At 43.9% G+C, this 70,259-nt stretch overlaps 7 protein-coding genes across 10 annotated transcripts; 4 read left to right on the top strand and 3 right to left on the bottom strand.

Annotated features, from left to right (window-relative positions):
• The first annotated feature begins 27,595 nt into the window (after positions 1-27,595).
• LOC123425701 (protein FAR1-RELATED SEQUENCE 5-like) lies at positions 27,596-31,108 on the top strand. Its single transcript, XM_045109414.1, has 6 exons — positions 27,596-27,683; positions 27,777-28,467; positions 28,555-29,012; positions 29,111-29,401; positions 29,572-30,006; positions 31,082-31,108. Exons 2-6 carry the CDS (start codon positions 28,044-28,046, stop codon positions 31,106-31,108), a joined length of 1,635 nt encoding a protein of 544 aa, XP_044965349.1. The 5' UTR covers positions 27,596-27,683; positions 27,777-28,043.
• A 9,273-nt stretch (positions 31,109-40,381) lies between these two features.
• On the top strand, positions 40,382-42,487 carry LOC123425337. Of its 2 annotated transcripts, none has more exons than XM_045109019.1 (5): positions 40,382-40,558; positions 41,037-41,144; positions 41,231-41,536; positions 41,852-42,033; positions 42,133-42,487. In XM_045109019.1, exons 1-4 carry the CDS (start codon positions 40,541-40,543, stop codon positions 41,885-41,887), a joined length of 468 nt encoding a protein of 155 aa, XP_044964954.1. In that variant the 5' UTR covers positions 40,382-40,540; the 3' UTR covers positions 41,888-42,033; positions 42,133-42,487. The 2 variants fall into 2 exon arrangements, 1 of the variants encoding a protein (XP_044964954.1); XR_006621813.1 differs by having other exon boundaries at positions 40,386-40,558; positions 41,051-41,144.
• A 267-nt stretch (positions 42,488-42,754) lies between these two features.
• LOC123425336 (replication protein A 32 kDa subunit B-like) lies at positions 42,755-46,094 on the bottom strand. Of its 3 annotated transcripts, XR_006621812.1 has the most exons (8): positions 45,957-46,094; positions 45,769-45,876; positions 45,270-45,328; positions 45,086-45,203; positions 44,875-45,005; positions 44,526-44,594; positions 43,771-44,446; positions 42,755-43,272 (listed from the first exon to the last, which is right to left on the bottom strand). XR_006621812.1 is itself a non-coding variant. In XM_045109017.1 (7 exons), exons 1-7 carry the CDS (start codon positions 46,047-46,049, stop codon positions 44,368-44,370), a joined length of 657 nt encoding a protein of 218 aa, XP_044964952.1. In that variant the 5' UTR covers positions 46,050-46,094; the 3' UTR covers positions 42,755-44,367. The 3 variants fall into 3 exon arrangements, 2 of the variants coding, with proteins under 2 accessions (XP_044964952.1, XP_044964953.1); XM_045109017.1 differs by having other exon boundaries at positions 42,755-44,446; XM_045109018.1 differs by having other exon boundaries at positions 42,755-44,446; positions 45,086-45,188; positions 45,957-46,092.
• Positions 46,095-47,878: 1,784 nt separating this feature from the next.
• On the top strand, positions 47,879-52,153 carry LOC123425702. The gene is made up of 7 exons (XM_045109415.1): positions 47,879-47,999; positions 48,766-49,562; positions 49,641-49,799; positions 50,640-50,880; positions 50,971-51,540; positions 51,641-51,706; positions 51,828-52,153. Exons 4-7 carry the CDS (start codon positions 50,691-50,693, stop codon positions 52,151-52,153), a joined length of 1,152 nt encoding a protein of 383 aa, XP_044965350.1. The 5' UTR covers positions 47,879-47,999; positions 48,766-49,562; positions 49,641-49,799; positions 50,640-50,690.
• A 108-nt stretch (positions 52,154-52,261) lies between these two features.
• LOC123425340 lies at positions 52,262-53,554 on the top strand. Its single transcript, XM_045109023.1, has 5 exons — positions 52,262-52,440; positions 52,534-52,632; positions 52,717-52,979; positions 53,085-53,160; positions 53,255-53,554. Exons 1-5 carry the CDS (start codon positions 52,408-52,410, stop codon positions 53,381-53,383), a joined length of 600 nt encoding a protein of 199 aa, XP_044964958.1. The 5' UTR covers positions 52,262-52,407; the 3' UTR covers positions 53,384-53,554.
• Positions 53,555-54,163: 609 nt separating this feature from the next.
• On the bottom strand, positions 54,164-55,260 carry LOC123425341. Its single transcript, XM_045109024.1, has 3 exons — positions 55,004-55,260; positions 54,735-54,917; positions 54,164-54,624 (listed from the first exon to the last, which is right to left on the bottom strand). The coding sequence occupies exons 1-3, from the start codon at positions 55,133-55,135 to the stop codon at positions 54,514-54,516; spliced, it is 426 nt and encodes a 141-aa protein (XP_044964959.1). The 5' UTR covers positions 55,136-55,260; the 3' UTR covers positions 54,164-54,513.
• Positions 55,261-60,269: 5,009 nt separating this feature from the next.
• LOC123425339 (serine/threonine-protein kinase RIPK-like) lies at positions 60,270-63,985 on the bottom strand. Its single transcript, XM_045109022.1, has 4 exons — positions 63,358-63,985; positions 62,315-62,453; positions 61,326-61,462; positions 60,270-61,206 (listed from the first exon to the last, which is right to left on the bottom strand). Exons 1-4 carry the CDS (start codon positions 63,772-63,774, stop codon positions 60,544-60,546), a joined length of 1,356 nt encoding a protein of 451 aa, XP_044964957.1. The 5' UTR covers positions 63,775-63,985; the 3' UTR covers positions 60,270-60,543.
• Between the last annotated feature and the right edge of the window lie 6,274 nt (positions 63,986-70,259).

Consider the following 70,259-nt stretch of genomic DNA (forward strand, 5'->3'; position numbering starts at 1 on the left):
TGGTGGAAGAGTTTATGTTAAGATCATTGATGCTATTCATTACACCTCTGGTCATGATTATGATTATGTCTTGTGACTAGTTACTTTTGTTCCTGAGGACAAGGGATAAGTCATGTTAATAATAGTCATGTGAGTTTGGTATTAGTTCGGTATTTTGATATGTTGTATGTTGTATTAATTTTGGGGGAGCAACGATCCTATTTTGTGCACCTGTATCAAATACAAAAATCTCGTATTAGTGCACAAATCATGGGGAGCTTCTCTAGTTTTTGATAAAACACTCTGTTGCCTTTATCATAATATCTTTTATTCATGTGGTTCGAAGGACCATATGATTTTTGTTCCATCTGGAATATTTTGATTGCTTGCCTCTATTTTGTATGTCTTTGTGGCATACGATCCTTTTATTTGCAATCTTTGGGTCCTTAATATAGTTTTTTTTCCTCCAACTACTTATCATTGTATTTGTGTATTTCTCTGCACTCATTTCCAGAGAAGTACACACATTTTGGAGGACCACCTACTATATTGGCTTTCTAAACTTTTCGTCCATTTTGGCAATCGATGCCAATGGGGGAGAAGTTTAGAGAGTTTACATTGGATATGTTTAGAAGGTTTTGCTTTTATTGCGTAAGAATTTACATCTTGCACGCATGCATTATTACCTTGTATTTGTGCGCTTGGTTATGCTTATTTCCTTATATAAACTCTCTTGAAGTGGTTGTCTTCAATTACCAAAATGGGGGAGATTGTTAGAGCATATATCTCCATATGTGGTTTTGGTAATTGATGACAATTCCTATGGACTAATGGTTGCCTTAAGTTATATTTATAGGATTTGTCCATAGGCACTTCTTGAAGTCCATCTGTTGGGTTCAAGGAATTTATATGATGACCAAGATGGTATTCAAGGTATTATCCAAAGAATGGTCATAGAGACACTAGGTTGATCAAGATCTCAGACAAAGAGTAAATCAAGATGATCAACACACAAAGCGTATAAGATGTACCGAGAGGGATCAAGTGATCCCATGGTATGGTAAGCATTGTCCATTACGTGTTTGTGTACTAACCCATGGTCTTTGTGAGAGTCCTATGTAGGGGTTAGGTGTGCTTCCATGGGCTTGCGTCAAAAGGAAGATCTCATACAACCCATGAAGGATGACGTCAAGTGGTGATCGTCATCAAGATTGTGGTGTGCAAGTTCAAGTGGATCAGCATGAATATATCATTGAAACTATTGTTAATGATCATGTGTTGATAAGGACAAGCTCATGTGCTAACAAGGAGAAGATCAATATAAGCATTCCTGAGCACTACATGCTTGATTCTTGTGGATGTTCACATGGTGGACAAATGAAGATGAATACATAAGCTAGGCTTTCCACATTGTGTATGGGAGAGCTGCTTGAAGACTTCATCATGTCTTGCTTTCAACTTGAGCCAAGAAGGAACAACAACATCAAGCTCAAGTGAAAGGTCTAACTCAAAGGTATCAGTTCCTTTGACGTTAGTGGTGTAGAGTGATGATCAGGAAATAAAATTATACACTCAAGTATGGATCATCAGTACCCCTTTTATGATTCTTGAGTCTTTAGGGATCCCGCACTATTAAGAGGGGATCACAGGTTTTTTGATGAACTTGCTCAAACTAGATATCCACTGTTCTGCTCTTACCACATCTCCACTGCTATGTTGTTATCAGAAAACAGGACCAGTGCCTCGGTCATCCGGCCTCCTCCGGACGTCCGAGGCCCGGACATCCGACCAGCTTCGGAAATCCAGAACTATGCACCAGAGAAACTTGAGCCATATAACTCGGACTTCCGGCTCCCTCCGGACGTCCGAGGGACGAACGTCCGACCAGCTTCGGAAATCCGGAGCTTTGCACCAGAGAAACTTGAGCCATATAACTCGGACTTCCGGCTCCCTCCGGACGTCCGAGGGCCGGACGTCCGGCCAGCTTTGGAAATCCGGAGCTTTGCACCAGAGAAACTTGAGCCATATAACTCGGACTTCCGGCTCCCTCCGGATGTCCGAGGGCCGGACGTCCGTCCCCTTTCGAAAATCCGGAATCTTGCACCAGAGAAGTTTGAGTCGAATAACTCGGACTTCCGGCCTTCTCCGGACGTCCCGTCCCTGTTCAACTCCACGGTGGTTCCAGATATATTTACAGCCCTCCGACGTCTGACCCCTTGTGGTCGCCCGGACATCCTTGAACTGCCGGATGTCCGACCCCTGTGTGACTTAAAGTGTCCCCAACGGCTTTTTTTCTCTCCCCACTATAAATACCCCCCTCCCACTTCGTGAGAGGGTGCCCCAACACAGCCTTATCCTCATAAGAACTCATTTCTACCTCACACACATTTGCTCACACCAAATCTTAGATCCCAAGAGCATTTGTGAGCCCCTTTGAGAGTTGTTCCAATCAAAAGATAGATCGTCTCCCTCTCCTTCTCTCAACCCAAGCTATTTGAGATTTGAGCAAGTTTTGAGCATTCCCCGTGATCTTGTTACTCTTGGAGGTTGGAGACTCCTAGGCGGTAGGAGTTCTTCGGAGAGGAATCAATCCGTGTGATTACCCCCCCCCCCCCCCCCCGGAAAAGTTTGTGAGGGTTTGGAAGCCACCTCAAAGGCTTACCACTAGTGGTTGAGAAACGCCTTCGTGGTGTTATCTCAAAGGGAGAATAGGGTGAGCCTTCGTGGTGTTGGTGTGCCTTCGTGGTAACATCCACCTCTCTAACAGTGACTAGCTTCCCTCCAAGGAAGTGAACATCGGGATACATCTTCGTCTCAGTGACCTTGGTTATCCTTAACCCTAACTCCTTACTTGTGGTTTACTTGTGTTACTTGAGCATACATACATTGCATATTGTTTGTGCTCATTATATTGTGTTGGCTATTTCTTGTACAAGATTAATCATTCAAGCATACCTTCTATATCCACACGTTCACACTTGCAGCTTTTGATATATCGTGTGCTAGTGTGATCTAGTATCTTGTGTTGTTCACCTACTTGTCGTGTGATATAGCTCAAGTAAGTTTTTGTAACTTACTTGTGCTTGTTAGTAACTATATTGTGTCCATCTTGGAAGATCGTGTTGTTGATACACGTTGCAGTGCCTAGTGCATTTAGGATTTGTGCTTGACAAGTATCCTCTTAGTTTATTTCCGCATTAGGTTTAAGCCAAATCCGAAGAAGTTTTTAAATAGCCTATTCACCCCCCCCCCTAGGCGTCATCGAGGTCTTTTCAATTGGTATCAGAGCTAGGTCTCTCTTTAATTAGGTTTCACGACCTAGAGAGTATCGATGTCGACTATTGGATTAGTGCACAATGGCACCTTTGACTTTGATGGCACAAATTATACCCTATGGAGAATCCGTATGCTTCATCACTTTCGGGCCATGCGCCCAAATACTTTACGAATTGTTCTTGTAGGGATTGCCGACAAAAGGGATGATGCATCTTCATCTACTAATGAAATGTATCTTGATTGTGAGGCTTTTCTTGCCATTCATCAAACCATAAGTCCTGAAGTGTTTAAGTCTATCTCGACTTGCAAGTCAGCTCATGAAGTTTGGACTAAACTTGAATATATATATGGTGGGTCCAATCTTAATGAAGACGATATTATGATGAAGGAGTTGGTGCATGAGCTCTTCACTCTTTTCGATCATAAAGAGTCCACCACTACTTCCATATCCGATTGCTTGCACACCTCAGCATCTGCAATCTCACAAGGTAATGACATGGTGAGTGAAGAAATATATGTTGATGAAAATGTCATAGCCTCTATGGACATGAGCATATCTAGCACCACACATAGTGTAAATTATTGTGCTGATAGGTCATGCATTTCACCTAAAGATCCCTTGACAAATGTCTGTGGTGATATGCCTGCTCTCCCGTGTCCTCTTGATCAAAGTATCTTGTTTCTCCCTAGTTGTTCTATGACTAATCATTTAGGGGAAATCAAGAAATATGAAGTACTTTTGACTAATGAAGAATCTGATTCACCAAAAGAATCATCATCAACTCCTCCAGTTCACATGCGCCTCATGGCAAGAGGTAATAATGAGGTATCATCTTCCCTGTGCAATAACGATGATATTTGCGATGAGGATGATGATGATGACTTGACTGAAAATATCTATGTGATCAGTAAAATTCTTCATAAAGCAAAAAATAACGCTCTTCAAAGGTTCCAAGATGTTCTTGCTTACTTTAAAATTGTAATGATTCACTTAATCATGAACAAGCTAAAAGTGAACAACTTGAACATGAACTTGAGAAGAGTCATCAAGCATGTAGAGACTTAAGATCTTCAAAAGGAGAGATTGAAGTTACTCATGATAAACTTAAAAGGGATTTTGAGGTCCTTCTCCTTGAATGCAAGAATGTCAAGGGAGAGCTCGTCAAAACCTCTAAGATCTATGAGGAGCTTCAATCTACTCATGAGAAGTCTCTAATCGCTACTTACTCCTCTCATATTGTTGATGATACTTGTACATCTAACCCTATCTCTTTTGAAGTATCAACATTGAAGGAGAATGTTGAGCTACGTGCTCAACTTGATTTACTAACTAGCAAGTATGGGAAGTTGGAAGAAAACCATGTAATGTTCACAAGCTCTCATGCCTATCTTCTAACATCCCATAATGTGCAAAAGTTAGCTCATGAGGCTATCATCACCAAGGTAACATTAAGTGAGCCTCATGTGGAAAATGGCACTACTTCTAGTCAAAGTACTATATTTCCATGTGCTAGTCCTCGTAATTCGTCTACTCATAATGTTGCTACCTCGTGTGATGAATTACTTTCCTTGCCTTGTTGCTCTAACATTGAAGCTTACACTTCCTCTAGTACTTGCATTGATACTAACCGTGCAGAGGAAATCGAAGAGCTCAAGGCCCAAGTCACTTCTTTGAAGAAAGACTTGGAACAGTGTCATGAAGGGATGTCCACACTCAACAACGTCCTGTGTGAGCAAACATCTCCGAATGACAAAAATGATGTGGGAGTAAACTCAAACAAGAACAAGAGGGGCCTAGAACAAGTCAAAAATTCGGCCAAAATCATTTGCTTCAAGTGCAAAGTTAAAGGGCACCATGTTAGATCTTGCCCTCTGAAGACGAAGTCTCAAAGTCACAAGCAACAAGGGAAGCAGACACAAACTCAATCACATATTCAGCTACAAGTTGAAGGAAGGCCTCTTCCCAATAAGACCCTAGCCAACACTCCCCGAGGTGAGAAATCAACTGGGAAGAAAGCAAAGGGTAGATGTTGCTACTTATGTCGTGAGAAGGGTCACGTCGCTTCGCCTTGCACAAGAGGTAACTTATCCAACCCAATCACTATTGATGATATCTATTCCCTTGGGAAGGATAAGGTTGGCAATGTGTTTGCCAAGTTTGTTGGTACTCAAAATGGTGTCAAGAAAAGAACCATTTGGGTTGCCAAGCCTATTGTGATTAACCTCTTAGGACCCAACGTAGTTGGGGACCAACAAGCTCAAACTTGATCAATAGGTGACTATGGAGGACATTAGAGACTTGGATACATAATGAAGAATTAAGGGGTCTTCATCATTCATATTATCTCAAGCCAAGTCATTTGGATTATCGAGTTTCTATCTTATATCCAATGTGCCTCCTTACGGTAACTTATACTTAAACTTTTTACATTGTTAGGTGCTTGCCCCTTTGCATGTTGTGGTTTTGTACCTTGCATGCATTTGTATATGTTGTGCTTCCAACTTGCTTATCTTGAGTAATCGAGTATGTGTATGATTGGTTTGCATATCATGTACATGTGAGTCTTGTATTGAGCCTTTTTGCATCTTGTTTGTATTTTTGTTGGCTCTTGTGAGAGATTAATGGATTATCCCATTGTGGGGGAGTGATGTGCTTTGCACACCTCACAATCCTATAAATGTGTATACATGGGGAATACCACTTAGTTTTGATATTTCAAGATTATCTAGTTTCTATGTGGTATGTCTTACTCATGAGAAATTCAAATTCTATATGGTCCATTAAGTATCTCTTGTTGGTTTTAATTTGCCACTTGTTAATATTGTTGGTTTATCACATTATGGGGGAGTAATATGCTATGTGCATATTACAAACCTAGAAAATGTGTACATTTGAGGTGTTGCCACTTAGTGTTGATATTGTAAATTATCTTGTTCCTAGGTGGCATGTTAGCTCTACAAGTGTCATTTGCTTGCGTTTTATGGGTAAAGATGATCTTGGATATATTTGCGATCTACCAATGAGTATCACTTCCAAAATACTTCTTGTCCTTGACAATTGGTATTCCCATCATGTGATAGGAATTGCTAATCGTCTTTACATTGGATTTTGTGTTTCTTTTGTCTTCCTTGCCTCTTATGGATCTATTTTAACATGTCTAGTGTTTTATAGATATAGAGAAAGTGATGATCCCATCCTGTGTCTTTTGTATTTAAATGCAAATTCTATATAATGCACGTCCCTTGGGGGAGCTATCCTATTTTCTTTAGAACACTCTCTTTATTCACCCATCATAAAATATTTTGATGCCCATCAAGTGTGTGTTGATGGGAGGCAAGTCTTGCTCTTTATGATGCTTTGTGCCATCATGAAAATTTGTCGAGGGCTTGGTTTGTTGGAACCTAGCTCTCTTTTGGAAATTATATACCTCGTGTTTGTTTTCCTTCAATTGGTTTCTTGTTTCCTTTTATTTGGCATGTGTCAATGGATATCTCATTCCTTGAGGTATTTTTTAATTGATATCCTTCAAGTGATAGTTCTTTTTTGTTTAGGATCTTATTATCACTTGATACCTTATCTTTTGGTGACTTATCAACTTTGTGTTGAGTTGATTCTTGAGAGCCTTGAGCTTGCATATCTACTATATACAACTTCTTTTGCTTGCTTTCCTTCTTTGACCCAATATATAGGGGAAGCTCCACCTTGTCATAAATTGTCTAAAGTGTGCATGAAATTCAAATTCATATCTATATGCATATGTATGTGGAGTTTGTCCTATGTATTGCTAGTTTTCTAACTCTTTGGTCCCAATGAGTTTGGGCACCATTTTGTTTGTTTTGCTGTTCCAGGAACAACTGGAGATGCATTGGATGCTCGGCTCACCTATAAGGAAGGTGTTGAGACCATGTGATTATTGGAGCCAAGTTAGGATGATCAAAGAACAACTATCTACTACATCAATCCAATGTTGTCTCGGTAACAAGTATCCACTTCATGCATTCTTTTCTTGCAAAGGACCCAACCTGTCTTTTCTTTTCCAGGTTGCATCATGGCATGAATCTCTTGATTCGTTCTTGTAGTACTTGTTTGCTTTCTCAAATCATCCGAACAATGATGTCTTACTACTAGTTGGGATGTCTTTGATGTTCGTATGTTGGAAGTTCATATTGTACAATAAGAAAATATTAGGCCATGTGCTATGCTTCCAAGCAAAAAATCTCATTGATATATTTATGACTTCCTTTTGGGTATCTAGTTTGTTCCGTCTTGTAACCATTTCGTGTGTACATCCTTCTTTGTGGATATATATCGTCATGATTGTCTTATACTTAGAATCTTTTACACATGAGAGAAGTTACATCTCTAATTGATATCCTCTTTTCTTTCACGTTCATCGTTGCATTTCCTTTTTTAGTTTTTGGTGGCTTCGTGAAAGGATTTATTTTGAGTGTGTATCTTATTTTCCTACATCTTGATGCACTCTTTGGTCGTGAAGATTATTTTCCCTCATGCTTGTCTTGATGAGGGTTTTGCCATTTCAATTAGTATCCCTCCTCTAGACAAGGTTCTTACTTCCTATCTTCACAATGGGTTGTCACAAGCACTGGTTCTTATTTTGTTTATTAGTAAGCTTGTGAACCCATTTTCTAGTATGTGTGTGTGGGAATGATATGTCTTGCACTTTGTATCTCATTTCATCAAGACTATGTTGATGAGTAATGCTCATCCTTATCTTAGTCTTCTCAAGTGCTTTGCCATGACTCACACACATTACTTTGGTTGAGCCTATTCTTAAGTTGCTTCTTTTACATGTTGCTCAACCATTTGTTTTGTGCAATTGATATGCTTATTGTCTCATCTATCTTCTTGCACTCGTTGTATGTTTTTATTAATTTTGGGGGAGCAACGATCCTATTTTGTGCACCTGTATCAAATACAAAAATCTCGTATTAGTGCACAAATCTTGGGGAGCTTCTCTAGTTTTTGATAAAACACTATGTTGCCTTTATCATAATATCTTTTATTCATGTGGTTCGAAGGACCATATGATTGTTTGTTCCATCTGGAATCTTTTGATTGCTTGCCACTATTTTGTATGTGTTTGTGGCATACGATCCTTTTATTTGCAATCTTTGGGTCCTCAATATAGTTTGTTTTCCTCCAACTACTTATCATTGTATTTGTGTATTTCTCTGCACTCATTTGCAGAGAAGTACACACTTTTTGGAGGACCACCTACTATATTGTCTTTCTAAACTTTTCGTCCATTTTGGCAATCGATGCCAATGGGGGAGAAGTTTGGAGAGTTTACATTGGATATTTTTAGAGGGTTTTGCTTTTATTGCGTAAGCATTTACATCTTGCACACATGCATTATTACCTTGTATTTGTGCACTTGGTTATGCTTATTTCCTTATATAAACTCTCTTGAAGTGGTTGTCTTCAATTACCAAAATGGGGGAGATTGTTAGAGCATATATCTCCATATGTGGTTTTGGTAATTGATGACAATTCCTATGGACTAATGGTTGCCTTAAGTTATATTTATAGGATTTGTCCATAGGCACTTCTTGAAGTCCATCTGTTGGGTTCAAGGGGTTTATATGATGACCAAGATGGTATTCAAGGTATTATCCAAAGAATGTTCATAGAGACACTAGGTTGATCAAGATCTCAGACAAAGAGTAAATCAAGATGATCAACACACAAAGCGTATAAGATGTACCGAGAGGGATCAAGTGATCCCATGGTATGGTAAGCATTGTCCATTACGTGTTTGTGTACTAACCCATGGTCTTTGTGAGAGTCCTATGTAGGGGTTAGGTGTGCTTCCATGGGCTTGCGTCAAAAGGAAGATCTCATACAACCCATGAAGGATGACGTCAAGTGGTGATCGTCATCAAGATTGTGGTGTGCAAGTTCAAGTGGATCAGCATGAATATATCATTGAAACTATTTTTAATGATCATGTGTTGATAAGGACAAGCTCATGTGCTAACAAGGACAAGATCAATATAAGCATTCCTGAGCACTACATGCTTGATTCTTGTGGATGTTCACATGGTGGACAAATGAAGATGAATACATAAGCTAGGCTTTCCACATTGTGTATGGGAGAGCTGCTTGAAGACTTCATCATGTCTTGCTTTCAAATTGAGCCAAGAAGGAACAACAACATCAAGCTCAAGTGAAAGGGCTAACTCAAAGGTATCAGTTCCTTTGACGTTAGTGGTGTAGAGTGATGATCAGCGAATAAAATTATACACTCAAGTATGGATCATCAGTACCCCTTTTATGATTCTTGAGTCTTTAGGGATCCCGCACTATTAAGAGGGGATCACAGGTTTTGTGATGAACTTGCTCAAACTAGATATCCACTGTTCTGCTCCTACCACATCTCCACTGCTCTGTTGTTATCAGAAAACAGGACTAGTGCCTCGGACATCCGGCCTCCTCCGGACGTCCGAGGCCCGGACGTCCGACCAGCTTCGGAAATCCGGAACTATGCACCAGAGAAACTTGAGCCATATAACTCGGACTTCCGGCTCCCTCCGGACGTCCGAGGGCCGGACGTCCGACCAGCTTCGGAAATCGGAGCTTTGCACCAGAGAAACTTGAGCCATTTAACTCGTACTTCCGGCTCCCTCCGCACGTTCGAGGGCCGAACGTCCGACCAGCTTCGAAAATCTGGAGCTTTGCACCAGAGAAACTTGAGCCATATAACTCGGACTTCCGGCTCCCTCCGGACGTCCGTCCCCTTTCGAAAATCCAGAATCTTGCACCAGAGAAGTTTGAGTCTAATAACTCGGACTTCCGGCCTTCTCCGGACGTCTGATCCCTGTTCAACTCCATAGTGGTTCCATATATATTTACAGCCCTCGGACGTCCGACCCCTTGTGGTCGCCCGGACATTCGTGAACTGCCGGATGTCCGACCCCTGTGTGACTTAAAGTGTCCCCAACGGTTGTATTTCTCTCCCCACTATAAATACCCCCCTCCCACTTCGTGAGAGGGTGCCCCAACATAGCCTTATCCTCATAAGAACTCATTTCTACCTCACACACATTTTCTCACACCAAATCTTAGATCCCAAGAGCATTTGTGAGCCCCTTTGAGAGTTGTTCCAATCAAAGATAGATCGTCTCCCTCTCCTTCTCTCAACCCTAGCTATTTGAGATTTGAGCAAGTTTTGAGCATTCCCCGTGATCTTGTTACTCTTGGAGGTTGGAGACTCCTAGGCGGTAGGAGTTCTTCGGAGAGGAATCAATCCGTGTGATTACCCTCCCCCCCCCCCGGAAAAGTTTGTGAGGGTTTGGAAGCCACCTCAAAGGCTTACCACTAGTGGTTGAGAAACGCCTTCGTGGTGTTATCTCAAAGGGAGAATAGGGTGAGCCTTCGTGGCGTTGGTGTGCCTTCGTGGTAACATCCACCTCTCTAACGATGACTAGCTTCCCTCCAAGGAAGTGAACATCGGGATACATCTTTGTCTCAGTGACCTTGGTTATCCTTAACCCTAACTCCTTACTTGTGGTTTACTTGTGTTACTTGAGCATACATACATTGCATATTTTTTGTGCTCATTATATTGTGTTGGCTATTTCTTGTACAAGATTAATCATTCAAGCATACCTTCTATATCCACACGTTCACACTTGCAGCTTTTGATATATCGTGTGCTAGTGTGATCTAGTATCTTGTGTCGTTCACCTACTTGTCGTGTGATATAGCTCAAGTAAGTTTGTGTAACTTACTTGTGCTTGTTAGTAACTATATTGTGTCCATCTTGGTAGATCGTGTTGTTGATACACATTGCACTGCCTAGTGCATTTAGGATTTGTGCTTGACAAGTATCCTCTTAGTTTATTTCCGCATTAGGTTTAAGCCAAATCCGAAGAAGTTTTTAAATATCCTATTCACCCCCCCCCCCTCTAGGCGTCATCGAGGTCTTTTCAAGCAACATAGCCAAAACCAATTTAGTTGAGGAGAAAATCATAGCTTTTAGTGATCCTGTTGTTCCTTGTGCTTACACTGAGAAACCACCATACCCTGCTAGGATGAAGGATTATTCTAAAGCTCCAACTGTGATACGTAGGGGTTACATTAGACCACTTGCACCCCCTGAGGAGATTAGAGTTGAACCTAGTGTTGCTATTATCATAGATATCTTAGCCGAAGACATAGATGGGCATGCTATCAAATTATGTGAGGACTCCGCTAGAATTGCTAAACCTCACGCGAAAGACAAGAACGGACATGTAGTTGGCCTGCCCGTTGTTTGTGTTAAGATAGGAGATCACTGTTACCATGGTTTACGTGATATGGGAGCTAGTGTTAGTGCGATACCCCGTTCTCTATATGATGAAATCAAAGATGAGATTGCACCTGCTGAGTTAGAACCCATTGATGTCACTATTACGCTAGCTAATAGAGACACTATCTGCCCTCTGGGAATTGTGAGAGACGTAGAAGTCATGTCTGGTAAGACAAAGTATCCTACTTATTTCCTCGTCCTTGGTACTGCACAAGATAGCTTTTGTCCCATCTTATTCGGTAGACCCTTTCTCAACACTGTCAATGCTGTCACAATAAGTTTCGAGGGTGTGTCTCATGAATTTAACTTCTCCAAGTTTGGTAGACAAACCCATGAAAGAGAGTCTCCTGGTAGAGATGAAATCATTGCTCTTGCCTCTATTGCCGTACCTCCTACGGATCCTTTAGAGCAATATCTGCTTGAGCATGAAAATGATATGCATATGGAGGAGAGAGATGAGATAGATAGAATTGTCTTAGAACAACATCATATTCTCAAGAATAATCTACCTGTTGAACTGCTTGGGGATCCTCCCCCACCAAAGGGTGATCCTGTGTTCGAGCTTAAACAGTTGCCTGATACTCTTAAGTATGCCTATCTTGATGAGAAGAGATATATCCTGTTATTATTAGTGCTCTCCTCTCAGAGCGCGAAGAGAAGAAGTTACTAAAAACTCTGTGGAAGCACCGCGCTGCTATTGGATATACTCTTGATGATCTTAAGGGTATTAGTCCTACTCTATGTCAGCACAAGATTAAAACCGATCCTGACTTTAAACCAGTTGCTGATCATCAAAGGAGATTAAATCCTAAGATGAAAGAGGTCGTTAGAAAAGAAATATTAAAGCTTCTGGAAGCAGGAATCATGTATCTAAGGCGATGATCATACATATAGGCATCACGTCCGAGAGAAGTAGGCCGATACTTTCTGCATCTACTACTATTACTCCACACATCGACCGCTATCCAGCATGCATCTAGTGTATTGAGTTCATGACGAACAGAGTAACGCCTTAAGCAAGATGACATGATGTAGAGGGATAATCTCAAACCAATGATGAAAATCCCATCTTTTTACCCTTGATGGCAACAACACGATGCGTGCCTCGCTACCCCTTCTGTCACTGGATGAGGTCACCGCATGGTATGAACCCAAAACCAAGCACTTCTCCCATTGCAAGAATCATAGATCTAGTTGGACAGACAAAACCCACAACTCGAAGAGAATTACAAGGATATGAAATCATGCATAAGAGAGATCAGAAGAAACTCAAGTAAGATTCATAGATAATCTAATCATAAATCCACAATTCATCGGATCTCGACAAACACACCGCAAAAGAAGATTACATCGGATAGATCTCCATGAACATCATTGAGAACTTTGTATTGAAGATCCAAGAGAGAGAAGAAGCCATCTAGCTACTAGCTATGGACCCGTAGGTCTATGGTGAACTACTCACGCATCATCGGAGAGGTCATGGTGTTGATTAAGAAGCCCTCCGTATTCGAATCTCCCCTCCGGCAGGGCACCAGAACGTGCCCCAGATGGGATCTTGCGGAGACAGAATCTTGGGGCGGCGGAAAAGCACTTTTGATGATCTCCTGAGTTTTTCTTCTTGGATTTTAGGGAATATATAGGTGCAAAACCTAGTGCAGAGGTGGCCCAGGGAGCCCACAAGCCCGGGAGGCGTGGGCTCCCCTTGGCCGCGCCATGAGGGCTTGTGGGGTCCCTGAGGACCCCGTGCCTTGGCTCTCAAGTCTCCCGATCTTCTTCTGTTTCAGAAAAAATCTTTTCGGAAGTTTTATTCCGTTTGGACTCCGTTTCAAATCCTCCTGTGAAAAGGGTCAAAAACACGGAAAAACAGGAACTGGCACTTGGCACTGAGTTAATAGGTTAGTCCCAAAAATATATATATAAGGCATACAAAACATCCAAAGTTTGACAAGATAATAGCATGAAACCATCAAAAATTATAGATACGTTGGAGACGTATCACTCTCATATATAAATAATCTCTTGTGCCGGCGTCCCATGTCTTGACCGGCGATTTCCATAACCTGTCTAGCTCCTCTTTGAGAAGCCCGTATATAGGTTAATATTATTTCCCGGTTGTTTCGGCCCTTGAACCAGCATGCTCATGTGTATGTACTTTGTCTTCATGCACTTCCATGGGGGGAGGTTGTACATCCATACAAAGACGGGCCATGTTTTTTGGTTGGTGCTCTGGTTTCCAAACGGATTCATGCCATCGGTACACACACCAAGCACGATGTTCCTTGCATCTTCTCCGAAAAAAGATATTCGACGTTGAATGCTCTCCACTGGCTAGCATGTGCGAGGTGTCAAAACTTTGGATCATCTCCATCATCGGGCTTCTTCCTCTCCGCGTGTCAGCGTATGAGCTTTGATTCCTTAGGATCTACGAAATACTGCTGCAGATGGGGAGTGATCGGAAAGTACCATACAACTTTATGAGGAGCTTTCTTTCCTGCATTCTTGTATCGAGAAGCATTGCACTCTGGACACCTGGTTTTTTCCGCATGCCCCCCCCCCCCGATAAATGATGCAATCGGTGATGCATGCATGGTATTATTATATTTCCTTGTTCATGATAATTGTTTATTGTTCATGCTTTAATTGTATTAGCCGGAAACCGAAATACATGTGTGAATAAATAGAGCACACCATGTCCCTAGTGAGCCTCTAGTTGACTAGTTCGTTGATCAATAGATGGGCATGGTTTCCTGACCATGGACATTGGATGTCGTTGATAATGGGATCATATCATTAGGAGAATGATGTGATGGACAAGACGCAATCCTAAGCATAGCAGAAGATCGTGTAGTTCGTATGCTAGAGCTTTTCTAATGTCAAGTATCGTTTCCTTAGACTATGGGATTGTGCAACTCCCAGATACCGTAGGGATGCTTCGGGTGTATCAAAAGTCACAACGTAACTGGGTGACTATAAAGGTGCACTACAGGTATCTCTAAAAGTGTGTGTTGGGTTGGTACGAGTTGAGATTGGGATTTGTCACTCTGTATGACGGAGAGGTATCTCTGGGCCCACTCGATAATACATCATCATAATGAGCTCAATGTGGCTAAGGACTTAGTCACGGGATCATGTGTTACGAAATGAGTAAATACACTTGCCGGCAAAGAGATCGAACAAGGTATAGGTACACCGTCGATCGAATCTCGGGCAAGTATCATACCGATAGACAAAGGGAATTCTATACGGGATTGAGTGAATCCTCGACATCATGGTTCATCCGATGAGATCATCGTGGAACATGTGGGAGCCAATATGGGTAACCAGATCCCGCTATTGGTTATTAGCTGGAGAGGTGTCTCGGTCATGTCTGCATGATTCCCGAACCCGTAGGGTCTACACACTTAAGGTTCGGTGACGCTAGAGTTGTGATGGGAATTGTGTATGTGGTTACCGAAAGTTGTTCGGAGTCCGGGATGAGATCCTGGACGTCACGAGGAGTTCCGGAATAGTCCAGAGGTGAAGATTGATATATGGGAAGTCCAGTTTTGGTCACCGGAAAGGTGTTAGGGTTTATCTGTATTGTACCGGGACCACAAAAAGGGTACCGGGGTCCACCGGGAGGGGCCACCTCTCCCGGAGGGCCAGATGGGCCGAAAGTGGGAGGGAACCAGCTCCCTGGTGGCAAGCCACCCCCTTGGCCGTTGCCGCCCCCTCCTAGGGTTTCCTAGGGTGGCCGGCCCCCTCTCCCCTTCCTCTTATAAATAGAGGAGGGTTGGGAGGGCTACGCACACGCCTGAACCCTCTCCTACCCCTCCACTTCTCCTCCTCCGCGGCGCTTGGTGAAGCCCTGGCGAAGAACCGGAAGCTCCACCGCCACCACGTCGTCGTGCTGCCGGAGCACTCCCTCAACTTCTCCTTACCCCTTGCTGGATCAAGAAGGAGGAGATGTCCTCGGGCTGTACGCGTGTTGAACGCGAAGGCACCGTCCGTTCGGTGCTTGGATCAGATCTTCCGCGATTTGAATCACTGCGAGTACGACTCCATCAACCGCGTTCATTGTAACGCTTCCGCTTAGCGATCTTCAACGGTATGAAGATGTTCTCCCTCTCTCTCGTTGCTAGCATCTCCTAGATTTATCTTGGTGATGTAGGAAAATTTTGAATTATTACTACGTTCCCCAACAGTGACATCATGAGCTAGGTCTATGCGTAGATTCTATGCACGAGTAGAACACAAGTAGTTGTGGGCGATGATTTGGTCAATTTGCTTACCGTTACTAGTGTTATCTTGATTCGGCAGCATTGTGGGATGAAGCGGCGCGGATCGACTTTACACGTACTCTTACGTGAGATAGTTACCACCGCCTGACATGCACTTGATGCATAAGCTGGCTAGCGGGTGCATGTCTCTCCCACTTTAGTCGGATCAGATTCGATGAAGAGGGTCCTTATGAAGGGTAAATAGCAATTGGCATATCGCCATTGTGGTTGTGACGTAGGTAAGAAACGTTCTTGCTAGAAACCAATAGCAGCCACGTAAAAACTTGCAACGACAATTAGAGGACGTCTAACTTGTTTTTGCAGGGTGTGCTATGTGATGTGATATGGCCAAAAGGATGTGATGTATGATATTTGTCATGTTCTTGTAATAGGAATGACGACTTGCATGTCGATGAGTACGACAACCGGCAGGAGCCATAGGAGTTGTCTTAATTTATTGTATGACCTGCTTGTCAATCAAAAACGCCATATGATTACTTTACTTTATTGATAACCGTTAGCCATAGTAGTAGAAATAATAGTTGGTGAGACAATTTCATGAATACACAATGATCAAGATCATGATGATGGAGATCATGGTGTCATCCGGTGACAATGGTGATCATGTCGCGTCCCGAAGATGGAGATCAAAGGCGCAAGATGATATTGGCCATATCATGTCACTTTATGATTTGCATGTGATGTTTATCATATTATTACATCTTATTTGCTTCAAAAGACGGTAGTAAATAAGATGATCCCTCACTAAAATTTCAAGAAATGTGTTCCCCCTAAGTGTGCACCGTTGCGAAGGATCGTTGTTTCGAAGCACCACGTGATGATCGGGTGTGATAGATTCTAACATTCGCATACAATGGGTGTAAGCCAGATTTACACACGCAAAACACTTAGGTTGACTTGACGAGCCTAGCATGTACAGACATGGCCTCGGAACACGAGAGACCGAAAGGTCGAACATGAGTCGTATGGTACATACAATCAACATGGAGATGTTCACCATTGATGACTAGTCCGTCTCACGTGATGATCGGACACGGCCTAGTCGATATGGATCATGTATCACTTAGATGACTAGAGGGGTGTCTATCTAAGTGGGAGTTCATTAAATAATTTGATTAGATAAACTTAATTATTATGAACTTAGTCTAAAATTGTCTTTACGATCTATATTGTAGATCCAATGGCCCACGCTAATGTTCCCCTCAACTTCAATGCATTCCTAGAGAAAACCAAGCTGAAAGACGATGGAAGAAACTATACAGACTGGGTCCGTAACTTGAGGCTCATCCTCATAGATTCCAAGAAAATATATGTCCCTGATGCACCGCTAGGTGATGCACCTAAACTCCCAGCGGCTCAAGACGTTATGAACGTCTGGCAGTCGCGGAGTGATGATTACTCCCTGGTTCAGTGCGGCATGCTTTATAGTTTAGAACCGGGGCTCCAAAAGCGTATTGAGTAACATGGAGCATATGAGATGTTCCAAGAGCTGAAACTAGTTTTCCAAGCTCATGCTCGGGTCGAGAGATATGAAGTCTCCGACAAGTTCTTCACTTGTAAGATGGAGGATAATGGTTCTGTCAGCGAGCAGATACCCAAAATGCTTGGGTTGCACAACCGCTTGTCTCAGTTGGGAGTTAATCTTCCGGATGACTCGGTTATTGACAGAGTCCTCCAGTCTTTTCCACCTAGATACAAGAGCTTTGTGATGAACTACAATATGCAAGGGATGCAGAAGTCCATTCTTGAGTTGTATTCGATGCTGAAATCAGCGGAGGTGGAAATCAAAAAGGAACATCAAGTGTTGATGGTGAATAAGACCACCAATTTCAAGGAAGGCAAGGGTAATAAGAACTTCAAGAAGGTCGGCAAAGCAGTTCCCGTGCCCGGTAAATCGGTCGTTGGGAAGAAGCCCAAGAATGGACCCAAGCCTAAGAGTGAGTGCTATTATTGCAAGGGAACCGGTCACTCGAAGCAGAACCACACCAAGTACCTAGCGGACAAGAAGGCTGGCAACGTCAAAGGTATATACGATATACATGTTATTGATGTGTAACTTACCAGCGCTCGTAGTAGCTCCTGGGTATTTGATACCGGTGCAGTTGCTCACATTTGTAACTCAAAATAGGAGATGCGGAATAAGCCGAGACTCGCAAAGGACGAGGTGACGATGTGCGCCGGGAATGGTTCCAAGGTCGATGTGATCGCCGTCGGCACGGTACCTCTACATCTACCTTCGGGATTAGTTTTAAACCGCAATAATTTTTATTTAGTACCAGCTTTGAGCATGAACATTTTATCTGGATCTCGTTTGATGCGAGATCACTACTCATTTAAATCTGAGAATAATGGTGGTTCTATTTATATGAGAGATATGTTTTATGGGCATGCCCCGCTGGTCAATGGTTTATTCTTAATGAATCTCGAACATGATGTTACACATATTCATAGTGTGAGTACCAAAAGATGTAAGGTTGATAATGATAGTCCCACATACTTGTGGCACTGCCGCCTTGGTCATATCGGTGTCAAACACATGAAGAAACTCCATACAGATGGACTTTTGGAGTCTCTTGATTTTGAATCATTTGACATGTGCGAACCATGCCTCATGGGCAAGATGACTAAGACTCCATTCTCCGGAGCAATGGAGCGAGCAACCAACTTCTTGGAAATAGTACATACTGATGTATGCGGTCCAATGAGCGTTGAGGCTCGCGGTGGCTATCGTTATGTTTTCACCCTCACTGATGACTTAAGCAGATATGGGTATGTCTACTTAACGAAACATAAGTCTGAGACCTTTGAAAGGTTCAAAGAATTTTAGAGTGAGGTAGAGAATCAACGGGATAATAAAATAAAGTTCTTATGATCTGATCGTGGAGGAGAATATTTGAGTCACGAGTTTGGCACGCACTTAAGAAAATGTGGAATTGTTTCACAACTCATGTCGCCTGGCACACCTCAGCGTAATGGTATGTCTGAATGTTGTAATCGCACTCTATTGGATATGGTGCGATCTATGATGTCGCTTACTGATTTACCGCTATCATTTTGGGGATATGCATTGGAGACTGCCGCATTTACTCTAAATAGGGCACCGTCCAAATCTATTGTGACGACACCGTATGAATTATGGTTTGGGAAGAAAAATAAGTTGTCATTTCTGAAAGTTTGGGGATGCGATGCTTATGTCAAGAAACTTCAACCTAAAAAGCTCGAACCCAAATCGGAAAAGTTTGTCTTCATAGTATACCCTAAGGAAACTATTGGGTATACCTTCTATCTCACATCCGAAGGCAAGATGTTTGTTGCCAAGAATGGATCCTTTCTAGAGAAAGAGTTTCTCTCGAAAGAAGTGAGTGGGAGGAAAGTATAACTTGATGAGGTAATTGTACCCCCTCTCTAATCGGATAGTAGCGCAACGCAAGAAAATGTTTCAAGGGTGCCTGCACTGACTAGAGAGGAAGTTAATGATGATGATCATGAAACTTCAGATCAAGTTACTACTGAACTTCGTTGGTACACGAGGACACGTTCCGCACCACAGTGGTACGGCAACCCTGTCCTTGAAATCATGTTGTTAGACAACAATGAACCTTTGAACTATGAAGAAGAAATGGCGGGCCCGGATTCCAACAAATGGCTTGAAGTCATGAAATCCGAGATAGGATCCATGTATGAGAACAAAGTATGGACTTTGGTGGACTTGCCCGATGAACGGCGAGCCATAGAAAATAAATGGACCTTTAAGAAGAAGACTGACGCGGATGGTAATGTGACCGTCTATAAGGCTCGGCTTGTCGCTAAGGGTTATCGACAAGTTCAAGGAGTTGACTATGATGAGACTTTCTCACCCGTAGCGATGCTGAAGTCCATTTTAATCATGTTAGCAGTTGCCGCATTTTATAATTATGAAATCTGGCAAATGGAAGTCAAAACGGCATTCCTCAACGTCTTTCTTAAGAAAGAATTGTATATGATACAGCCGGAAGGTTTTGTCGATCCTAAGAATGTTGACAAGGTATGCAAGCTCCAGCGCTCCATCTATGGGTTGGTGCAAGCATCTCGGAGTTGGAACATTCACTTTGATGAGGTGATTAAAGCGTTTGGGTTTGTACACACTTATGGAGAAGCCTGTATTTACAAGAAAGTGAGTGGGAGCTCTCTAGCATTTCTATTTTATATGTGGATGACATGTTGCTGATGGGAAATGATGTAGAACTTTTGGAAAGCATAAAGGCCTATTTGAATAATTGTTTTTCAATGAAGGACCTTGGAGAAGCTGCTTACACATTAGGCATCAAGATTTATAGAGATAGATTGAGACGCCTCATTGGTCTTTCACAAAGCACATACCTTGACAAGATATTGAAGAAGTTCAATATGGATAAGACTAAGAAGGGGTTCTTGCCTGTATTGCAAGGTGTGAGATTGAACACGGCTCAATGCCCGACCACGACAGAAGATAGAGAAAAGATGAGTATCGTCCCCTATGCTTCAGCCATAGGCTCTATTGTGTATGCCATGCTGTGTACCAGACCTGATGTGAACCTTGCCATAAGTTTGGTAGGGAGGTACCAAAGTGATCCCGGAGTGGATCACTGGACAGTGGTCAAGAATATCCTTAAGTACCCGAAAAGGACTAAAGATATGTTTCTCATTTATGGAGGTGCCGTAGAGCTCGTCGTAAAGGGTTACGTCGATGCTAGCTTCGACACAGATCCGGATGACTCCAAGTCACAAACTGGATACGTGTATATTTTGAATAGTGGGGCAGTCAACTGGTGCAGTTGCAAGCAAAGCGTCGTGGCGGCATCGACATGTGAAGTGGAGTACATAGCTGCTTCGGAAGCAGCACGGGAAGGAGGCTGGATGAAGGAGTTCATCACCGGCCTAGGAGTGATTCTGAGTGCATCGGGCCCGATGACTCTCTTCTTTGACAACACTGGAGCTATTGCCATTGCCAAGGAGCCCAGGTTTCACCAGAAGACCAAGCACATCAAGCGCCGCTTCAATTCATTCGTGGATACATTTAGGATGGAGATATAGATATTTGTAAAGTACTTACGAATCTGAATGTCGCAGATCCATTGACTAAACCTCTTCCACGAGCGAAACATGATCAACACCAGAACTTTATGGGTGTTCGATTCATCACAATATAACTAGATTATTGACTCTAATGCAGTGGGAGACTATTGGAAATATGCCCTAGACGCAATAATAAAATGGTTATTATTATATTTCCTTGTTCATGATAATTGTCTATTGTTCATGCTATAATTGTATTAAACGGAAATCGTAATACATGTGTGCATAAATAGACCACACCATGTCCCTAGTGAGCCTCTAGTTGACTAGCTCATTGATCAATAGATGGTCATGGTTTCCTGACCATGAACATTGAATGTCGTTGATAACGGGATCGGATCATTAGGAGAATGATGTGATGGACAAGACCCAATCCTAAGCATAGCACAAGATCGTGTAGTTCGTATGCTAGAGATTTTCTAATGTCAAGTATCATTTCCTTAGACCATGAAATTGTGCAACTCCCGGATACCGCAGGAATTCTTTGGGTGTATCAAACGTCACAACGTAACTGGGTGACTATAAAGGTGCACTACAGGTATCTCCAAAAGTGTTTGTTGGCTTGGTACGAATTGAGAGTGGGATTTGGCACTCCGTGTGACGGAGAGGTATCTCTGGGCCCACTCGGTAATACATCATTATAATGAGCTCGATGTGACTAAGGATTTAGTCATGGGATCATGTGTTACGGAACGAATAAAGAGACTTGCCGGCAACGAGATTGAACAAGATATAGGGATATCGACAATCGAATCTCGGGCAAGTATCATACCGATAGACAAAGGGAATTGTATATGGGATTGAGTGAATCCTCGACATTGTGGTTCATCCCGAGATCATCGTGGAACGTGTGGGAACCAATATGGGTATCCAGATCCCAGTATTGTTTATTGGCCGGAGAGGTGTCTCGGTCATGTCTACATGATTCCCGAACCCGTAGGGTCTACACACTTAAGGTTCGATGATGCTAGAGTTGTGATGGGAATTGTATATGTGGTTACCAAAAGTTGTTCGGAGTCCCGGATGAGACCCCAGACGTCACGAGGAGTTCCGGAATAGTCCGGAGGTGAAGATTTATATATGGGAAGTCCAGTTTCGGTCACCGGAAAGGTTTCGGGTTTATCGGTATTGTATTGGGACCACTGAAAGGTTACTGAGGTCCACCGGGAGGGGCCACATGGGCCGAAAGTGGGAGGGAACGAGCTCCCTGGTGGGCTGGTGCGCACCACCAAAGGGGTCCAAGGCGCCTAGGACTGAAACCCTAGGGCGTGGGGCTACCTCCCTCCAACTTGGGAGGCAAGCCACCCCCTTGGCCGCCGTCGTCCCCTCCTAGGGTTTCCTAGGGTGGCCGGCCCCCCTCCCCTTCCTCTTATAACTAGAGGAGGGTTGGGAGGGCTGCGCACACACATGAACCCTCTCCCCTGACGCAGCCCTACCCCTCCACTTCTCCTCCTCCGTGGTGCTTGGCGAAGCCTTGCCGGAGAACCGCAAGCTCCACTGCCACCACGCCGTCGTGCTGCCGGAGCTCTCCCTCAACTTCTCCTTTCCCCTTGTTGGATCAAGAAGGAGGATAGATCCACGGGTTGTACGTGTGTTGAACGCGAAGGCATCGTTTTGCTGCTTGGATCGGATCTTCCACTATTTGAATCGCTGCGAGTAAGACTCCATCAACCATATTCATTGTAACGCTTTCGCTTAGCGATCTTCAACGGTATGAAGATGCTCTCCCTCTCTCGCGTTGCTAGCATCTCCTAGATTGATCTTGGTGACGTAGGAAAATTTTGAATTATTACTACGTTCCCCAACAATGGACTATCATCAATTACCAAAACCACACATGGAGAAATATGCTCTTACATGTGGAGCAAACCTCCTATGGGTTTTGTCAAGTTGAATGTGGAAGCTTGTTTTGATCAATTTTTCTTAGGGGAACTGCGGGCGCGGTACTCAGAGATGACAAAGAAAAATTCATTGTTGGGGAAATTAGAAGATCGATTGGTGTACCGACGTTCTCGTAGTTGAAGGGTTGCCTCTAAGATTTGGCGTATCTCTTGCTCAAATAGCGGGTTCAATCGCCTTGTTATTAGTTTGGATCATATGGAAGCTATTGATACAATGAAGAATGGAGGACGGTCTCTGGGAGCTGCGGCGGCAGTTTTCGATGACTGTTATTTTTTTGCTTGTGATTTCCCTCTTAGTACTTTTCAACATTGTAATAGGGAGGCGAATAAGGTTGGCCATGAACTTGCTACGTTAGCAAAACTTTCAAAGACAAGGGATTGCTTTGAGGAGCCCTTGAATAAGAATGTATCTTTCCTTATAGACGATGTAATCGTTATTTCTAATTAATATTTTTATATTATTGTTTAAAAAAATAAGATGCACTTTGACCAACAGAGAACAAATAATCACACAAGCACGAGTACACCATCGAGATTTAAAAATAATCGATATAACTACATTTTAAGGACATGACTACGAACACTCCTCCCTATATATCAAAAGAAATGATACAGTTGACAAAAGCCCATTGAATCCATCACACAACACTCCAACCACCCGTCATGGCTGGTTCGAGCACCCCTATCATGGTTGACCAAATCGTTCCCCTCATAATCTTTGTCTAGCATATGAGCTTGTGTCTAGTCTATTTAACTACCTCGTGGTGTCCTTATAGCATCTTCAATAGAGACGCTAAATTAGCCGCGCGTTACAAAAATCGACCATATAACGTGCGTGGGGCAAATGTAGCACTTCAGCAGCTCCGAAATAACGTGCAGTAAAAAGATGCCAGGGTGCTAGGAAAAACTGCTTCGCCTGCGGTTTATTTGGTGTGCTCGCCCAGCGTACTAAACAAGCAAAACTCGTGCACGAAACCCCAACCGCCACTGACTGCTTCGGCCGCGTCCGCCTTCGCTCCACCCCACGCCTTCATCAGTGGTGTTTCTACGATGGACGGATGCGTAAACATCCCCTCAACCCTCTGTGTGCCCATGACACATCCGCCTCGCCGAAAACCCTTGCGCGGGGATGACCTTCGGTTTATCGCCGGCGGAGCACCGGTCTTGCGCACCGCCTTTTTATGGTGCCACGGACGAATCGTAGGGTGGCTTTGCGCCGCCACCCACTGCGAAGCTAAAACTACCAAGCGGCGGTTGGGTGTGTGCTATGTATTTTACCGCGCCTGGCGAAGCGCTAGTGTGACGCGTTAAATTTTACAGCACCTGCTAAAACTGTCGCACGTGCCCTAAAACGCTATTTCGACGTTAAAAAAAATTTAATGCACGGTCCGTTGGAGATGCTTGTACATAATAGGCCCGAGTTACACGTGTTTGACTGCAACACCTGATCCTTTGTTAATTACAAGTCTAGTTGTAGCTTAACTCGTACATCTAATATTCTACACGCACATTTTAAGAAAACTAGCAACAGGCGTCACCACCTCAGCGTCAAGTTCATTGAGGTAGACAAATGGCAGCGGCACTACTACTATTTGGTGTTGCAAAATTGATGCTATAGAGGGATGTAGAGTTTCTCTTTCCAAGCTCAAATGAGCTTGGTAAATAATAAAATAAAATAAAAATCATTTTTTAAACATTGATAAAAGTTTTAAGTGCTTGTAAAAAAATTATGGAATCACATTCGCAGAAGGTGTGGTAAAAGAAATCAGTACTCTTAATATACTACTTTCAGAACCATTTTGGAATATAAATATATTTTTTTGCCATGCCTTACAGGAATGTGATTCCATGGGAATTTTTATAAACACTTGAAACTTTTGTCAATGTTTGTCAGACAATAAATATTTTACAGTTCACCAATCTCATCTGAGCTCGAAAGAAGAGGGACATTTTCCGCATTTTTGATATATTTCACTGCCGAGAGAAAAGATGATGAAGTGACACATGGATCTCAATGATGAATGGATGGTGTAGATAGGTCATATACCCGACTAGTACTGTGTTGGTACAAAAATCCACACTCAACAGCGATAATTCAACCTTGAGCTCAGGCTCATTTGAGTCCGGTGAACAGTGTCATGATTTATAGTAAAAATAAATAAATAAAATACATTATGATGCAAGATGCTTCTGTGCATGAACTTCATGTAATTTTTTTACGAAGTTTAGACATTTGAGGAACTCGTGGCAAAAAATACGAAATTAAGTATGAACGGTGCGATTTTCAAAACTTTCTCAGACATTCGAAAATTGTCTTTTTTGTCACGAACTCCTCAAACGTCCAATCTTCGTAAAAAATTGTACAGAGTTCCTGCACAAAAGGAGCATCTTGCACTAACATTTTTTTTAACTTTTTTCTATTTTAAATTGCAATATTGTTTATGTCCGGATTCATGTGAGCCGGGGAGCCAAACCGCTGCTCTCCACTCAATAGTGTTTGGTAGGAGTACAATCTTTGCCGAAACAGCTGCCATCATTAGTTGGTCCGAAGAATGAGCGGAACGAGGCTTTCCGTATAGGGGATGACGTTGAAGAAGTGCAGATTCTTCAAGGCAGGCCTCCGTGACCTAGCAGCACGCCGGAACCTCAGGCCGTCAAGCTCACACACCACCGTCAGTTTTTCGACTGCGGATCATAGCGCTGGAGTTTATGGTACAGCGATATCATCACCGCACCGTCCGGAAGAATCGACAAGGGATGGCACGGGACCGTGGAATTCAGCTTGTAACGCGGCTCCCACAGGGACCCGGGCCCGTCGTCTTCCACGAGCGTCCAGATTGTCAGAGGGTGGTCGCCGTCTCCAGGCTCGCCAACACGACTGCCGGTCAGCCATAGCTCCCCGCGCATCACATCCAAGTTGAAGTAGACATCGTCTCCGGTGGCCAAGGAATCGGGCAAGCCGATCATCCTGAACGCCTCGTCTTCCAAGCCGAAGTGGAGGCATGCGGGCGCGACTCGAGATGGCTTTGGTCGATGGTCCAGTAAACCGCCCCCTTGACGGACTGGGCTGTGACCCACGCCTCAACGGGTACGGTGGATCCGCCGCGGTTTCCCTCCAACAATGACGGCCACGGCCGGTAAAGGGCATTCACAGCGCGTTGTACACACAGCGCCAATCCTCACCGCTAGCCGCCGCGCGACGATTCGCACCAGCTGGTCCCACTATCGACGTGGATCTTTTTGTTCCGACCGCACCTCCCACCATATACAGCCGGAATACATGTGTGCGATACGGTTGGGGCGTTGTACTCCGTATATGGTTGGTCAGTGTACATACCCCCCCCCCAAGTCCCGAGTCGCTTTCTCGTTCAAATTTGTAATATCCAGGCTCCCCCTGTTCAAAGCTCGCCGGCAGCCTTGGCCGTGAGCGTTCTTGCAGATCTGCGCGTGCCTTCGATGGACCAGCCGTCGGATGCCGCACATGATCCACCCCAAGCTCGGCTCTCTTCCTCCATGGACCAGCCGCCGGAAGCCGCCCATCAGCCACCCAATCTCTCACCGAGCTCCTTCTCAGGTATGTACCAAACATCCATTCTCGAAGAGCTCGCCGGTGATTGGGATTAGTGTGGACATTATCTCGTTTGCTCGTCGTTGCGCAGCTTCTCCGTGATCCCAACCATAGATCCAATCCCCTGTTCGCGCCATGAAGACCAGGAAGAGGACAGTCAAGCCGACCTTGGAGAGGAAGAATGGGGAATGGGCGAAGGACGGGAGGACGAAATGGGGTGTTCAGATCCAGGACAGGAGGTAGTTTCAACAAGGGAGGACGAGAGAAGTTTCTACGTCTACTGTGAAGAAACCCGATGCGCATCAGAGGCCGGAACAGTTGTACAAATTATTAGTGAAGAAATGTCACCGCCGCCGGATTGTCAATTGCCTGCAGTTCCAGAAGCAACCACAGAAGTAGCGAAGGAACAACCTGCTGATGAACAAGTCCCGTGGAAAACAAGGTAATGTACCTGAGTGATTAGATCGATCCCCAAACATGAATCGTGTTGTTAGGATGTATATAGTGTTCCGTCTTGAGAATACCGTAGATAGGGATTTATATTTAATTTTTCGACGAAAGTGGGAATGTTAAAAACGTTTACATCACGGTGACTGCACTTAATAGATAAAAACAACAAATAGCCAATTATGGTGTCACTGATAGTTTGCAATCTCAGTTTTGTACACGTTAGAACAGATAACTGTGAATATTAGGCAACGACTCTGAATATTGTACGTGTGGGGCACCAAACTTGTACAATTCACATCGAATATGCATCTTGGCAACACAACCACCAGATGCATTGATTCAAAAACTGCAAAGGCAAGTACAGTCTGAGTTGCTAATAAAAGTCCACTGTCATTTAGCTAGCTCTAGTTTCTGAAAATAAGTATATGCGGCGAGCTTTTACCAAATCAATATCCTTTTAAACTGAGCTGGTCTTGCGTTTAACTCAATCGGATGCGACGAAAAAATTAATGTCCTTTACTGCTGATATTGTATATGCATTCATTCTACGTATGCAGGTTCAGGCATGGACAAATACCAGACCATCGAGAGCCAAAACATGGGAGAGTTTCTGCACTTGAGAAAGCGACGCGCACCTACGCTGACCGCAAGTCCGGACATGTGGTAGCCCCTGAGATAGGAAGAGAGTTTGACTCACTCGCTGAGGCATTTGATTTTTACAACCTGTATTTCCTGGGAGATTGGTTTTGGTATACGTTATGGTCAATGCAGGAGAAATGCACAGAAGAGCAGGACCGTCCAAGACTTTGTGTGCAGCTGTGCGGTGGGTAGATTGGACATATGGTTCTGTTTTTTGACAGTAAACATATGTAAATTTGTTAACCATGCTAATGGATTGGTAAATTTAACATTTCAGGGAAAGCCAAGAAAAGAAAACACAAGTTCCTTGGCATCCAATTGCCAAGCATTGATAAGGCTATTCCGCACCCGAGACAATGGATGGTATATACATGAATTTAGACCAGATCACAACCACCATTTATCATCATCGTGTGGTGAGAAGGTACATTGGCCGTCACACAGGGCAATCGACACACACACAAAAGACATTGTGAAGCACCTGAGGAGCAACAACATTGGTATAACTAAGGTCTTTTCAGTCATCGGAAGTTCTTTCGGATCAATGGAGAACGTACCATTCAACAAGAGATCTTTGAACTACTTGTGCAAGAGGATGAACTGGGAGATTGCAGAAGATGACATCAGGAAAACAGTGGAGCTCCTATCTGAACTTAAGAAAAAAGATCCAATGTTTGCAGACAGCGTTCTAGTCGACAGTGACAGCAAGATTCAGGCACTTATGTGGACCAATGGAAGGAGCAGATACCAATATTCGACCTTTGGAGATGCGATCACCTTTGACACAACATATCGTACAAATCAGTACGATATGCCATTCGGTCTGTTTGTGGGTGTGAACCACCATTTCCAAAGCATTATACTAGGTGGTGTTCTGATGAGGAACGAGAAGGAGGAAACTTTCGACAGGGTGTTCAAGGAGTTTGTGTCATTGATGGGAGGCAAAGCAACTCTTACTATACTAACATGTACACCACTTTTTATGATTGCAAAATCCCATAGTCGTTTGCTTTCAACGCTGTTTTTATATCGGCTCACCCTGATTCTTGAAACAGACCAATGTCGTTCAATGGAATTGCCTATCGCTAATGTGTTGCCCGGAACAAAACACCGGTGGTGCAAATGGCACGTCCTGCGTCGCGCGAAGGAGACACTTGGACCAGCATACACAATGAACAAAGAACTGAGGGATGAATTACACAAGATTTTGGAATATATGCCAACTGTCAAAGAGTTCGAAGCAGCCTGGCAAACGTTAGTGCAGAAGTACAATCTTCAGGAACACCCAATGATGAACCAGTTATACGAACTCAGAAAAAAATGGGCAAAACCATATTTTGCAGGTGTGTTCTGCGCAAGGATGACGAGCACGCAAAGGTCAGAGAGCACCAACCATATGCTGAAGAATTTTGTACCTCCTGGAGCCTCAATGCACATGTTCATCAAACATTACCAGAAACTCCAGTTTGACCGTGATGCGGAAGAGAATTTTGCTGAGAAGAAGAGTCGCTTGGTCAGTGTTTAGCCAGGGATAGATGTTTTTTATCCATAGCAGTATTTACCTGAATTTTACAGAACATCCTAACAACAGTTTGGCATTTACTTGAACAGGTCAGCCCAGTGCTAAAATCAGGATTGCCTTTGGAAAGACATGCTGGGAAGGTTTATACACCGGCGTTGTTCAAGCTCTTCCAAGAAGCATGCTTTAAATCTGCATCCTACTACGTCGAGAACATATTGGCTGTGAACGATACATATTGTGTGACACACCTTTATGCTGACCAGAGAGAAGCTTGGTCCAAGACCTCCTACAATGTGAAAGTGCAACAACCTGACAACTATCTACAATGCGAGTGTGGCATGTACGAACACATGGGTTTGCTCTGCTGCCATGCGATCAGGGTAATCCAACTTGCAATAATTTAATTACCATATATATACAGTTATGTGGCGACAGCACAGTCAATTGTTCCATAGCACCAGATTTGCATGTGTTTTGTCAGTACTATTAAGTGCGCGTACGGTGCTGTTTAGTTTTTTGTCGAAAATAACAATTGGCCTGATGAATTCAGGTCATGGCACAGCTGAGATTCACGAAGATACCAGAGAGGCACATCATGAGGAGGTGGACTAAAGAAGCATGCGAAGATCTGCCAGAGTACTTGAAAATATACAAAGGACGCAGCCCCATTCTTGGGTCAACCACATTCAGGCACACAGCTCTTTATACAACAGCACTAGACATTGTGCGAATGGGTGACAGCAACCCAGAGGCTTTTGAGTTTGCAATGTCAAAATTATCTGATGCAATGGTTGGTTTAAAAGAGAAAGCAAATGGGTCAGACGACAAAGGTTTGGAGGACATCCTAGACAAAGAAAAAATTGATATGCAGCAGAATATCAACGGAAAAACTGTGCTGAAAAATTCCATGATAGTAGAGTCTCGCAAGAGAGATCGTGGCAGACCGACGAATGCAAGATGTAGACCATGTAGACCTGGATATGAAGTAAGTCAACCAAGAACTAAGTTCTGCAAAAAATGTCGTGGAAAGGGGCACAACTCCGCAAAAAGTCCAGCAAACGGGGGGCAAACAAGAAGCAGAGGAAGGAACCCAGGTGCGGTAAGTGCGGCTTGACAGGACACATCAGGACTCAATGCGGCCGTGGATGGGAATCATTCTTTCGATGACGAGGTATGTATCATTTTTAAAAAGAATGCAGAGACATTATCTCAATGTCATGATAATGTTGTTAACGATTGGGGGTATCAAACCTTTTGTGCAAACTATTATGTAGTTCTCAGTTGATAAGTGTATGCATGCTTACGAAGGCAGCCTAATATGTTGGTACCTTATATTGCGAATTTGCATACTATGGCATGGAGGTCTTGTTTCGCCGATCTTCTTGTTGGCATACTGAAATGTTACGGGGCTATCCATTTCTTGCGGGCTCTGATAAAAACAAAGCGTACAGCATGGCAGCAAACTCCAGGAGGTACATTTTGGTGGAGGTCGTCTGGTTGACCATCCGTAGCACATCAATCGTCACGTTATTTGGGAATTATAAACAACCCCACTTCCAATGTTATAGCTATGCCAATGGTAATTTTGTTCCTTCGAAAAACGTCGTTCCTACGACGCATTCCCCTACACGACGCATGTTGGAACTTAATAGCCAACACGCACAATTGAGTGATCGATCTAGAACAACATTGCCGTCATTCTTAAAAATTAAATAGAGTCGCTCACTCTTATGACACAATTAATAAAAAGGGAACGAAGGACCTGTCTTGTGAAGAAAACTTTGTGGATGCATTCCGCACACTTCAGTGATCGATCACAAAGAACCGTACCGTCATGCATAACCATCATCCCTGCTGAAGACTTTGTTAATTCACGTACCGCACTTGAGGGATCTGGGTGTAAGAACTTAACGATCATCCGTAACAAGAGAATGAAGGACCTGTCAAGATTTGGTAACACATAAGGTATAGGGGCACAAATGTCTTGGGGGGGGGGGTATCGTGTTGTACACTTCAGTGATTTGTCAAGACAAACTTTGCTACGAACTTTGTTCATGCAGGACGCGCACTTAATGTATGTTGCGTGAAGCACTACACCAAGTGTTTATACCTCCCCAAGACAAAACTTGTTTCATGGTTGCAACGCACTTGTCGGATCGGATCGTAAGAACTTAATGTATAGGGGAACGAATGTATTGGGGAATCGTGTTGCGCACTTTTAGTGATTTGTCAAGAAGTACTTTGCTAGGAACTTTCTCCATGCATGGCGCGCACTTAATGTACGTGCTGCGAAGCACTATACCATGCATGTGTTTATACCTCGTGATGAAAGACTTTGTTCATACTCGCAGCGCACTTGTCGGATCGGACCATAAGAACTTAACCGTCATCCATAACAATTCAACAACTTTGTGGATGCTTTCCGCGCACTTCAATGATCGATCACAAAGAACCGTACCGTCATGCATAACCATCATCCCTGATGAAAACTTTGTTAATTCACGTAACGCACTTGAGGGATCTGGGTGTAAGAACTTAACCATCATCCGTAACAAGAGAATGAAGGACTTGTCAAGATTTCGTAACACATAAGGTATAGGGGCACAAATGTCTTGGGGGGGTATCGTGTTGCACACTTTAGTGATTTGTAAAGACAAACTTTGCTATGAACTTTGTTCATGCATGACGCGCACTTACTGTATTTTGCGTGAAGCACTACACCAAGTGTATGTACCTCCCCATGACAAAACTTTTTTCATGGTTGCAACGCACTTGTCCGATCGGATCGTAAGAACTTAATGTATAGGGGAACGAATGTATTGGGGTATCGTGTTGCGCACCTTTAGTGATTTGTCAAGAAGTACTTTGCCAGGAACTTTGTCCATGCATGGCGCGCACTTAATGTATGTGCTGCGAAGCACTATACCATGCACGTGCTTATAACTCGTGATGAAAGACTTTGTTCATACTTGCAGCGCACTTGTCGGATCGGACCATAAGAACTTAACCGTCATCCATAACAATTCAAGAACTTTGTGGATGCGTTCCGCGCACTTCAATGATCGATCACAAAGAACTGTACCGTCATGCATAACCATCATCCCTGATAAAAACTTTGTTAATTCACGTACCGCACTTGAGGGATCTGGGTGTAAGAACTTAACCATCATCCGTAACAAGAGAACGAAGGACCTGTCAAGATTTCATAACACATAAGGTATAGGGGCACAAATGTCTTGGGGGGTATCGTGTTGCACACTTTAGTGATTTGTAAAGACAAACTTTACTATGAACTTTGTTCATGCATGACGCGCACTTAATGTATGTTGTGTGAAGCACTACACCAAGGCTTTGTACCTCCCCATGACAAAACTTTTTGCATGGTTGCAACGCACTTGTCGGATCGGATCGTAAGAACTTAATGTATAGGGGAACGAATGTATTGGGGTATCGTGTTGCGCACCTTTAGCGATTTGTCAAGAAGTACTTTGCTAAGAACTTAGTCCATGCATGGCGCGCACTTAATGCATGTGATGCGAAGCAGTATACAATGCATGTGTTTATACCTCGTGATGAAAGACTCTGTTCATACCTGCAACGCACTTGTCGGATCGGACCATAAGAACTTAACCGTCATCCATAACAATTCAACAACTTTGTGGATGCATTCCGCGCACTTCAATGATCGATCACAAAGAACTGTACCGTCATGCATAACCATCATCCATGATGAAAACTTTGTTAATTCACGTACCGAACTTGAGGGATCTGGGTGTAAGAACTTAACCATCATCCATAACAAGAGAATGAAGGACCTGTCAAGATTTCGTAACACATAAGGTATAGTGGCACAAATGTCTTGGGGGGTATCGTGTTGCACACTTTAGTGATTTGTAAAGACAAACTTTGCTATGAACTTTGTTCATGCATGACGCGCACTTAATGTATGTTGCGTGAAGCACTACACCAAGGGTTTGTATCTCCCCATGACAAAACTTTTTTCATGGTTGCAACGCACTTGTCGGGTCGGATCGTAAGAACATAATGTATAGGGGAACGAATGTATTGGGGTATCGTGTTGCGCACTTTTAGCGATTTGTCAAGAAGTACTTTGCTAAGAACTTAGTCCATGCATGGCGCACACTTAATGCATGTGATGTGAAGCACTATACAATGCATGTGTTTATATCTCGTGATGAAAGACTCTGTTCGTACCTGCAGCGCACTTGTCGGATCGTACCGTAAGAACTTAACCGTCATCCATAACAATTCAACTACTTCTGTTAAAGCGTGTGACACACATAAGTTATAGGTGCACAAATGTCTTGTGGTATCGTGTTGCACACTTGATTGATGGGTCAAGAAGAAATTTGCCGCCATTCTTAACAATAAAATAAATTTGATCTATCCTACGACACACTTAATAAAAACGGATTGAAGACCTAACAAGATTTTATCGCTTTATGATGAAAACTTTGTTCATGCACGACGCGCACTTCAATGATCGATCACAAAGAACCGTACCGACATGCATAGCCAACTATGAACTTTGCTCGAGTTTCTTACGTGCTAAAGGCATAATTTACGAAGGACTCATCATAAGAGATATTCCTTCTGATGAAAATTTTGTTAATTCATGTACCGCACCTGAGGGATCGGACCATAAGAACTTAGCCGTCATCCATAACAATTCAACAACTTTGTGGATGCATTCCGCGCACTTCAATGATCGATCACAAAGAACCGTACCGTCATGCATAACCATCATCCCTGATGAAAACTTTGTTAATTCACGTAACGCACTTGAGGGATCTGGGTGTAAGAACTTAACCATCATCCGTAACAAGAGAATGAAGGACCTGTCAAGATTTCGTAACACATAAGGTATAGGGGCACAAATGTCTTGGGGGGGTATCGTGGTGCACACTTTAGTGATTTGTAAAGACAAACTTTTGTATGAACTTTGTTCATGCATGACGCGCACTTAATGTATGTTGCGTGAAGCACTACACCAAGTGTATGTGCCTCCCCATGACAAAACTTTTTTTATGGTTGCAACGCACTTGTCGGATCGGATCGTAAGAACTTAATGTATAGGGCAACGAATGTATTGGGGTATCGAGTTGCGCACCTTTAATGATTTGTCAAGAAGTACTTTGCCAGGAACTTTGTCCATGCATGGCGCGCACTTAATGTATGTGCTGCGAAGCACTATACCATGCATTTGCTTATACCTCGTGATGAAAGACTTTGTTCATACTCGCAGCACACTTGTCGGATCGGACCATAAGAACTTAACCGTCATCCATAACAATTCAACAACATTGTGGATGCGTTCCGCGCACTTCAATGATCGATCACAAAGAACCGTACCGTCATGCATAACCATCATCCCTGATGAAAACTTTGTTAATTCACGTACCGCACTTGAGGGATCTGGGTGTAAGAACTTAACCATCATCCGTAACAAGAGAATGAAGGACCTATCAAGATTTCATAACACATAAGGTATAGTGGCACAAATGTCTTGGGGGGTATCGTGTTGCACACTTTAGTGATTTGTAAAGACAAACTTTGCTATGAACTTTGTTCATGCATGACGCGCACTTAATGTATGTTGCGTGAAGCACTACACCAAGTGTATGTACCTCCCCATGGCTAAACTTTTTTCATGGTTGCAACGCACTTGTCGGATCGGATCGTAAGAACTTAATGTATAGGGGAACGAATGTATTGGGGTATCGTGTTGCGCACTTTTAGTGATTTGTCAAGAAGTACTTTGCTAAGAACTTAGTCCATGCACGGCGCGCACTTAATGTATGTGATGCGAAGCACTATACAATGCATGTGTTTATACCTCGTGATGAAAGACTCTGTTCATACCTGCAGCGCACTAGTCGGATCGGACCGTAAGAACTTAACCGTCATCCATAACAATTCAACTACTTCTGTTAAAGCGTGTGACACACATAAGTTATAGGTGCACAAATGTCTTGTGGTATCGTGTTACACACTTGATTGATAGGACAAGAAGAACTTTTCCGCCATTCTTAACAATAAAATAAATTTCATCTATCCTACAACACAATTAATAAAAACGGATTGAAGACCTAACAAGATTTTATCGCTTTATGATGAAAACTTTATTCATGCACGACGCGCACTTCAGTGATCGATCACAAAGAACCGTACCGACATGCATAGCCAACTATGAACTTTGCTCGAGTTTCTTACGTCCTAAAGGCACAATTTACGAAGGACTCATTATAAGAGATATTCCTTGTGATAAAAGTTTTGTTAATTCAAGTACCGCACTTGAGGGATCTCGGCGTAAGAACTTAACCATCATCCGTAACAAGAGAATGAAGGACCTGTCAAGATTTCGTAACACATAAGGTATAGGGGCACAAATGTCTTGGGGGGGGTATCGTGTTGCACACCTCGGTGATTTTTCAAGACAAACTTTGCTATGAACTTTGTTCAGGCATGACGCGCACTTAATGTATGTTGCGCGAAGCACTACACCAAGTGTTTATACCTCCCCAAGACAAAACCTTTTTCATGGTTGCAACGCCCTTGTCGGATCGGATCGTAAGAACTTAATGTATAGAGGAACGAATGTATTGCGGTATCGTGTTGCGCACTTTTAGTGATTTGTCAAGAAGTACTTTGCTAGGAACTTTGTCCATGCATGGCGCGCAATAAATGTATGTGCTGCGAAGCACTATACCATGCATGTGCTTATACCTCATGATGAAAGACTACGTTCATACTCGCACCGCACTTGTCGGATCGGACCATAACAACTTAACCGTCATCCATAACAATTCAACAACTTTGTGGATGCATTCCGCGCACTTCAATGATCGATCACAAAGAACCGTACCGCCATGCATAACCATCATCCCTGATGAAAACTTTGTTACTTCACGTACCGCACTTGAGGGATCTGGGTGTAAGAACTTAACCATCATCCGTAACAAGAGAATGAAGGACCTGTCAAGATTTCGTAACACATAAGGTATAGGGGCACAAATGTCTTGGGGGGTATCGTGTTGCACACTTTAGTGATTTGTCAAGACAAACTTTGCTATGAACTTTGTTCATGCATGACGTGCACTTAATGTATGTTGCGTGAAGCACTACACCAAGGGTTTGTACCTCCCCATGACAAAACTTTTTTCATGGTTGCAACGCACTTGTCGGATCGGATCGTAAGAACTTAATGTGTAGGGGGAACGAATGTATTGGGGTATCGTGTTGCGCACTTTTAGTGATTTGTCAAGAAGTACTTTGCTAGGAACTTAGTCCAGGCATGGCGCGCACTTAATGTATGTGATGCGAAGCACTATTCAATGCATGTGTTTATACCTCGTGATGAAAGACTTTGTTCATACGTGCAGCGCACTTGTCGGATCAGACCGTAGGAACTTAACCGTCATCCATAACAATTCAACTACTTCTGTTAAATCGTGTGACACACATAAGTTATAGGTGCACAAATGTCTTGTGGTATCGTGTTGCACACTTGATTGATAGGTCAAGAAGAACTTTGCCGCCATTCTTAACAAAAAAATAAATTTGATCTATCCTACGACACACTTAATAAAAACGGATTGAAGACCTAACAAGATTTTATCGCTTTATGATGAAAACTTTGTTCATGCACGGCGCGCACTTCAGTGATCGATCACAAAGAACCGTACCGACATTCATAGCCAACTATGAACTTTGCTCGAGTTTCTTACGTGCTAAAGGCACAATTTACGAAGGACTCATCATAAGAGATATTCCTTCTGATAAAAATTTTGTTAATTCACGTACCGCACTTGTCAAGATTTCCTAACAAGAGAATGAAGGACCTATCAAGATTTCGTTACACATAAGGTATAGTGGCACAAATGTCTTGGGGGGGTATCATGTTGCACACTTTAGTGATTTGTCAAGAAAAACTTTGCTATGAACTTTGCTCGAGCTAGTTACGCGCTAAAGGCACAATGTATTAAGGACTTATAAGATGTTATTTCCTTCGATTAAAAACTTTGTTCATGCCCGTACATCACTTGAGGGATCTGATCGTAAGAACTTAACCATCATCCATAACAGAAGAATGAAGGCTGTGTCAATATTTCATAACAGGAGACTTTTCTCAAGCTTGTTACGCACTTAAAGTATATTGTACGACGGTGTGATCAGATATTCTACACCTCATGATGAAAAACCTTGGTCATGCATAATCAACTAAGTACTTTGCTCAAGCTTGTTACGCACTTAATGTATGTGGTGCGAAGAACTGTACAATGTGTCTATGCATCTCGATGAAAACACTTTTTCAATGCTTGCACCGCACTAGCTGGATCGTACAGTAAGAACTTAACTGTTATCAATAATAATGTAAGAAGTTATGTTAAAGTGTGTGACACACATAAGGTATAGGGGCAGAAATGTCTTGAGGTATCGGGTTGCACACTTTAGTGATTTTGTCAAGCATGGACCTTGCTAGGATCCTTGTTCATGCATGGCTCGCACTTAATGTATGTGGTGTGAAGCAGAATGTGACGCTGCGCATTACCTGCTTTGTTGCCGGATGAAGCGAAGATAGCCAAGAAACAGAAAATCAATCACCTCACAAAGAATCACATCTAATACTATGTGGCAGTGTAGCCGCACGCATAAAATCCTTGACTGAAACCGCCATAAAATCACTGAGCAACTAAACAATCACAAGCTCTGGAATCAATCGATTAAGTACAAGAACATAAATCAAGAGAGATATCCACCGGTATTCAAAATCCCAGCTAACATCAACTTTACAACACTACTACAAGAACAATTCCAAATCAAGAGAGAGATCCACCGATGTACCAAATACCAGGCTTGACCGTGGTGATGAGCAGGCCAAACGCACGGAGGAGTCCGAACCTTCCACCGTCGTAGCTACCGATGCCCCTTGTCGTGGAGGTCGTAACACTTTGTCAGCGAGGTTACTCTATGTCTCTATAGTCATGCTCCCCTAGGTGGCTAACTCCGCGCTGGGGAGCAGTGCCACCGGTGACAAAACCATCCAAGGCGTCGCCTATTCGGTGGTGTAGTGGTGATGGAGGCGACCGGCGATGGTGGAGGGCGTGGGAGAGTGAGAGAGAGAGAGATGGGCAAGTTTTTGGATCTGGATCGGGACTCGGGAGGAAGGACGAGGGCGATGGGAACCCGGGAGTGGGTTCTGGGTTGGAGACAGAAAGTCAGATACGATTTCATTGTATTAACACCTTATACGCTGCTGGGAATTGAAAAACCAGATTTTTACATGTCGGTCCGCGGTGGGCCATGTAGCTCGTATCCCGAGGTGAATGACAGGCTGCGATTGGCGCTGTGGATGCAACGCGCTGGTAATGCCCTTTACCGGAGACGCGGTTTTTCTACAGCGCGTTGCGTTCACAGCGGATATCCAGTTCGCTCGCTCACGCTTGACGATTCGCGCTTCATGCAGAAAAGGACAGCGAGGGACCGCTGCTTGTCAGAACCAAGCTCGGTATTGTATTGTATAATGCTTTTCCAAAAAGCTTCGCACCATCGTATATTCAAAACATGTGGAGGCCGTACCTGTCCACCCACCACACTTTATCCCTTTTCCTCTCGTGCATTCCTAGCCACTCAGAATAACAACAACGTTAGCTTCTGTTAAAGAGTGTGACACACATAAGGTACAGGTGTGCAAATGACTTGTAGTATCGTGTTACGCACTTGAGTGATCGGTCAAGTAGAACTTTTCCCCATTCTTAACAATTAAATAAATTTGATCAATCCTATGGCACACTTAATAAGAAGGGACTGAAGACCTAACAATATTTTATCTCTTATGATGAAAATTTTGTTCATGCACGACGCGCACTTCATTGATCGATCACAAAGAACCGTACAATCACGCATAACCAACTAGGAACTTTGCTCGAGCTAGTTATGCGCTAAAGGCACAATGTATTGAGGACTTATCAGATGTTATTTCCTTCGATTGAAAACTTTGTTCATGCACGTACAGCACTTGACGGATCTGGTCGTAAGAACTTAACCATCATCCATAACAAAAGAATGAAGGCCGAGTCAATATTTCATAACAGGATACTTTTCTCAAGCTTGTTACGCACTTAAAGTATATTGTACGACGGTCTGATCAGATGTTCTACACCTCATGATGAAAAACCTTGGTCATGCATAATCAACTAAGTACTTTGCTCAAGCTTGTTACGCACTTAATGTATGTGGTACGAAGTACTGTACAATGGTCGGATCATGAACGGTGCTATGAAGTAGCATGGTACGTTTAACTTTGTTGACAAATACACAATTATAGGGGCGATGATGGAGTCATCCCAACTGTGTTTGGCATGAACGTTGTTCGCGACCCGGAGTGGACTTGACAACGCCGAACCGGAGCACTTTTCCGGTGACCCTAGAGATCACCTGTGCTACTTGGGAATTATAAATCCCCCATTTATGTAGAACCAAGGCACTAATACGCACTTAACGGAGTGGACTTGGCAACGCACGACACGGGATTTTATTAAAGAACCAAGGCACTAAAATGCATTTATAAGCAGGGTTGATATCGCCGATCCGTACCAATATATGTGTGTCCTTTGTAACACGTTTTACCTTTCTGTAAACGCCCCACCGAAAGGGAGTGCCTCAGTTTGGCATTATCAAGTACGATGAACGGTGTCCCTTGAAATAACATGTGTTAGTTGGGAATTCAAAATCCTTCGTCGTTGTAGTATTAAAATTAGGAAATATATCCCCGTTATTTTATGGTAACACTATTTTACCATCGTGTTGATGCGCGGCACACTTATAGGGGCAACAATATAGTACTTTTTTAACGGTACTTCGTCCCTTCGTCGACGCCGCATTTTAGAAATTTAGCATCATTCATTTTATGTTTGATTCCCCATTTTAGAAGCGTTAACATGTACAAAAATCACACAATTTCTTTTTCGGTGTAGAACACGATGGACTCCAATGCTTCGCGTCGGTATTATGAAGTTCCATGGAGAGTATCAATTACTCATTTGATCTAGGGGGTGTCCGGATTATATATCATTTAGGATGCGGGCGATAAATCTGTTCGGATATTTTATGAAGACCGCATGCGGCGTTCCTAAGTCAACTAATACACAACAAATATACATGTCAATTTATCATTTCCATATTCGGAAGTGTTCCGTTCAAAAATAATGTAGTCCTCGAAATAAATGTTCACTGATACAGGGCATAGTTCACCCCACGATTGTGAACAGTACAATGACAAAAAAATGCATACAACTTCATATCCTCCACACAGGGCAGTTTTCACCACGCGATTCTCGTTGCGGGTCACCGCATAGTGGACCAACAGGGTCGCTTGTCCAAAGCCGCGACTGGTTGTCTCTATCCACCGAGCACACACAGGTCCACCTAATCCCCCACCATTCAACAACGTCCTGGCGTTGCTGGATCTCAGATCCCCATCCCTACGGAAGATAGCGATGGATGAGGATCCGCAGGTACGAATCGAATCTGGCACACCTCTCAAACGTACTTTTCCATCCTTGGTGGTCCATGCTACATCCGATGTAGTAACAGCGATGGATGAGGATTGCAATATATTCATCTCATAGCGATTCTCCCCTCGTGCATGTGGAAGCAGCAATCACAGATTGATCGTATTCTTTGGTACAGTTTTTTTGTATTTAGTAAGCATCTGACACTAGTGAGATTAGATTTGGCCGCCGCGTAATTAGGATCGTCGATGGGGCTGCCGTACTTCAGTCGATGCTTGTGAAACAGGCACTTCTTCTATGTCTGGTCCAGTATGCGGACGAACAATGTCAGGAAAAAGTGTCGGCGATTTGTTCTTCTTTCATAAACTATTAGTCAGTTTTTCCGTACGGTGTGTTTCCCCTAAGTAGTGCTTTCAATCTTTGTAAGAACGTGCATAGTTTTCTTAAAAGAATGCAGATACATTAACCGTGATTTTTGAAGGGCAAGATTTGCAGGTTTTGCAAGCATGAACTTGATGTATGCTGTGACGAACAGAAGCCGGCTTCTCACCTCCGGATACCAATCACGGATGTCTATTGTTTCAAAATGGTATGCTGTCCATGTTCTGTTAACATTCACAAACACTTCATTTGGTAAGGAGTTATAATGAAGAAATAACACTTAATGGTCTGCAGTTTGTTCCATGCGGGGTCCGCCGCGGCATAGAAGAATACGTACATCGCATTGATCCAGACGCAATACCAGGAGAAATAAAGATTTGGACCCCGGATTTTGTTACACGTGAGGGGCTACGATATGAGGTGATCTTCGAGTTTGGTGATGCGGGATCAAAGATAACTGGTGGTGGCTGGAAGCAAATGCTCAACGATTATGCCGTCAGGCCAGGGCACATAATGCACATATACTTGCATAACGGAAGACACAAGATATCGGTGGATTTAGAGGCTGGGGGCGTCCATCTTTCACCCCTTTTTTTGTTGGTAAGAGCGTTGCTTTAACATTATAGTTTTATGGAATATCAAGTTTACCCCTGTTATACATTGTTTGCTATTATGGTTAAGTTGTTAAGAGTGTTGCCTATTTTTTTCAATGGAACATTTTGTATATTACGGAGAAAATGGGACTATTACTTGAAAAAATATAGACAATACGTAGCCTAACTATCAAGGATACATAATTTTTTGATCGTTTTCTTTAATTTTTTTAGTGCCAATTATTTTTATATATTATCCAAACTCATGCATGATTCATCGGAATATAACTAGTTGATTTTACAATTTGTGCATGTTCTTAAGCAATGTGTGGCCTCAGCCGTAGGAAGGCCAAGGTAATCGACAAGATCATATATGCAAGGGGTATAATGCTAGGATATCAAGAGATGAAGAGAATGATAAATAGTTCGTTTGGGCCAACAAAGATTCCATGTTGTGTGTTTGTTCACAGGATGAGCAAACGTGACGTCACTGGAGGATACATGGTAACTTTTTTCTGTTTCAGTTTTTGGTGAATATTTTTTTGATGGATCTACTATATGGCACTTTAAGCATGGTGTATGGTTCAAATTGTTGAACCCCAGAGGATTCCAAAGAGAGTGGTCGAACGAATAGAGAAGAAGACGGGGCTTCTCGAAGAAGAAGGTGGGCTCCTGCTGGTAAATGATGCGGATACACATGTTAATGCTCTATACAAGAAGATCAGCGACAAGAGGCTGGTTTTACATGAAGGATTCAGGGCTTACGCAAATCTGCTTGGTCTGGAGGTTGGTGACGTGGTAGCAATATGCTTCCAGAAGATCATCAAATGTAATGCAGTGAAATTATGGTTTACCGTCATAGCCTGATCGATGTAGCATGAAATTGATGGATGTTGGAACGTTATGAAGTTGTTGATTGTGTAATAAATTTTGAAGTGTCTGTTTTGCGAGAACTAAATGCTTTGTAGTGCTGATTTTTTCGTACGACACCAGAGAAAAAATGTTGGTAAGAACACTGTCAATTGTTAGATTGTTAGTTTGCGCAACGAATCATCACACAGATGATATGTAGTACTGTTCTTATTACAAAGGGTGAGAGTTTGCATCTGTCAGCCCGGCATGGGTGAACATTACTTTTGTTGTATGAATGTTTGGTAGGCATGTCTTCACATACGTACAATCTTTGGGATAGGGCCATTTAACATAACAACGATGATTCATTATATAAACACAAAACATTATACTACATCATTACACAACAAATAATCAAAGGAGCGGATACATAATTCTTCGTTCCGATACACAAACATACTCCATTAAAGGAGAAGATACAACTATATGGTATCCCACTATGGTACGTCATCACCACGTGGGCGATCAACAGGCGGCCAACGCTCCGTAAGGGGAAAGATTGACCTTATTGGGCCATCCCCCTCAAGGAAGTGAACCTCTTGCGCATTACCGTTTGCTATTCCTAGAACAAACATTGCATGATGAAAACTGAATTTAACTAGAATGAAGCCAGCATCCATGCTAGAACATCTGATTTGCATAGAATGTAAACCATCGTCTTCATCGTCACCAAAGAAGAATTGTCTCCACATGGGGTGTGCAGCACGTCCAGCGAAAGTTGAGCACAAGTTGATTCCAGAAGCAGGTATCCATTCCTGAAGCGATGATAGGACCCACGTGCGAATAAATGTTTTATCGCTGTGAACACACCAAAGGATTCCGGAACTGCTCCTAGAAATGTGGTAATGAAAGCAAGATGTTGGAACTATTGGGAGTTGTATAGTGGAGAACAAGAAATTCTCTATGTTGAAGCAGACAACAAATCCCACGACATACATAATATATAGATTGGGACCAACAAGGATGTAGTACGGGTCCCAATGAAACAATGGTGGTTCACTACCAGGACGAGTTCGCGGCGGAGGGGAAACATAACGAGACCATTGGGTGTTTGTCAGGACGCAAACATGGATATGTATATCTGAGACTGATCCGAAACTAACACCTGCGTAAGAACGCGTGAAGGATCCCGCTGGTTGCTTTATGAAGAAAGAAAACGTAGAACCCGGGTCAAGAGGAATAACGCCAAACTGTCCGTACATGTTTGGTGAGGCGAATCAAGATGCACTCTAGGAATTCTAGTTGCTAAGAATGTCATACGAAATGGAGGTCTTGGGCACACAGAGAATAAACCGCCTTCTAGGCCTTTAGAAGAGACTAGCAACTCACCTCGTTCGGATGAGAGGATGTTCACACTGGCAAGGGAGGAGACATCAACCCTTGCGAGAAGTGAAGCTTGGCTAGGATCAGGTGGTTGAGCCAAAACCTCGACGACGCGTACGTGAAGGGTGAAGGATCGCTCAAAGGAAGCGACAAATCCAAGGAGCGCCGAAGCATTCCGGCGAGAGTACGTCGTGATGAACGATTCCGAGCCATAGAACTCGAGCCATCTGGAGCTAACAACAGAGCTACGGATGATGGATCTAGTGCACGCTACTCTAATCAATATCTCACACAAAATGTTGTTGTCAATGCTAGATATGAAATCTAGATCTTCCATAACCGTGGGGGAGCATTGACAGAAGGAGGAGAGCTCATTTCTCTGTAGGAATGGTGATTGGGCAGTGAGAGTAGCACTATTGGTAGGTGGGATAGAGACAACAGCAGTAAGATAACGGAGTACAACACAGCCCCTCGCGAAGTGCCATATACTACTTAATAAATGGTACAAGTTTGTTCAGAAATGCATAAAAGTAAACAGGATCGTGCGAGTTAATAGTAGACAAAGTTCCCAACAAGACTGACAACTTTAAATATATTTTTTCCTCAAATGGACGACTTGAAGTGGTTGTCATCGACGGTGGTGTAGATCATACCCAAATAAATATGCTCCGTAATAACCTTCCTGGAGGACGACAGCAAACATGAATTCGGTTAGTAAGCAAGTTAAATTACGATAATCTTGGTTCTACAAATACGCTCACATTATCTCATACTGGTTGATGTCCAACGCACTGCGGAGTAGCTTCAGGCTAACACCATGCGCGATATCTCTGAAATTAAAGAACAGGCGTAAATAGGAAAATATTAGTTATGGGAAAGGGGGATTGTTTGGAACAATATTGGTTGGGAATAGTCGTTTTTTGTTGTGCTGCATATTGAGTGGCACCTTCTGTACGCGCATGTGGTTATTGTCAACATCGCTTACGAAGCACTTTCCAGTAGCGAGTCCACGTGTATGTTTTAGGTGAGGACTGAACTCATCGGGCCTTACCTAGGTTATTTACGACCTCGCATACGAGCACGTTAGCTAGCAGTGGTATGGACACATACCTGTAAGCTGGGTCACGAAGAATGGAAAAGATCTTGTCTTTTGTAGACATCTCCGCGGGTACAACTGATGGTGTGATGCAAGCCCCTTGGGGAAATACAGTTGATGCGGATGGAACGGGTTTTTCCTTTGCCTGACAAGAGAAAAAAAATGTGAGTACTCATGAATGTTGATAAATGGTGCATTTAAAAAATATATTTAAAATGAACAGACCTTGTGTGCATTTGTCTTACGAATGTCCAAAGTTGTGTAAATTGCATACAAGTAATGATGAGTGGTATCATTGTAGTTCACGATTGGCCTGTATTTTACAAGACTGCAGACATGGGAACTGCGTAGTTATGTCAGTGAACAAAAAAAATTCGAACAATATAAGGTGAACGACTTCGAAGGCAACCTTATTTTGAAAGCTTTTATCTGAAGGAAATACTCGTTCATCCCAGGCTTCCCAATAACCTGAACATAGTCACCGTTTCTGCTTGGCAGCAAAAGGATGTTGTTGATCATATAAGCAAAAGGAAAGTATATGGATGAGGACTATTGAGATGTAGACAACAAACCTGGTAGACCAGGCGAGCTTCGAATCAGCCTCGTTTTCAACCCTGAAAATAGATGCAAGTACCACCATGAGACAACAAACCTATTCTAACTTTTTTTTGAAGGTACATGTAATACCAAATATTTCTGTTATTTTTATTTTAATGTTACCAGTAAGAAACGTTTATCAACCCGGTTGCATCACGCAGATCGAAAGACCAATGATCCATTCGCACCGTTGACCGTGATACGGTTCCAATAAGGATCAACTGATGCGAAAACAAACATTCAGACCGTGGTAAACGGGTAAAAAAGATGGTCCTTAACAGAAGAACAAGATTGGGGTATCTAAAACTCACCGATGATACGGGCTCCCCCTCTATTAAGATGGGGTACCGCTCTATGTCCTCTAAAAAACCACCATACAGTTGTTTTATTGTCACTGGCCTTAGCGTGCAAGGATGATCCTGAATAAAATCAGCGTTTAAACAACAAAAAAACATTTGAGCATGCTAGTTTGGATACATAGGCGTGTCGGAATACTCACTGGGACGAGGGTGTTAGCACTGGAGCGTGCTGGGGAAACCATCATTGTATCGCCGGCGAACAGAGCATCGGTACCGTCGGGTTTGATATCCATGATGTTTGATTGTAGTAGGAGGAGATAGGGTGTCTCCTGTTATATAAAACCTATTTGTACTAGTCTATAGATAGCTCGTGGGGGTCCGGTGGAATATAAGAGCTTTTCGTACCAAGTAGACACGCGGGTGGGTGTCTGGGCAGATCGAATCCAAGGGAGGGTTTACCTGGATCGTCGATCCCATTAAAGCAAAGAGGCACACCATTTAATCAAACCGGGGGTTATCCGTTAGTTGTAAACATCCACACGATCTGCGGTATGACGCATTTGTCTGATACAACTCGCCTTAAATGCATCGTTTGGGATTAGCGGACGTACTAAAGGTACTTAACCCCTTATGCCGCGCAGCATGGTAGGCCACGCCCTTCTGTCCTCAGCCAGAAGCCCGTGCCTTATTTAAAATCCCTCCTGTGCGCAGCCAGCAACCCGTGACTTCTTTTCACAGTACAACAGTCAATCAACCGGTCACACAGGACATGCCCTACCCATACCCTGCGCACAGCAAGCCCATGCCATCGTGTTGCTGTAAAGTTGATTTGACTAGGCACATTAACCATTTCACCCGGCGCGCCGCATGGCTTGGACGAGAGGAGGAAAAAAACGTTGTTGCTGAGGCGAAGAGCAAGGCCGGTGGATTGGTACAACAAGCCCTTAAGCAATGTATAAAGTTCTGTACTATGGTTGGTTTCATACAACTGCCAATAATAAATAACATGGCTATACATAGGGGGAAGTGGCAAGGAGTCGACGCAACACTTCTCCTCAGCGAAACACAGCACTTACACAAAACATGGCCACAGTAGGACCAGTTCTCAGGTGTGCGTGCGGCAGGCCGTGTGCGAGGAAACCCGGGTCTGCCTTGGCGAGGCAGCGCAAGTTCTATTTCAGCTGCCAGGATTATGGGGTGAGGTAGCATACTTAAGGCCATTATAATGGATGTTCCGTCTAAATACCCCCGCGCTGATTGTTTTTTCGTTTGCTTCTTTCTGTGTATTTACAGAAGGTTCACAGGAAAGCATGCGAGGTCTACGTGTGGGAGGACGTACTTGAGGAATATGTCGTTTAGAGAATCCACTCTGAACGAACGAAGCTACAGGAGGTGAGAGAGGACAGAGACGAGTTCATCGAGGAGCTGGCTGGCCGCAATAGGGAAATCAGGAAGCTCCGCGGGATGAACAAGGTGCTCCAACTCGCACTGGCGTCCACGGCGCCAATCGCCGCGATTGTTGCTGTCACCGCAGCGTGGATTGCGAAGTGACCATGCGGTTACTTAGAGAAAATTGTGGGTGGAACGTCTTCGTGCCAAGCCATGGCACTTTATCGTTAGAAGAAGAACATGCGTGCGAGCTGCCGTGGTCACGCTTGTCAAATGTCCGATTCTCTCATGTCTGTAATGTTGTGGTGTTTAGCGTTCAGCAGTTTTAGTTGATGTAGTCTAGTGGAGGTCAAGTTTGTATCGGTACGATAAAGCCCACTAGTGTGGTTTCTTAAGTCGTCTAATATGTTGGTTTTAATATTATTGTATCTGGATCAGGCAAAAGGCAGAAGATTCATCGTAGCGTAACAACTAACGATTTGTTCAAATAATAATATGTTGACGTCGTCGTAATATGGAAAATGGACCAGATCATGCTAACAGCAAATCCGCAAAGGAATAAAAAATTCACCGGGGCGCAAAGTGGGTCCCAATGCACACAATGTCAATTGTTTATACTTTTCTACCCAACGAAGTGTTTTACGAGAGCTCTCTCGTTGTGTCTCGCGGTACAAAAAGATTCCTGACATCAACCTAGACACTACAACACGCGTTGGTTTCAAAGAGGCAAGGGGTGAGAGACGAGAGGCCATTACGAGAGGTTCAGTTCCCCCCGCAGCGACTGGCCATGGCTTCTCCAACCAAATGAAGAACTAGGAGCTTCAACTGTTGCGCGAGATCTACAGATAAAAAAGGTAATTCATTCTGCATTCTAATGGAAAGTTCTTCCGCCTAGTGTAGTGAACCCTTCTTTGGTTTCTGCATGCTCTATATTAGGTTTATGCATGGTCTCCAGGCTGGTTTAGTGAACCATTCTTTGGTTTCTGCATGTTCTATAAAAGTTTTACGCATGGTCTCGAGCAAAATGCATTATTAGTAACATTTTTTCTTGAGATTTCAACCTCGAATCACTAGGTAAATGGAAGTTATTCGTCCATGCATGGTAGTATAGGGCTTTTTAACACTATAAAATAGGACAGATCTGATACAACTGATTCCCAACAAAGAAATTCTTCTATAACGGGAATACTAGAGATCCCTATGAAAAGGGCGACAGATAATTTGTTTCATGTACTTATCATCAATATAAATGTTTATTGCGGCACATTTATAATAAAACCTAACCACACCGATCCACACTGGGTCAGGGTGTTGCCAGCAACTGTGTTGAAGTATTTTTTATGAATTGACGCACCTGGAACAGAGTGAGGAGACGAAATAGCCACGCAGTTATAGTACATGTCATTTTATTCATGCAAAAGCGTGTTTTTATTCATTAAAAACACAGAAAAATGTTGAAACTTACATTTTGGTTGTCTAAAAGATGCTTGTAGATAATCCCCCCAATATGGTTGGTATGTTTTATTAGGGTTTACAAACTGAAATTTTTACTCCATGTTTTTTTACGATGATCCTAGGGTCAGCTTGTGAGTCCGATAACATCTTTTCTTTGCAAAACAGGAAATGGTTTGAGGGACGTCGCCAGCCGAGTACCGTATTTCCGAAGACGACTCTACAGATGGTTTTGATGTGTATCCTACACAACACATTGACGAAGAAGAAGATTCTGACTCAGATGGGGATAGAAGGGGCAAAAAGAAGCCATCACAAAACCCGATCAATTCAAGGAGCAGCATCAAAAAGATGAAGGGCTTGGTTCAAGGACTGTCAAAAGAAAACAAGGCACTGGTACGTGAAATGGGGTTCGGAGGGCTTCTTCGGCTGCCATTTATAAAAAGGTCTAACAGGCAACATGCAATGTGGCTGATGAGCAAGGTTGATGAGAAGGCGTCTGTTGTGGTTATCGATGCAAGGAGAGATTTGCCTTTCGACGACTCAGACGTCGGGAAGGTACTTGGGGTGACATCAGTAGGGTCTCCCATAGAAAAGTTTGCAGCACCACATGTGGGAGATACTGTTCGGCAAATTCCAGGAATCAACATCGGAGACAACAAAATAACACCTGTAGTCAAAGTAGTCAAGTTGGACTATGGCGCTCCAATGACAAAGGCCCAAGCTAGGAGATTCAAGGTTGCGTTTGCGATATGTGCGGTGACTTTCCTCTTAGCACCACCGCTGAAGCACAACTACTTCATGACAGAGTACTGGAGTGCCATCCACATACCAGACACGATTCAGATGTACAACTGGGGGAGGTACATTAGAGAAGAGCTTCTCTTTTCTGCTGGTAGGGTGAAGTCTGAACTGCTAGGTGGGAAACTGAAGTCAAATATCACGGATGCACATTCTTCCTGCAGGTCTGAATGCCTAACTTTTGCCTGAAATGCATATCTTTTTTGTACATTCAGATGACGAGAGTTTAATTTGTGCAACAGGTATTCTACCTGGACAACCTTGACAGAGAAGACAAGAACCTCCCACACGACGAATTCCCTCGTTGCAAGGTGTACGACCAGAAGACAATATCAGATGTTATCGACGAAGACACAGCTACTGGGAAAGACGCAAAAATCGTAGTATATGGACATCTCCTGGTAAGTTTTAACAGCGCGGGGATGATACACAGAACATATAACAATGCAAACATGACAGCTATGCTAACAGTAGCAAGATTACACGCACCATATATAGCTTTTCCTCTTCACACCTCATTATTTGGTGCCAAATAGTGTTTTTATACATCATTCCAATTTGACCATGTACATAGAGTTATCAAAAAATATTTTAAAACGATCTTATTATGTCTATACATGACTCTTACGTTACTTTGGGCGTGCTTAGTGTCTAGACTCGCATGATGTTAAGACTCAATATATTACATTGCTTTGCGAATCATGTTGCAAATAATAAGTGAGATACAAACATGATACCTATCTAGCGATAAAAAACAGAGCCTCACAACATATTGCTTTTGGCTTTTGTGCCAACAAGTATTTATATACATCATTCCAGTTTGTTGATGTGCCGCGGTTCTAAAAAAACTCGATTCACAGCCATTATTCCTGTCTATTCTTTAATATTGTTGTTAAATTTATGATCTTTTTCGGACGTGCTTACTGCGTAAACTAGCGTGACAATACGACTCAACATATTTCCATGTATTTTTTTTACTGATGTTGTAAAATAAACATGTAGTTCTATGAATATAAATTTTTTGATATACTTCGCAGCCAAGGAATCCACTAACGGTATGCTACAGCCGCAACCACGTGACAAACGCAACACACGAAAAAATTGATGGCTCTAGCACAGAAGTAACGAATGTTAACAAGGCATTCATAGATGTAATGATCTCAATTACTAAAACGTTGAAGAACACATGATTAACTTTTCTATATGTTGACGATGTTATTCACAACTTCTGAATGATGCAGTTTGCAGGGATCATCACTAACAAAGTAGAGCAGTATTCAAACAAATGTTTCATGACAGTGCATGAGGCATCAAGGAAGGGTGCAAGGTTGAACAAGAGACATGCAATAGGATGGGAGGAGATTGTGAATGGCACTAATGCTTTGATAACCGCAGAGAGCACTAAGATCATATCAGACATCACCCATATTACTGACGCAATGATGGCAAGGAACAAAGAAGCGAAATATACAACAGGCCCAGGTATGCTGATATAGGAATATGTAAATTTCAGCACGTATCATAGTAATGTTAAATTCAATGTTTTCTGAAGTACTTTTCCCTATAAAATAGGAGCCGCTGAAGGAGATGCAGTGACCCCACTGAGCATCGAGACGGCAGAGGAGCCTTCTGCTAACATGCTGTTTCAGACTAGGAGGCAAGATAATGTGAAAAGAAAGAAGATTGTGGCAACAAAAAGGCACACGCCAAAAAGGGCTAGGGTGGAGAGCTCGGAAGAATCTGAAGGTGCTAAGGAAGCCGCAAATAAAGCAATAGATGAACTAATTGAAGCAGCTGATGAATACAGTGAGTCGCACTGTGGGCTTTTTGGAGCAGAGAAATTGCCGTTGGATGAAGAAACATTAGCAAACTTAGCCGTGTCAGCTACGTGCGGGGCTACCGGAGTCGGGATATTACGTTCTATAGAGCAAGAAACTATTCATGATGCAGTGGAGGAGATCAGAGAGGAAGATATGGAAGAGAATAACTGGTCAATAGTTCCTTCAAGGAACAAAGATGACCCAGGAGTTGTAAGAGGATCAGTTCATCCACCAACTTTGCATGGGAAGTTCAAAGTTGCACTCTCGGGATTTAGGAAGATAGATCTCATGCACGCTTTCACGGAGGCTTCGTCTTCAGAAGGTAATTTGTGGAAATGAGACAAAGGATGAACACAATTCCCCATATAGTTTTCACTGTCAGGTTGTTTTACTTGTGACATTATTTACTTCCGTTCACGTAGAACTGTCTGTTGCGTCTGCAAACACCACACAACTTTCTACCAGAACGATAGGAGGTGGTGTTGAAGGTATTGACAAGAACACATTAACTTTTTTTATCGCTACTGCATACAAAAAAAATGATGAGTTTTTTAAGTTGTTCCATTCTAGCATGCTCATACATTCTTTGACCTATAACAACATTAACAGGGATGCAGCTTATGCGGACTCGAGGTACAATAAACAATGCATCAGGAAAAAACAAAACGACATCACCGGTGAGCCTGCATCGCCAGATGTGCGCAGTAGAGCTTGATATAAGGGAGGAAATTGAGGAGGGGCCAATAAACTTGAACGTCACAATGTCGCAAGGACCTTACAGCACACAGCCTCACCCTAAAAGGGTCGTGAAGCCGGGAAAATACGCAAGGTCTCCCTTTGTAATGGGTTATGATCCACCTAGCAGGGCTCCAACAGATGTAGTGAAGATATACAAGTTGTTCTATAGGGAGAATCCAATAAAGCTGCCAGAGTAAGCTCATATAAATTCTAAAACACAAACGTTCCTTATATTATGGTGTCACGCTTCTGGTTCTAATAGGCAAGAGTCATGTTTTCTAATTGTGCAGCATGTGGATTATTAGTCCTAACCCGAAGTACATGGACATTAGTGGACAGTAGCTCCGTGACATGTTGCGCGAATGGGGGATGCTTATAGCGTTCTGATTACACTGGCAATGCGGAGGTACCAACAACTGGATATTGCATTTTCTGCCCCAAAAGGAGAAGGATGCTGGAGGCATTTTTGGAGCCAGATTTCGTGGTGAGCGTATTCTTACGGATTCTCGGACTGAAATACAATGTTACAATTTCCTAATGTCAGCTATCCATGATGATTTTATTTTCGTCTTGGCAGAATCATGTTAGCAGGGAAGACGACATATCAAAACTGAGATACATAAAGGACATGTTCGTAGGACCTCATATCATCTATGAGGTTAACAAGTGTACCGAGGTGAATGTGAGGGGGTTTGTTCATTTGAGTATTGTTCAGGGATCGCGAAAATTTTATCGCTAACGTCTGTTTTGTGTCTGACAGATTGTGTTGCCTGTGAAATTTGACTTCAAATGGTCTACATACATATGGGATTTCCCAAGGGCCAAAAAATTTGTCCTTGACCCAACGATGCACAATGGCGACGAATCCGACAAGGACATCCAGCAGAGGCACAGGAAGGTCGCACACGAGCTGCACAAGTCTATTGAGATATGCATAAAATCATTCTTCATTGGATGGGAGCCAGACATGAGGAGGTGGAATACCTACTTCCCAAAAGGTCTAGTTACTGGCATATGCAAGAGGTACTAAACCACGGGTTCGGATCATGCTCTGTTAGGTCCTATTTGTTGATGTGTTTTTGTTGTTTCTTTGGTATATCGAACTGATGCGTTTTAGACTATGTGCAGGGAAGACACGGGGATATACGCTACTCACTTGGCAAGGAACTGGATGGGGACTAAACTTAAAAGGGAAATAAACCCGGTATGTATTGAATAATCTACATACATTTAACCAGTCTCGCTGGTAGGCTTTGTGTTATAAGATAGAATAACACCGCTTTTCTGAACCGATGCAGGGAGATGGCATTATGCATGCTAGGATGAACCTCCTTGTTGATCTTCTTGGAACTGAAAATAACATTGGACACCTGCCCAAGAGGTACAAGGACTGTCTCTTCCCCAAAAGGGACAAGAAGAATAACTGATGTCTGAATAAGCTATTTTGATGGTAGCAAAAAACCATTTCCACAGTCTGGATGAGGGCTGCCTGAAGGGCTACTATAAGACAATCAAACGTTCTTACGTGTTCAAGTACGGTTTCATATGTATCATTGCATCTACGATGATACGATGTATTGTGTATACGCACAATGAGAGCTAAGCGTCCTTGTTTGTGTTTTTATCGGCTCGTGCCATGTTGATCTAGCATGTATTCTATCGCTATCACTAAAACTAACATGTAGTAATATAAGTGAATAACTTAAAAATGTTGAAAACATTGACTAGCAGAACGATAACAGCGACACAATATTATAAAAAATGTTATTCCAGTAGCAGCTTACTGGTTTTGTAGCAGTCCCATTCGTCGTGATTAACCTTGTAAGCCCCTCCACAGAAGTTAGTTGTGGTGAATTGATCTCATCGACATAATATGAAACTCCTCACAAACGCCATACGCTGTGGTTCTTCAACAACATATACCAACTGAGATCGTGGGGACTGAATGTACGACAACCTGGTTTGAAAGACCTTAGCATAAAAGTTGGCATTTATTATGATAGCTGGCGGGTATGTAGTATGTACAGATTCATGTGTGTAATCTTGATAGTTAAAACAGACAGGTATGCACAAAATACAAAATATTGACAGATTTGTGAATAAAATGCAGATATGCCGAAAGTCAAAAACGTGGACAAGTAATAGTTGGCGCATACACATTATGCGTTTAGCAGAGTGTGACGGGGCAGTATTATGAAACACAGAGATTAAATTGGTCTCTAAAACGGAATCATAATTATTCCACAATGGGAGTGTAACCCATATCAAGTTCATACAACAGGGGGGTGCTCTTCTCAACGCAAGAGATACCAAATTAAAACTTATCTACACATCTACAAAGTCAACAGATAAGCCAGCACAGACGCGAGAGTAACAGCTGCAGAAATAGACGCCACACACAATTTATTGTGGATATCCAACCTCGTTGACAACTTAATCTTATTGTCAGCTATGACACCAGCAAGCTGGCTCACGACGAGTTCGTGCTCCATCGCAAAAAGGTTTCTCTCAATCCAAAGTTCCATATATGCACGCTCAAGTTCCTTGATCTTTGATTCTAAAAGTGTTGCCCTATCGTCCGATTGGTCCCACACTCGCATAATTGATCGTGAGAGCACGGCCCCCATAGTTCGTCAATCCACTTCACCCAACGGCATCTCTCAGCTCCCTGAAATTGGTAAATTTGGGAGCAAACAAACGAGAAGGAAGTCTCTATTCAGTCGTTTTTTCGGGCTGATGTTAAAAACGAAACATGCTAGGAGAACATTAAACATTAACCTTCAGGGGGCAGCCGAGGTACCTCCTACCGGTGGCTGCGTAAACGAAAGCAACTTTCCTTGCGGGTTGCATCTTGTGATGGCACTTGTGTGTACAGCTATAATCCACACCAAAGAAATCTAGATCTTCATTCTCCCTTGGAAGATCATCCACAGTTACCCCTTCGTCGTCGACCACTAAGGCCTGAATCGTTGAGACAGGTGGTAGGTGGGGTAAGGAAATCTGTAAGACGAAACTAAAACTAAAATGCTTCGCGGCGAATACATTACCAGAACAATCCCGTCAGAAGCTAATGATCCTTTGTTCAGATCGATAGACAAGGCAGAGCTTCCCCATTCAAGGCTGAACGAACTTGCCAGGGTCGACGACGTACCATCGTCGACGGCGACATGTTGCTTCATCTGATCGCCAGATAGAGGAATGCTGGGATGGAGGACCTAGAGCAGATCTGGGCAACAGGGGAAGGGAGGAGGCAGCTCCGGTGGTGTTCTTCGATGGACAAGAAAAAGCATCTTTCCAGGGGAACGAAGGGATAAGGTTGAGGCGGGGGGACAGGATACCTGGCGGAGCTGGGCACGTGTGCGGGTCCCACCATACACGGCGGTGGAATACGCCAGTGTGTGATGCAGCGTAAATTAGTTATACATTGCAATTCAACGCCATAGTCTGACGCAACGTGGGCCATGGGGAGTACTGAGATGCATGCGCGCGCGGATCTTCAAGGGTATCTGGCGGACTGGGTTCACGTTGTGCCTGCAACGCGCTGTAAAAAAACCACGTCCACGCGGCCACGGCCGCCGCCGCCCAGGGTGCACACCTCCATCCCCATGTTGAAGATGCCCGTTTCACGGTCTCGGGGCCGGAAGAAGGAGCGGACCACCTTGTACATGCCGGTGCGAGGATCGCGGCCGAATCCCACAGAGAGGTTGACGAGACTGGGCAGCACGTTCCGGCTGCTCTCCGGCAGCGTGACAACGTCTCTGGTGGCAGGATTGAAGACTTAGACGTTGGTGTCCATGGGGACTAGCACCAGCCCGTCGCAGTGGGAAAAGAGGCAAACGGAGCTGAATTCTCCGCCGAGGTCCCGGCCATGCGCGAGCCTCGCCTCGGAGGAACCCTGCTGCCACCAATAAAAGAAGATGTTGCTGGAGAAGGTGGTCGGCCAGTTCTCGCCTTGGATGACACGGTCGAGGCAATGCGGGGTGATGAGCAGGGATGGCTTATGCGAGAAAATTGGTTATTTGCCACTTTGAACATGCGGCTTCACAAAAATGCCACTCTTAAGATAGGCTTCGTAAAATTGCCATCCAATTCATGGACATATTGATTACCATGTAATTTCCTCTCTTTTATTAATTTTCCTTTTCCTTTTCCATTTACACGCACATGAAAGGACCAGACTACCCCTGAATGTGTACACATATCTGATTGCATCAGGCTGCCCATAATGGTAGTATCATGCATGCCAACTAGGCAATTTTGATGAGGTGTCATAGAATTAAATGAAGAAAGAGAGGGTTGAGTATCATATCATGATACCGTATCATATTAAATGATGTGCTACTATGTGTCTTGCATGACAATAAATGAACTAACATATGATACTACTACCTCCGTCACGGTTTAGAAGGCACGGTTAAATTTACGTGCATTTTCATAATAGACAAGGTTTAAGGCGCATTGCATTTACTCCTAGCAGCTAATTAGTACTTCGTTGTACTACCTCCGTCACGGTTTAGAAGGCACGGTTAAGTTTGTGTGCATTTCCACAACACACAAGGTTTAAGACGCATTGTATTTATTCCTAGCAGCTAATTAGTACTACGTTGTACTACTTCTATATGCATGCGTAGTGTGAATGCTATTTTTCAACTCATTTTACAGCCAATCAATAACCACCTAGGTTCTATAGAATTTCCATGCACGTCTTCTAAACCATGACGGGGGGAGTAACATATGATACTATGCATTACGGATGTGGTATCATACACTAGTATCATGTGTATGATACTAGTATATGATACTAGTCATTACAACCAGCCTCATGTAGGCTGGCAGCTGAATTTGCTGGGTTGTGTTCGATGCACTAGCCTACAGTCGTGAACACAGCCCACAGGTGCAGATATTCAATGAAAGAAGAAATACTACTACAACAATAGTAGATTCAAATTATGTCCAAGAGTACAAAGAATGGCAAAAATAAACTATGATAGTACTAGCCCTCGCATTTGCGTAGTATTTCTTCTTTCATTGAATATTCTATGTTTACATGGTCTAACCTATGGGTTTCACTTACGCGGTAGCACACTAATGTTAGTGTTGTGGCATTTTGATCACGTTGGATTAGTGCAATTAAAGTTTTGATTTTGGTCCTTTAGTTTGCAAAATTTACAATCCTATTATATAGTATATATCGAGAATATAGTAACTTAGGCCAAGAAAATAATTTTGAAAATTTATACACTTGCACTCACCTTTGAGTTACCAACTTTCTATTCCCAATGTACCATCCCGTACATGTTGTGTCAAAAAGTTTACATCGCTTGTGCTAATTCTTCAACGGTCCATCTTAATTCTAATATATAAACACATATCCATACCAGTAGTGAAGCTACTACATCCTCATCTTCATATTGATAAATAAGATAATGTCGTATGTACAGAGTTTGTATGCTTTGTTTCAATACCATGAATCGCATTGTAGATAATTAGAATTTCAAAACTATTGAACATATATTTCAGTATACAAATTCATAGTTTCATGTTTTAACTATGGAGGAATCTAGTGGTGGTGAACTTCATTTTTTCTGAAGCTTACTGTCTTGTAGTCAATAGTTCATTTTCTTCAAAAGTAAAGATACATTACTTTAACCGGGAATGCTTGTCAACACGATTCTTCTTCTCTCATAGCATGATGCGCACCTCAATGATGGTCGATGTGGACGTCTCTCATGTATGTGTACTGTGCCAAGCGTGTACGTGCACATCGATGTTGGATGTATCTATGTCCGGCGCCTCGTCGGCAACGGACATCCAGACTTCAATAAGAAAAACGGCTATTTGCCACTTTGAACATACGGCTTCGCAAAATTGTCATTCTTAATATGGGCTTCACAAAATTGACATACAGTTCGTAGACATATATTACCATGCCATTTCCTCCCTTTTATTGATTTTCCTTTTCTTTTTCCATTTACACGCACATGAAAGGACCAGGCTACCCCTGTCTCTTCCAACCTTATCTATTTCATTTGTTGATTGGTGTGTCTAGAATGAACCGACGCATGCTCTCGTTGTTGTAGCTCATCCACTTCTTCACGCGCCTTCGAAGCTCGCCATTGCCTGCTTGGCCAATGCTTGCGTGCCACCAAAGCTCTGCATTGCCTGCTCGCTCACGCCTGCCCATCATTGTACCTCTCAAACGACGTGTTGGAGGGGTGGCGGTGGCTCCGACCAACAGCAGCACCGGTGGTACGACGGGCGGCATCAGCTGGACCCTTTTGGAGGTTCTTATAGGAAGTAGAAGGTGTGGGTTGTGTTGAAGATGGATTGCAATTGGACCAACAGCAGCACCAGTAAGATTTGGTTCCAGACCGCTGTTGTGGCACTGGCGTGTGTGGCGTCCAAGTGATAGGCGGTGTATCGACGATGACGATGTCCAGGGAATCAGTAGCACGGCGACGTCCATTCGATCGATGACAGCGACATCCAGGGAAGCGGCAACACAATGATGTCCAGGCGATTGACGACGCCGATGTGCATGGGGTCAACGTCGATATTGTCTAGCGGTCGACAATGGCCAGGTGTAGACGATCTGCTCCTGTGGGCTGTGTTCGCGACTGTAGGCTAGTGCATCGAACACAACCCAGCAAATTCAGCTGCCAGCCTACATGATGCGATCAGATATGTATACACATTTAGGGGTAGTCTGGTCCTTTCATGTGCGTGTAAATGGAAAAGGAAAAGAAAAATTAATAAAACAGAGGAAATGGCATGGTAACCAATATGTCCATAAAGTGGATGGCAATTTTGCGAAGCCTATCTTAGAGCATTTTCAACAGGCGCGCTTCGCGCCGCGCCTAAAAAACTAGTTTGCCGCGCGCTGGTCACCTGGTTTGGCGCGTCGCACAGCGCTCGCTCCAGCAGTGGCTGTAAAATGCAGCGCGCGCGCTCCGCTCCAGCAGCGCGCGCCGCTGTAGCAGCGCCCAAATATATGGCATTTGGACAAAAGATAGTTTGAAACATTCATCAAAATGCAATGAACATGTGAAATTTAACACAAACAAGTTGATGAATAAAAGTCATGCCCACAAGTTCATCCAATCAAGTTTAAAATACAAGTTCATCCAACAAAGTTGAAGACATATAACACATCAATCATCTTCCTGTCGTCTTCCTCTTCTTCCGAAGACGATTCTTCCGCCTTCGAAGATGAATCCGAGTTGATTGTCGACCATCAGGACCGAAGTGATCTCTCGGAGCGGTCAATTACACTCACGTTCTGAGCATCAAAGTGTTCTTTCATTCGCCCCCAATAAGCATCTCTACATTGATCACCTCCAACGGATGGATCCCTCGACACTTGCAACCAAGTATTGCATAGTAATTTGTCATCGTTGGTGGTGTAATTGCTCGCTCTTCCTTTCGGCGCCTCGACAATGCCCTCACCCTCCTCGTCCACCTCAAACTCATGCTCGTCCAAATGGATGTCATTGGTTTGAGACCAATGGGAATTGTTGGACCCAACACCCATAGTTGACATGTATGCATCATCGTTGAGACTACAAAGTTTTGTGAACAATGCAAATATAAGCTATCTATATGATGATGCATTGAAAAAATAACAAGAAAATAAAAGTTGGAATTTATTTCACCTTGGGGGCATTTCGTCGAACACGTGGGGCGCGTCCGCCGCCGGCTCAACGAGTGAGCTCGACGGCGCTTCGGTAGACGCCGCGCCCGGCCGCCGCACTACAACCTTCTTCTTCGGCCTCGAGCTGCCGGAGCCGTCCGTCGTCTTCTTCTTCGCGGATGTTTTTCCTTTCTTCCGCTCCAACGGTGCGGCGACGGCACGGGAAGGCGCCGGTGCGACGCCACCCGTCGGCGTGGTCATCCGCGGCGGCAAGAAGAGGCTGCGCGCGAGGCCGACGTTCGGCGGAGCTCCGGCGGCGGCGCCGGCGCCAGCGCCCGCCGCGCTAGGGTTTTCGGCGGAGGCGGAGGCGGAGGCGGCGGCGGCGGCGGCGGGAGGGTCGCGGCTGTACAGCGGGGTCAGCGGGGCGCCGGTGTGCGCGTCCATGGTGGTAGGGGCGCTGGCGCCGGCGCGTGCGGGAGCAAAGGAGGAAGAAAAGGGAGAGTTCGCGCGCTCGAGTCTTCCGCGCGCGGAAGTGGACGCCCGAAATACACAGCGCGGGATGGGGCTATGGCCAGCACGTCCAAATCATTTTAGCGCGCGCGATTTTAGCGCGTCCGGTGAAGCTGTCCGCCGCGTTGCGCGCGCTATATGTAACCAAATAGCTTCAGTCCAAGACGAACATGTAACCAAATTTCCGTCATGTTGATCAATCTGTACTCTTGTTTGGTAGCTCCACTTATGGGCCACATTCTGCATCTCACTGTAAGAACTTGCAGATCCAAAGCAAAAGAAAAAAGGAAACCAAACAGAGAAACGAAGACTCGCCATGATCGTCGAACTACAGGGATGCGTATGCAATCCTAATCAATTCCTAAATAAACAACAGCAGCACCTCTCTTCTTCTCTCTCGTATGTACAGCACAAGCACATGCACGCGCGACGACGCCGGCGGCGGCGTCACGCCTTCTTGTCGTCCTCGGCCGGCACGTGCCACACCCAGAACTCCTCCTTCGGCCCGGCCCCTCGCTTCCTGGGGCTGCCCTTCGGCGACCGGAGCCTCCGCCGGTGGTGCGCGCCGGCGTCCCTCGCCGCCCTCGACGGCCGCTCCTTCCTCTCCTTCTCCTCCGCCGCCGCCCGCTCCGGCGCGGCCACGAACAGCACCACCGGCCCGACGGCCACGTCCTCGGTGACGGAGAGCAGAGGCTCGAGCGATTCCACGACGGCCGACATGTCCGGCCGGTTCTTGGGGCTGCTGCTCAGGCACTGGTACGCCACCGCCGCCGCCTTCTGCGCCGCGGCCGCCGGGTACCGGCCCTCCAGCGCCGGGTCCATGATCCGGCGCGCCAGCTTGAGCGGGTCCCTCAGCCCGGGCCGCGCGTACTCCACCAGGTTCTGCTCCCTGCTCGGCCGGGTCTTGTCCACCGAGTGCCGGCCGGAGAGGATCTCCAGCAGCACCACCCCAAAACTGTACACGTCGCTCTTCGCCGTGAGGTGGCCCGTCATGATGTACTCCGGCGCCGCGTAGCCATGGGTGCCCATGACCCGCGTCGACACGTGCGTGTCGTCGCCCTCCGGCCCGTCCTTGGCCAGCCCGAAGTCCGACAGCTTCGGCTTCTTGTCCTGCAAACACATTTGAAACATGAGCAAAACTTAGCCACATTTGATGCTAGACTAGACTAGATTCTAGATAGATAGCGCGAGATGAGCAGGCCGGCAGGAGAGTGCATGCAAGGGCTCACCGAGTCGAGGAGGATGTTGGAGCCCTTGAAGTCGCGGTAGATGACCGGCTTCTCGGCGTCGTGGAGGAACGCGAGCCCCTTCGCGGCGCCGACGGCGATGTTCAGCCGGGTCGACCACGACAGCGCCGAAGGAACCTCTGCAACACATCAATCACACACACACACACACAAAAATCATTCCAAGATTCCACCCAAAGCTGCATTTTCCATTTCCTAGCCAAATTGTTCTGTATACACCAGACAAGGAATAATCCGTCGATGCCCCGACAGTGTTACTGTCTTGCCGATAGAGATATCGTACGTATACATACATTTCGTGCCTACTGTCGAGACTGATATGTTTTTTTCTGGATATACAGAGATGGTCAGCGCGTTAGGAGATCTCGCGGCGACTATTGGGCGGGAGGAGATCAATCAGTGAGGCTGGGGAAATTCGTAGCGTGCTGAGATAGATTAATCGCGACATTGATCCGGCAACCTATCTTAAACTCGTGACCTCACTTGCTTCCCGGTTCTGACCAGCGACCCCTAATCTACCTTCTGGTGCACGCATGGAGATGGAGGTGCGTGCGTATGTTAATTCAGAGATGGGTCAAGTGTAGTTGGTCAGAACTCTGAAACGTTGCGAGTTAGCTGAGGAAAACTCGGCCGCCGTGCAACTAAACAATCTTAAAATTCCGGCACTCGCCAACTTGCTGACAGACTTTTCAATTCAGAGTAGAGTTTTTCGTGCTAAATCCAGCTGGTTTCCTCCATCCATGGGCATGTCAATTGCCAAGTCAATGTACTTACCGGAGGCAGGTCAACCAACTCATCTCTATCACTACCACAGCTAGATAGCAGACTAGATCATAATATATTTTCTACGGTTTGGTGCCACTCCCCCATGCTTAATCAATTTGATCCATTCATATATACTACCAGTATGAATGAGAGAGATAAATTGTCTAGCAGCGAGTAAGAGAAATGCAGTGGAGCGGAGCACGTACGTTTGACGAAGAGGTGGTTCTCGAGGCTGCCGTTGGGCATGTACTCGTAGACGAGGAGGCGGTGGGCGTCCTCGCAGCAGTAGCCCACCAGCTTCACCAGGTTGGGGTGCCGGAGCTGCCCCAGGAAGATCACCTCGGCCTGCACCAGCAAATTAGTAATCAGGGTCGGTCAATATCCATGTCCGTGTCAGCGTCCATCGTTTTAGGCCGCGCGCCCGACTTTTATCCGGCCGCCGGCCGGCTGCCGGAACCGTCACATCGCCCAACAAACCCCGCTCGCCGGTTTTTCCTTGCCCGGCGCGCCCACGGGTCATAATCCTTGGCGCCGAGATATTTTATGGAGCGTGCATGCCTTGCCTGCTCAGCTAGCTCCGGTTTTAGTTGTGGTTGAGAATGCTTCTTTCACAAATGCTTAAACACGTGGTGTGAAAGTTACCTGGTTGATGGCTACTAATTAACGCAAAGGTTCAACTGATCTTGATATTATGTTTTAAACCATTGTTGGGACCCCGAAGAAAACATGTGAAAAGTCCACAAGGAACGGCTCAATTACATGTGGAAAAAGAAATGTCTCTACAAAGCATTGCTTCTTGGCTACAGGTTGCACAGGTTGCTTCCCAGCAAAACAAGATTTACGTTTGCACTAATAAATGATTGATAATAACCTCTCCAGGAGAATTCCTGCCGGAGCAGCTTTTTAGATTTCGATCAATTATCTATAGGGTTACTCAATGGTGCACCAGATGTAAGGATTGGATTTGGAGATCCTTGCAAGGGATCTATGCCGACTTGTTGGTTAACCAGGAGCCCACTCTTCCACTGTAAGAAAGAAATCCAAGCCCTACTCCCTCAAGCATTATATTAGACCGTCGATGTCAGATGTAATTTAACTGGAATCTCTTCCAAGAAAAGCTAGCCATCCATGGCAGCCGCATACTACTACTCTACCGGTTGCCGTTCGGCCGTGGCTGTTGCACGCGCAAAATATTAATGGATTGAGGAGGAGTTGATGAGGACACGGGACACGTGGAGCTTGGACGTACCAGCCATTCCTTGTGGCCCTGGGCGCCCTCGGGGTCCCAGAGCTTGACGGCGATGGCCTGCGGCTTGAGCCCCGGCTTGACGCCGCCGTCGACGAAGCCCTTGTAGACGGGCCCGAACCCGCCCTCGCCCAGGAAGTTGTCGTCCGCGAACTCGCCCGTGGCCGCCCGCAGCTCGGCCACCGTGAACACGTGCAGGTTCGACCCCACGAGCGAGATGGACAGGTCCTCGTCCGCCGCGCCGCTCAGGTCCGTGAACGACAGCCGCCGCAGCCCGCCCCCGCCGCCGGAGCGCGGCCGGGCCTTCTTCTTCGCCCCGCTGTCGCCCGCCGCGCCGCCCAGGCAGCCGCCCAGGAGCGCCCTCCACGGCGACGACGACCTCTCCCTGGAACCAGCCTTCATCACCCCGTCGCTCCTCATCAAGCTACCTCGCAGCGTCGCCGCGCAGCATGTATCGAGCCCCTCCGGCCGCCGCGATCGAGCTCGGCGCGCGCGCACGTCGTCGTGCCTCGCTCTCTCTCTCTCTCTCTGGTCGCGCGGGAGAAAGCAAAAAGAGAGAGGAGGGGAGCCCGACGACGGTCGATGGTTCGCGAGGCGGGGCCGTGTGTGTGGGTGGTGGGGTGGGGTGTGGCCGCAGCTGGTTCGGCGGAATATATAGGCGCGACCGCAATCCTCTTCCTCTCTCGTGGCCCGGAGCGTGCAGAGCTTTGGCTTGGCTTGGCTGCGTTTGACTCTAGGAATGAAACGAATAAAATTTTGTGCTGGCTGGCCATAGTCTGTACAAATTACAAAGGCAAGTGTTCTTGTGTCGTGGTGGGAATTTTTTTTCAGTGTGGATTGACTATTTCATTGGGATTTTGGAACGGGGCAACGTGCCAGCACCTTTTCCTACCTACCCGCCTTGCCAATTGGTACGCGCTTGTGACCCGTGACATGTAAGGGTAGTAGGTTGTTATTCCCGTTTGATTTGGCTTCTTTAATTTCAAAGAATGACCAAGGTAGAAAAGATCAAGTAAACCATGATTTTGGGAGCAATGCGGCCCTTTTATTATCATTACACCGTGTTTTCAAAGAATCGAGCTCGACTAGTTCAACCAGGTTTCGGTTCCGACGATACAATCTGAGGCAACTCTGTGCATTCGGCGCTTGGATAACTTGTATAGACCCGGTCGGTCCATGTGTGCATAGGTCCCGTGAATTCCATCTGATTTTTTTTATTAGACAATTAGTATGGTCATATTTGGTCAACCCAAATTCAACTATGATGGAATTTGAATTTGAATTTTCAAAATCAGTTTAAACTTTATGGCTATATGTAACATGTTTAGACTCGTGTTCACCCCTCCTATCTATCGCTCTCTCATGGCCTTTGCTTTATAACCTGCCTTCAAGGACATTTTGACGATATATATAAAAATAGGTAGGGACCATCCCGATTAGTGGAAAACGGGACTTTAGTCTCGGTTGGCAACGGTCTTTAGTATCAGGTCACCAACATGGACAACGAAATTGAAACTAAAGAACCCCATCCTTTAGTCCCGGTTGGCCACAACCCGGAACTAAAGTCCCTCCACGTTGTTGCAAGTGTGCGCTGGGGCTGGAGTGCATTTAGTCCCGATTGGTGACACCAACCGCGACAAAGGATTTTGTGTTTTTTTATGTTGGGGTTTAGAGTTTTAGGGTTTAAGGTTTATGGTTTATTTTTCCTTTTCATTTTGTGTTTTTCATTCAATTCTTTTTTATTTTAAACATATTTTACGCTGCTACATTTGTACACGTTGATCCATATATAATATAATTTTTCGTACAACCATATATATATATATAGGACAAATACATCCTACCACCCAGGGGTAGTTACCCCACGTGTTCCATGTACTACGACGCGGGAGTATATATACTAATTTATTATTTTTATTATGTTCATATACTATATATAAGATTTTTCAAAGTGAGTTACATGAAAAAATTACAAGTTGATCCATAGTTTTTATTATATTTGTGAAATACGCATATATTTGTATGTAAAAAAGAGCATACACAAAATATGATACATACTACTAAAAAAATAGTATATATACTACCTAAACATGATTATATATTACATACTACGCATACATACTCTCCGATTTGATAGATACTACATACAACATACAAAACACAAATGGTGGTAACTACCACCGATGGTAGATAAAATTTGTATATATAATTTCTCCTACAATTTAAAGATCATTACATGCAGGCATAAGCGGCAATGGTATTGTCCGCTTTCAGATATGACCTTCGTAAGAAAAAATCTCGTAATTTCCTCTTGAATTGCTCGTAGGCGGTTTGTTGCTAGGAGTTTCTCCCGCATGTCTTCCATCTTTAAAGAAGGAGATCAATACAAATATATTAGTTGTGTGTATATATATTAGATCATCATAAAAAGTTACGAATAGTGTTTATGTACATGAAGTTGCTTACATCTTTGTGTTGTTCGGTCACCATGTGAATGTTCTTGCAAACGTAGTGTGCGCATAAATTAATCTCATGTTTCTGCCTCATGCACTTTGCGAGAATAGAATCCAATCAGACAATAATCAAACATGATAATGATATTGTAACTAGAATTAAAATGATGCTCGGACCTACTTAGTACTACCTAATTACCTTGGAAAGTCACCAACTCAGCTTCGGTTTCCATTTATCGACAACATCATTGATGAACTGTTTTCAAACCCTACCCGGCAAAGAAAATGAATAAAAGAATTATTAATTACTTGATATCAAGAAATGAATGAAAGAGGCCGATATAGTGCGATAATGATTGAAATTATCTGTCGAACATCCAAACCATGCTGGTGCATTCTCGAGCGCTTCACCTAGTGAGTCCAGGGTTTCAACAGTTCCAGCGTCAATTTTAATGATTAGCAAGATCCAATGGTACCTACAAACGTTTATATAAACAGGCATGCATAACTCATCAACTACACTTAAAATCGAGTAAGCAAAATAAAATTTGTAGTACAAGACAGTAACACTCACTTGAAGTTGTAAGGGAATAGTATATCTGTTCTGGTATTTGTGCCTTTAAAAACCTTAGCAATTTATCATGTGAGTCTTTGGGGTGGTCTTGTATCATTTTTCGTTAATGGCATATGGGTCAACGAACCAAATCTCGTAGATTATCTCTCTTTTGCATTCGAGAATCTTCATTCTGCATAATAGCTTACAGAAGAATATAGTAAGGATCATTACATGCAATGAACGAGTTCACCTAGAGACTTAAATTACAGAAAGAAATTACGTACAAACAATAGCAACTGACGATAGGTTTGTCGAGTGAGTCTTGATTGTATAACTGAAACAATTCGTCAAACTCAATGCATAGCTCGTTTTCATAGAAGTAATGCTCTTCCTTGACTTTCACCATAGCATCACTCGCCCGTTGGCAACTTCTTTCATGTATCACTCATGCAATCTTCGCATTTGTGTTGATAGATGTTGGACCTGCTCAGGTCTGACTAGACTTTTCCCGGGGGCATATTTCCATGCTACATCAGTCACGGGACTTCATCGGTTCTTATGAGTTGGTCAACACTGATACCAATGTTTGTAGCAGCGTCGGTTACCTTATCGGTAATAACCTTGACTCGGGGTCGATTGCATTGCCTGTTCTCCGAGCTGGGGAATTGTTTTCCCGCTTTATTACTACTTCTACGTCTCGACTCCTGCATTTGTTCCTTATATGACTTCCTAATAAAATGATCATAGTTTGGTGGCCTATTCTTCACTTGTGCCGGGGGTCGCTCAAGAAAGTCCACAAAGTGCTCTATGGTTTTTGTAGGTATTATCTCCTTTGACGGCGGGGGCGGTTTCGGTGCAAAATGGGACTTCACTTCGGAAACCCACATGTAATTAAGGACTTGTAGTTGTACTTTTGCAATTTAGGACAATTAATCTACAAAGACCTTTTGCAATTAGACTACTTGTTTGTATCCAGCGTGGCCCAAATTGCACAGAACTAAAATAGGTGGGCACGCAGTTTGTTAGTCTGCCCATTGGGTTTTTTCAAACTTAGTTCAGTGTGACCATCAGTAGTGTCAGTTCTATCTTCCCTGGTCTCCCTACCGGTTTTCAAGGAACCAATGAACTCTTCACGGAATTATTCTCGCCTCCGGCCTCGACGGGTCCCTGGCGGGAAGCAGAGGAGCCACCGGAGTAGCGTAGTCCGGCTACGGCCTTGCCACAACCAGCGTGTGTCCTGTATATCCGCCAGCGCCGACACTGTTATACGTTACACACGGAGCGGGAAAATATATGTGGATATTTCCCGGGTCTTAGGCATTTATTGGACAGACGATTTGGAGGGTAAAGTTCCATGTTCATCATGTTAGAGGCATGTGATAGAAGAACGGATTGCATATTCGAATTTGTTATATTTTTCTAAGCAATATTCATATATAAATTATTTTCATCCGAGTTATAGATTATTTTATATGATTTTTTGAAGTTCCTTTTAATATTCTAGAATTATTATTAATTCAAAAGGGGGGTTATGGCGTCAACATGACATCGGCACTCAACATAGCTAGCTCGCTGGTCAAACTCACAAGTGGGACCCATTGTCACTGACTTAGTTAATTAGACATGTTTTAATTTAAGTAATATAGTTAATTAGCTAACACGGACCCACTAGTGAGTTTCTGTTAGTTTAACTAATTGATTTTTAAATCATTTTTAGTTAATTAGAGGGGTGGACCCTCATACGTTTCCAACGTATCTATATTTTTTATGGTTTCATGCTATTATCTTGTCAAACTTTGGATTTTTGCATGTCTTTTATATATTTTTTGGGACTAACTTATTAACTCAGTGTCAAGTGCCAGTTCCTGTTTTTTCCATGTTTTTGACCGCTTTCAGAGGAGATTTTGAAACGGAGTCCAAATGAAATAAAATACTCGAAAAGAATTTTTCCGTAACGGAAAAAGATCAGGAGACTTGAGAGCCAAGGCAGGGGGGGCCCAGGGGCCCCACAAGGCCTCACCCCGCGGCGAGGGGGGAGGCCGCGGCCCACAGGCTTGTGGGGTCCCTGGACCTCCTTTGGCCTAGGGTTTGCGCCTATATATCCCCAAAAATTCCACAAAAAATCAGGAGATCATCGAAAGTACTTTTCCGCCGCCGCAAGCTTCTGTCTCCGCAAGATCCCATCTGGGGCACGTTCTGGTGCCCTGCCGGAGGGGGGGTTCGGATACGGAGGGCTTCTTCATCAACACCATGACCTCTCCGATGATGCGTGCATGTTCACCATAAACCTACGGGTCCATCGCTAGTAACTAGATGGCTTCTTCTCTCTCTTTGATCTTCAATACAAAGTTCTCCATGATCTTCATGGAGATCTATCCGATGTAATCTTCTTTTGCGGTGTGTTTGTCGAGATATGAATTATGGATTTATGATCAGATTATCCATGAATCTTATTTGAGTTTCTTCTGATCTCTCTTATGCATGATTTCATATCCTTGTAATTCTCTTCGAGTTGTAGGTTTTGTCTGGCCAACTAGATCTATGATTCTTGCAATGGGAGAAGTGCTTGGTTTTTGGTTCATACCGTGCGGTGACCTCACCCAGTGACAGAAGGGGTAGCGAGGCACGCATCGTGTTGTTGCCATCAAGGGTAAAAGGATGGGGTTTTCATCATTGGTTTGAGATTATCCCTCTACATCATGTCATCTTGCTTAAGGCGTTACTCTGTTCGTCATGAACTCAATACACTAGATGCATGCTGGATAGCGGTCGATGTGTGGAGTAATAGTAGTAGATGCACAAAGTATCGGTCTACTTGTCTCGGACGTGATGCCTATATGTATGATCATTGCCTTAGATATCGTCATGCCTTTGCGCGGTTCTATCAATTGCTCGACAGTAATTTGTTCACCCACCGTAATACTTGCTATTTTGGGAGAAGCCTCTAGTGAACACTGTGGCCCCCAGGATCTACTCCACACCATATTTTCAGCCTTACACTTTTTACTTCATTGCACTTTCCGCCTTCAGATCTCACTTTGCAAACAATCTTGAAGGGATTGACAACCCCTTTATAGCGTTGGGTGCAAGCTCTTTTGTGTTTGCGCAGGTACTCTGGACTTGACGAGATTCTTCTACTGGAATGATACCTTGGTTCTCAAACTAAGGGAAATACTTACTGCTCATGTGCTGCATCACCCTTTCCTCTTCAAGGGAAAAACCAACGCAAGCTCAAGAGACGACAGAAGGATCTCTGGCACCACTGTCGGGGAAGGACTTTTGTTGACGTAGCAGAATGATTTCTGGCGCCGTTGCCGGGGCGGATCAAGTCAAGAACTCATCCAAGTACGTGTCGCAAACTCATCTCTTGCATTTACTTTGTTTGCCAGTTGCCTCTCGTTTTCCTCTCCCCCACTTCACAATTTGCCTTTTTCGTTTGCCTTTTTTCGTTTGCCTTTTCGTTCGCCCTTTTTTCTCGCTTGCTCTTCGTTCGCTTGTGTGCTTGCTTGCTTGCTGAAGTCGGCATGAATGAAAACACCAAACTTTGTGACTTCTCAAATACTAATAATAATGATTTTATTAGTACTCTGATTGCTCCCGCCACTAGTGCGGAGTCATACAAAATCAATGCCGCTTTGCTGAATCTTGTTCTGAAAGGGCAATTCTCTGGCCTTCCTAGTGAAGATTCCGCATCCCATCTCAATACCTTCATTGAGCTTTGCGATATGCAAAAGAAGAGAGATGTGGATAATGATATGATTAAATTGTAGCTTTTTTCCTTTCTCGTTGCGAGATCGCGCAAAAACTTGGTTTTCTTCTTTGCCCAAAAATAGTATCGATTCTTGGGATAAGTGCAAAGATGGTTATATTTCCAAGTATTTTCCGTCGGCTAAGAT

This window comes from Hordeum vulgare, chromosome 2H (assembly GCF_904849725.1).
Source record: "Hordeum vulgare subsp. vulgare chromosome 2H, MorexV3_pseudomolecules_assembly, whole genome shotgun sequence".
Taxonomy (NCBI): domain Eukaryota; kingdom Viridiplantae; phylum Streptophyta; class Magnoliopsida; order Poales; family Poaceae; genus Hordeum; species Hordeum vulgare.

Bases quoted from the DNA above. Each gene is read 5' to 3' on its own strand.
- LOC123425340 (XM_045109023.1), top strand. From the start codon at position 52,408: ATGCTGGAGGCATTTTTGGAGCCAGATTTCGTG. The intron at 52,633-52,716 runs GTGAATGTGAGG...TGTGTCTGACAG, and splicing joins AGGTTAACAAGTGTACCGAG to ATTGTGTTGCCTGTGAAATT. The intron at 53,161-53,254 runs GTATGTATTGAA...GAACCGATGCAG, and splicing joins TTAAAAGGGAAATAAACCCG to GGAGATGGCATTATGCATGC.
- LOC123425701 (XM_045109414.1), top strand. From the start codon at position 28,044: ATGGAGAACGTACCATTCAACAAGAGATCTTTGAACTACTTGTGCAAG. The intron at 28,468-28,554 runs GTACACCACTTT...TTCTTGAAACAG, and splicing joins AACTCTTACTATACTAACAT to ACCAATGTCGTTCAATGGAA. The intron at 29,013-29,110 runs GTCAGTGTTTAG...TTACTTGAACAG, and splicing joins CTGAGAAGAAGAGTCGCTTG to GTCAGCCCAGTGCTAAAATC.
- LOC123425336 (XM_045109017.1), bottom strand. From the start codon at position 46,049: ATGGATATCAAACCCGACGGTACCGATGCTCTGTTCGCCGGCGATACA. The intron at 45,204-45,269 runs GTTGCCTTCGAA...ATAACTACGCAG, and splicing joins ATAAAAGCTTTCAAAATAAG to TTCCCATGTCTGCAGTCTTG. The intron at 44,447-44,525 runs GTGAGCGTATTT...GTCGTCCTCCAG, and splicing joins ATCAACCAGTATGAGATAAT to GAAGGTTATTACGGAGCATA.
- LOC123425339 (XM_045109022.1), bottom strand. From the start codon at position 63,774: ATGAGGAGCGACGGGGTGATGAAGGCTGGTTCCAGGGAGAGGTCGTCG. The intron at 62,454-63,357 runs GTACGTCCAAGC...TTGCTGGTGCAG, and splicing joins AGGGCCACAAGGAATGGCTG to GCCGAGGTGATCTTCCTGGG. The intron at 61,463-62,314 runs GTACGTGCTCCG...GATGTGTTGCAG, and splicing joins GAACCACCTCTTCGTCAAAC to AGGTTCCTTCGGCGCTGTCG.
- LOC123425337 (XM_045109019.1), top strand. The intron at 41,145-41,230 runs GTATGCTGTCCA...AATGGTCTGCAG, and splicing joins ATGTCTATTGTTTCAAAATG to TTTGTTCCATGCGGGGTCCG. The intron at 41,537-41,851 runs GTAAGAGCGTTG...CATGTTCTTAAG, and splicing joins TTTCACCCCTTTTTTTGTTG to CAATGTGTGGCCTCAGCCGT.
- LOC123425341 (XM_045109024.1), bottom strand. From the start codon at position 55,135: ATGAAGCAACATGTCGCCGTCGACGATGGTACGTCGTCGACCCTGGCA. The intron at 54,918-55,003 runs GTAATGTATTCG...TCAACGATTCAG, and splicing joins CTTCTGACGGGATTGTTCTG to GCCTTAGTGGTCGACGACGA. The intron at 54,625-54,734 runs GTTAATGTTTAA...TACCAATTTCAG, and splicing joins ACCTCGGCTGCCCCCTGAAG to GGAGCTGAGAGATGCCGTTG.
- LOC123425702 (XM_045109415.1), top strand. From the start codon at position 50,691: ATGACAGTGCATGAGGCATCAAGGAAGGGTGCAAGGTTGAACAAGAGA. The intron at 50,881-50,970 runs GTATGCTGATAT...CCTATAAAATAG, and splicing joins GAAATATACAACAGGCCCAG to GAGCCGCTGAAGGAGATGCA. The intron at 51,707-51,827 runs GTATTGACAAGA...CAACATTAACAG, and splicing joins GATAGGAGGTGGTGTTGAAG to GGATGCAGCTTATGCGGACT.